Below are 66,269 nucleotides of genomic sequence, written 5' to 3'. Positions count from 1 at the left end.
TATGCCCTGCAGCTGTTCTGTTTATGCCTCCCACTGGCTTGCAGAGGCTCAGTGTGACAGAATGTCAAGATGTGTCTCACCCTAAGCTTTATGGCCAGAGGCTGCAGATGGACATGAGACTCCTGAAGGACGTTCTTCAGCCAGAATATTTCGTAGACCTCCTAAGATATTTAAATTTAATTTCAACTGGACCAATAAAGTGCTAGGTGTTATGCCAATGTCCCTGCCCAAGGCATGAGCAGGTGAAGGGCTGCAGAACTGAGACTGAAACATGCTTTAAGGTGCTTCTCGGGGAGTGAGAAGGGCCACCAAGGTGGAGCCAGGGATGCACAATGTGTGTGTGTGTGGTTCATAGAGTGGTTTCCTCAGAGCCAGGCCAACTTGGCCACGATGGCCTCATCCCAGAGGATCTGCTGTAGGAGACCTGCGTGTAAGGAGCACGCTTGACTCCGTTTTGGAAATGCTCCCCTAATCTGGAATTAGGAGTGAGCAGTGAAGTGGCCAAGATTGCTGATGACACCAAATTATTTAAGATTGTTAAAACATGAAGTGTTTGTGAGGAGCTCCAAAGGGATCTCTCCAAGCTAGGAGGGGTGTGTGTGTCCAAATGGCAGATGCGGTTCAATGTAAGCAAGTGTAAGGTGATGCACATTGGGGGGGGGGGGGACAAAACCCCAACTTCAAGTATAACCTAATGGGATCGGAGCTGGCAGTGAGTGACCAAGAAAGAGATCTTGGGATTGTGGTGGACAGCTCGATGGAAATATCCCCCCAGTGTGCGGCTGCCGTAAAGAAGACAAATTCCATGTTAGGAATTATAAGGAAAAGAATTGAGCATAAAATCCATGGTGCGACCACACTTAAAATACTGTGTACAGTTCTGGTCACCATACCTGAAAAAGGATATTATGGAGCTGGAAAAAGTGCAGAAAAGGGCAACTAAAATGATTAAGGGGCTGGAGCATCTCCCCTGTGAGGGAAGGTTACAGCAACTGGGATTCTTTAGCTTGGAAAAAAGGCTGAGGGGAGACTTGATAGGGGAGTACAAAACTATGAATGGTGTGGAGAATGTTTCTCCCTCTCTCAAAATACTAGAACCCAAAAAGGGATCAACCCATAATGCTGATGGACAGATAAAAGGAAGTACTTCTTCACAAAGCGCATAGTTAAATTATGGAATTCAGTACTGCAAGATATAGCTTCCAAATCACGTGAGGTACTGGTTCCTCTCTATTCGGACCTGGTTAGGCCTCATCTAGAGTATTGCGTCCATTTCTGGGCTACACAATTCAAGAAGGACGCAGACAAGCTGCAGCGGGTTCAGAGGAGGGCAACCAGGATGATCAGGGGTCTGGAAACAAAGCCCTATGAGGAGAGACTGAAAGAACTGGGCATGTTTAGCCTGGAGAAGAGAAGATGGAGGGGAGCCATGAGAGCACTCTTCAAATACTTAAAAGGTTGTCACACAGAGGAGGACCAGGATCTCTTCTCAATCCTCCCAGAGTGCAGGACACGGAATAACGGGCTCAAGTTAAAGGAAGCCAGATTCCAGCTGGACATCAGGAAAAACTTCCTAACTGTTAGAGCAGTACGACAATGGAATCAGTTACCTAGGGAGGTTGTGGGCTCTCCCACACTAGAGGCATTCAAGAGGCAGCTGGACAGGCATCTGTCAGGGATGCTTTAGGGTGGATTCCTGCATTGAGCAGGGGGTTGGACTCAATGGCCTTGTTTGCCCCTTCCAACTCTGCTATTCTATGTGGTGATAGCCACCAGTTTTGATGGCTTTAAAAGGGGGTTGCATAAATTCTTGGAAAAGAAGGCTATCAATGGCTACTAGCCCTGATGGCTATGTGCCACCTCCATTATCCAAGGCAGTAAGCCTTTGTGCACCAGTTGCTGGGGAACATGGGTGGGAGGGTGCTGTTGCACTGTGTCCTGCTTGTGGGTCCCTGGCCACCGGCTTGTTGGCCACTGCGTGTACAGAGTGCTGGACAAGATGGGCCCCTCGGTCTGATCCAGCCTCAGGGCTCTTCTTTAGGCTTAGTATCAGAACACACGGTAGCAATGTTAGCTCAATGTTCTTCACCCAGGGACGAGATCCAATTAGCCCCTAAGCACGACTCCACACTTCCAGCGACAGCGGGTTCAAAGCGCTTTATTGATTAGTCATCAAGGTCTGGTCTCTTGAAGGCGAGCAGTCAGACAGAGAATAGGGAATTCAGCACAGCATTTGAAGCTTGAAAGGGGCAGTTCCCAGTAGCAGCATGAGCCAATCAGAACATAACGCTGGAGCATAACGGTCTTCCTAATCTTCACTAAACAACCACTGTAACCTAACCTCTGCTCTACTGTAAACTAACTTTTGCACTGGAGCCGAGGCTAAGTTTTCATTAGATAAGACAGACACAAGGAGACATCCAAGGAGATATTCTCGCGTACGTGACATTTCGCCTGCTGTATAATGGCTACTTCATAGCTTCCTTTAGAAAATGGAGGCACCTATACTAACAGCAACACAAGGAGCTATCAGAACAGTTTAATAGGATATGTCACACAGAGCAATTGTTGGTAGAGGCCCCCTGGAAGGGCGCAGGGGCCATCTACCACTAGACTGAAAGAACTGGGCATGGTTAGCTTGGAGAAGACAAGACTGAGGGGAGACATGATAGCACTCCTCAAGGACTTGCAAGGTTGTTACCCAAAGGAGGGCCAGGATCTCTTCTTGATCCTCCCAGAGTGCAGGACACAGAATAATAACTGTTAGAACAGTACAACATGGAACCCATAACCTAGGGAGGTGGTGGGCTCTCCCACCCTAGAGGCCTTCAAGAGGCAGCTGGACAGCCATCTGTCAGGGATGCTTTAAGGTGGATTCCTGCATGGAGCTGGGGTTGGACTCGATGGCCTTGTAGGCCCCTTCCAACTCTGCTATTCTATGATTCCAGCCGGAGCAGGGCTCCTCCCCACACTCTCTGTCTATCTCATACCACTCTGAATACTGTGGAATAAACATAATTCATTTGGAGTGAGTTTATTTGTGTGTTTGTGCGTGCCTGCACACATGAATAAATAGAATCACTGTAATAATCTTTGGAGAATATGGATATAGTTATAGATATAGATAGTATTAGAATTCTGACATCTGTGTGGATAATGTGTGCAGAGAGAGACTGAATGGCGTGGCCTCAACAGGAGCACTGTAACATTTTGCAGCAGCCCAACGGCCCTCTCTCTCTCTCTGTAAGATGTTCAGGCGACGGTGCCATTGTGAATGGAGCCAGAATGCCACCCATGCACAAGAGTGAGTTATCAGCGGGCTTGGGAGGAAGAGGAGGTTCGCAGAAGTTAAAAAAAATACCCAGGGGGGAAAAAGGGGGGTAACCCCCTTCCTCAACAGCCCAGTGAGGACGAATGCTGTCGGTGGGAGGAGTGAAACAGGGGGAGGAGAAAAAGAACAGCATCCTGCAAGGACATCAGAAGAGCCCTGAGGCTGGATCAGAGCAAGCTGCCGGCCAGGGGCCAACGAAGCAGGACGTGGTGCAACGGCACCATTCCATCTATGCTCCACACTACAAAGTTCTGCTGCTGGTCCCATTCACTGTCCCATATTTTAAACCCATTTTCTGAGTACTCCATATAAGTGAAAAACTAAGGCTAAAGTTAATCCAACTAGCCCAGATTAGGGATCTGCACAGACCCCCCGATCTGCTTCTCTTCCAGATCCGCAACTTCCGGATCGGGTCCACTCCACTCCGCTCCACCTATGGTATGCTCCACTTCTCTGCGAAGCTCCAGATCGGGATCGGAGCTCCACTTCCCCCCCCCCCCCCATAGGCTTGCATTGAAATACAAAAAAGCCTACAACTTTTTTTCTGTTAATGTTAGAAACCTCAAACTTGGCACCATGATAGCTTATACACGTATGGATTAAAATAAATGGGGCTAGGAATAAAAAGAATATGATCATCGGAGTCTACTACCGACCACCCAATCAAGGAGAAGACGAGGACGAAACTTTTGAGAAACAAATTGCCAGTGTTTCAAGGAAGTGTGATGTAGTAGTGGTGGGGGACTTCAATTACCCTGATATCTGTTGGGAGACCATTACTGCCAAAAGCGGCCCTTCCAAGAAATTCCTGACATGTATGGGTGATAACTTTCTCCTACAGAAAGTGGAGGAAGGAACTAGAGGATCGGCAATCCTTGACTTGTTATTGACCAATAGGGATGACTTAGTGGATAAAGTGGCAGTTACGGGAACTCTGGGGGAAAGTGACCACGTCATACTTGAATTCTTGATTATGAAGGAGACAAAAGTCGAGCGTAGCCATACACGTACTCTGGATTTTAGGAAAGCTGATTTTAATAAACTCAGAACTATAATAAGTAAGGTCCCATGGCAAATGAGCCTAATGAGAAAAGGAGTGCAGGATGGGTGGGAGTATTTAAAAAATGAAATTTTAAAGGCACAGTTACAAACAATTCCAACAAGGAGAAAAGATAGAAGACAACAGAGGAAACCAATGTGGCTCCACAAAAAGCTTAGAGATGAACTGAAAACAAAAAGGGATACATATAGGAAGTGGAAGGAAGGCCAGGCTACAAAAGAAGAGTACAGACAAGTGGCGCAGAAGTGCCGAAATGGCGTCAGGAAGGCTAAAGCTGTGAATGAGCTGAGATTAGCGAGGGATGCTAAAAGCAATAAAATGACTTTCTTCAGATACGTGAGTAGTAAAAGACAGAGGAAAGAAATGGTGGTTCAACTGCTTAATGAGGATGGCAAATTGATAACAGATGACAAAGAAAAGGCTGAAATGCTCAATTCCTACTGTGCCTCGGTCTTCTCCCAAAAGCGGGTCTATGACCCCCCTGGAAAAAGTGAAGCAGAAGTTGAGGGGGCAGGATTGCAGTTTGAGATTGATAAACAAATGGTCAAAGAACACCTAATTTCCTTGAATGAGTTTAAATCTCCAGGGCCCGATGAACTGCATCCAAGAGTAATGAAGGAGCTAGCGGAAGAACTCTCAGAACTTTTGTCTATTATCTTTGCAAAATCATGGAAGACGGGTGAGGTGCCGGACGACTGGAGGAGGGCTAACGTTGTCCCTATCTTCAAAAAGGGCAAAAAGGAGGAACCTGGGAACTACAGACCAGTCAGTCTGACATCCATCCCTGGGAAAATTCTGGAGCAGATTATAAAGAAGTCAATCTGTAAACACCTTGAAATCAATGCAGTGATTACTAGAAGCCAACATGGATTTGTCAGGAACAAGTCCTGTCAGACTAATTTGATCTCATTTTTCGATAGGATAACCTCCCTTGTGGACTGTGGGAATGCTGTGGATGTCATATATCTTGACTTCAGCAAAGCTTTTGACAAAGTACCACATGACATTCTGATTAACAAACTAGCTAAAAGTGGGCTAGATGGAACAACTATTAGGTGGATCCACAGCTGGCTACAGAATCGGACTCAAAGAGTACTTATCAATGGAACCTTCTCAAACTGGGGAGAGGCAACGAGTGGGGTGCCGCAGGGCTCAGTCCTGGGCCAAGTGCTCTTCTACAACTACGTCAATTTGCATGTTAGAAACCTCAAACTCGGCATCATGATAGCTTATCCATGTGTCCACATGGACGCCAAGTTTCAAGGCAATCCCATCATCTCCTGATTTTTGGGGAATTTATGAAAATCGGGCACCCCATTCACACCCCTTTCCATAGCTCCGTCAATTTGCACGCTAAAAATCTCAAACTCGCCACCATGAGAGCTTATCCAGGGACACACATGAATGCCCAGACTCAAGGCAATCCCATCATCCCCTGATTTTTGGGGAATTTTTGAAAATCGGGCACCACATTCAGACCCCTTGGGATAGCTCTGTCAATTTGCATGTTAGAAACCTCAAACTCGGCACCATGATAGCTTATCCATGTGTCCACATGGACGCCCAGACTCAAGGCAATCCCATCATCCTCTGATTTTTGGCGTGGCTTAACTCACCCCAAATTGTCCCATTCTACAACTACGTCAATTTGCATGTTAGAAACCTCAAACTCGGCACCATGATAGCTTATCCATGTGTCCACATGGACGCCAAGTTTCAAGGAAATCCCATCATCTCCTGATTTTGGGGGAATTTATGAAAATCGGGCACCCCATTCACACCCCTTTCCATAGCTCAGTCATTTTGCATGTTAGAAACCTCAAACTTGGCACCATGAAAGCTAATCCATGTGTCTAATCCTACTGTATGTAGGGAAATGGGACAAGAAGTGTGTGTATGCTTTGCCCAAACAGGATTTGAAATGCTCAATCAGTGGCTGTTGCACTTCACAAACAGTGCACTGCACACACAGCATGCTCACACAATCACACAGTCACACACAGAGTCCAAGTAACAGAGAGAAGAAATAGAGAATAATTTTATTTTTTGTATTTTTTTGTATTTTTTGGTATATAGAAGGAAGGAAGATGAAACACAGTCAGGCTTTAAGAGAGGGGAGGGGGGGAACAACCAACCAACCAACCAAACAAACACACACTCCAAAGTTTAAAAATAAAGTTTACATTAAATCAAAGTAAGGGAAAAACACAGAGCAAACTAAGCTAAAAGTCAGAAAGAAGCAAACAAACACACACACACGCGCCAAGCTAAATCCTAATCTATCTCCAAAGTCTGAAAGCTGAAAGCTCTGAGGGTGACTCTGGCTTAGTCTCCCCCTCGAACGCTGGGATTGGAGGATGCTTCATGAGGTGATCAATTCTCATCAGGATTGGGAGTTGAATGTGCCTGTCATCGCTTCAAATAAACCCCGCCGCGCTGCAGCCGGGTTTACCCTACCGTTTGTATTGTAAATGTACCCGGTTTTTTAAAAAAATATAGCACGCGAACCAAAGGACACAGATTTTGGGGGGATTTTTGAAAATCGGACACCCCAGTATCTGCAGACAGTTCAATGGGCTTTATTTGTGGCCATTTCAAAGGAAATCCCAACATGCCATGAATTGAGGAGTAGATAAACCTAAATATGAATCTTCTTCTACACTTGAAAAATTTATTTGGAACTTCAAAAAATCTAAGTGAGCGCTGGAAGGACTTATCGCCTGAGTCAAAGCAAGACACACACAAACCATCCCTGTGAGGCGGGCACAAGGAAGTGCGGCAAGGACAGCTTGCTTCTTTTTAAGGCAGCAGTAACACATTGCAAACCAACCCTGCGAGGTGGGCTCAGAGGAGGAGGCAAGGATTGTTTGTTTCTTTCTAAGCCAGCAGTAACGCATTGCAAATCTCCCAGGCACCAGGTGGGCAGAGAGGCAGACAGAGATATGCCACAGATCTATGGGGGAGGAGTCAGTCCTGGCAGATGCCCCACCACAGCAGCACCCCGGGGGAGGCGGCAAGGCAGGCAGGCAGGCAGGCAGAGAGGCGGGCATAGGCGGGCGGGCACAAAGGAGCTGGTACCTTGCACAAGTAAGCCATAGATCTCTGGGGGAGACAGTCCCAGCAGATCTAGCTACCTCACAATGACGGCTCCCAGGCAGGCAGGCATGGGCAGGCAGGCAGGCAGGCAGGCAGAGAGGCGGGCATAGGCGGGGGGGGGCACAAAGGAGCTGGTACCTTGCACAAATAAGCCATAGATCTCTGGGGGAGTCAGTCCCAGCAGATCCAGCTACATCACAAGGACGGCTCCCAGACAGGCGGGCATTGGCAAGGCAATGCCTGGCACCACCACCAGTAGCCAGGCTGCCTCTCCCGCTGTGAAAATCACCCCAGCTCCATGCAGGAATCCACCTTAAAGCATCCCTGACAGATGGCTGTCCAGCTGCCTCTTGAAGGCCTCTAGGGTGGGAGAGCCCACCACCTCCCTAGGTTATGGGTTCCATGTTGTACTGTTCTAACAGTTATTATTCTGTGTCCTGCACTCTGGGAGGATCAAGAAGAGATCTTGGCCCTCCTTTGGGTAACAACCTTGCAAGTCCTTGAGGAGTGCTATCATGTCTCCCCTCCGTCTTGTCTTCTCCAAGCTAACCATGCCCAGTTCTTTCAGTCTAGTGGTAGACGGCCCCTGCCCCCCTCCAGGGGGCCTCTACCAACAATTGCTCTGTGTGACATATCCTATTAATATCCTGTTCTGATAGCTCCTTGTGTTGCTGTTAGTATAGGTGCCTCCATTTTCTAAAGGAAGCTATGAAGTAGCCATTATACAGCAGGTGAAATGTCACGTACGCGAGAATATCTCCTTGGATGTCTCCTTGTGTCTGTCTTATCTAATGAAAACTTAGCCTTGGCTCCAGTGCAAAAGTTAGCTTACAGTAGAGCAGAGGTTAGGTTATAGTGGTTGTTTAGTGAAGATTAGGAAGACCGTTATGCTCCAGCGTTATGTTCTGATTGGCTCATGCTGCTACTGGGAACTGCCCCTTTCAAGCTTCAAATGCTGTGCTGAATTCCCTATTCTCTGTCTGACTGCTCGCCTTCAAGAGACCAGACCTTGGGCGGATCCACACGTCGTTCCGAAATCGCTTGAGGTCGTCTTTTTTAAGAACGTTCCTATATGAGGCGGCTCTTTCTTATTGCTTGATGCGGCTTTTCTTTCGTTGCGTTTCGTCTGAGCGGTTCACACTTCTGTCCCTTCCGTCCCTTCCGTCCCAAGTGGGCGTTTCTTAGGGGCTGGCTTTGGGGGATGCTTGTGACGTTCTCTCTTGCTCCCCCCCTTTTTTAAAAAATTCTTCCCAACCCAGAATTCTGTTTGGTCGTTCGTTGTGATCTTTGTGGAGAAGATGGACAGCCAAATGGAGTTAGTCAGCATCATGGCTGTTTCCATCAATTTACTCCTATGTCTGTGCTCGAGGATGATTACCATCGTCGCTGTTAAAATCCTGAAAATGCACCAGAGACGGAGGATGCTGTTCTTGCAGCAGCTGGAGCAGGAGAGGAACTTTGTGGTGTTAGGCACCGAGTTCATTCGTCTCCCTGCTTTTTTCAGACGCTACTGGGTCCGTCCCAGTAGCCAGGACTGGTGGGAGAATTTAGTTCTGAAAGTACGGAACGGCGAAAGGTGGATCGAGAGCTTCAGGGTGACTCAAGCCACGCTGTTTGAAATCGTTGCTGAGCTGACTCCTGCACTCCAGAGGAACCAGACGGCCATGAGGCAGCCGCTTTCAGTTGCTATTTGGAAGCTGGCTAACCCAGGGTTCTATAAAAATGCAGCAGAGCAGTTTGGGGTTGGCCGCTCGACAGTTGGCGAGGTCTTTGTTGAAGTGTGCTTGGCAATGGAGCTAGTTCTTCTTCGTCGCACAGTCTTTCTTGGCGATCATCGAAAGGTATTTTTTATTTCTTCTTAGAAGAATTGGATGCACAAGTGAAAATGACGTTCAATTTTCCGCAGTCTTTCGGCATTCCCATTTTTTTTTAATTGTTCTTAGCTATGCGCATAAGTGCATATACTAGGGATGTGCTCCGCTCCGATTAGGAGCGTAGAAGCAGTAGCGGATTGGCCTGCTCCGCCTTACCCAGAGGCGGAGTAGGAGCGGACCGCGGACCCCCTAGAAGCAAGGCGAAGAGAAGCGACCATTTTTCGGAGCTCCGAGTTCAGGCGGAGCGCTCCAGTCGCCATCTTGAAAACATTTCGCCATAGGATTGCATTGCGGCAAATAATCGCGCATAACTACGTTGTTTTTGAAGCTATCGCTCTGGAAATTCTTGTGCTCAGAGAGTCGTGGATGGGGGTCATTTTGAGACCACTCTCACCTCTCTGCGTTGTCCGTGTCGCGTGCTATATTTTTGTGAAAATCGGGTCAACCGCGCGGCTCAAACTGCGTTTCGGCTTTTCGCCCATAGGATTGCATTGAGGGAAAGAATCGGGGATAACTGGGGGGGGTTAAGCTATCGTTCTGAAAATTCTTGTGCACAGAGAGTCGTGGATGGGGGTCATTTTGAGACTACTCTCAACTTTCTGCGTGCTGTGGTTCACGTGCAATGTTTTTGTGAAAATCGGGTCAACCGCGCGGCTCAAACTGCGTTTTCGGCTTTTCGCCCATAGGATTGCATTGAGGGAAAGAATCGGGGATAACTGGGGGGGGGGTTAAGCTATCATTCTGAAAATTCTTGTGCACAGAGAGTCGTGGATGGGGGTCATTTTGAGACCACTCTCAACTTTCTGCATCGTACGGGTCGCGGGCTAGACGTTTTTAAAAAATCGGCGGGAAAAATACCTTTTTCAAAGGGCTGAGGGGCAGAGTCAGCTCCCGGTCATGATGATCCCAAAGTTGGAGGAGGGCATAGGCAAAACAGGTAACTTGGGATTCTGGGAAACTTCTCTTTCTTCATCTGAACGGGCTTTTCCCCGTGTTTTTTAACACAGTAGCCCCACCAAATGCACAAACACAACCTGAAATCATATACTAAGCCAAGAATAAGAGATAGAAACACAGCACTGCTCCCCACCCTAACCTTGGTGAACAACTGAATCGATGTGGTGCAAGGGGATGAGCTCCCCTAGGGCATCTCATCGTGGACGTGCCCCCACTCTCTCCTGCACTGGAAGGCCATAGAGCCTTCCAAAGAGAGTAAAACGGTGGAGCAATGCCTCTCATGAGTTGAAGTGAATGGTCACTTTTCAGTGGTGGAGCAATGCCTGTTCTGAGTCGAAGTGAGCGTTTTACTTCTTCTCGGAGCTGTGGCTGTCAGTGTCTTGAACTGGCAGCTACTTCCCCCTCCCCCGGGCACGTCCCCCTATTGCTGGTAAAAGACAGATATAGCCTTTTAAAAAAAGTTCTTCTTGTTGTTTATTGAGCAACACTGCTGCTTTTAATTCCACCCCTCCTTTGTTTATTGATTGATTTATTCCATTTTATATGCATTACTGGCTTATCCTTGGCTCACTTCCTTATGCCCCCAGAAATGCCAGCTGCATGCCTGCCTGCCTTCCCTCCCTCCTCCCCTGCCCACCTCGCAGGGATGTTGTGTGTGGGGTGCCCGATTTTCAAAAATTCGCCAAAAATCAGGGGATGATGGGATTGCTTTGAAACTTGGCATGCGTGTGTATATCCCCATGAGGTGTCATGGTGCCAAACATGAGGTTTCTAACTTGAACAGAAAAAAAGTTGTATAATTTTTTAGCTTTCAATGCAAGCCTATGGGGGGGGGGGAAACGGAGCTCCGGATCCGGATCCGGAGCTCCGGGCGGAGCGGAGCGGAAGTGGGCGGAGCGGGGGCGGGGCGGAGCGGCCCGATCCGGAAAATGGCGGATCTGCAAGTGAAGCGGAGCGGGGGGTCCGTGCACACCCCTAGCATATACGTTTAATATTCTCCATACAGAGTGCAGCGGAGATTGAACTCTATGGGCAAGGGTCAATTCTGGTGCGAAAAGCCGCCATTTTTCCTCTTCACCTTTCGCGCGAGGGAGGGGGAGGGGGCAGGTATCCATTACCAAAGCCTTCCCTCTTTCGCCATTCCCATTTTTTAATTTTTTTTAATTGTTCTGAGCTATGCGCATAACTGCATATACGTTTAATAACATTATCTATGTTAACATTACTGGTGGTTTAAAAATTGACTATCATTTTGAAATACAGGTAATGGACAGCTTTGCAGCGTTGGGATTTCGGGGAGCCTGCGGAGCCACCGATGGATGCCATATTGAAATAGTTTGTCCCATAAGGCAAGGCAACGATTTCATCAATCGCAAAAATTATTATTCCATGATTCTGCAGGGGACTACGGACCACACTGGCCGCTTCACCCATATTGACGTGGGGTGGAGTGGAAGGAACCACGATGCCCATGTCTTCAGAAATTCATCCCTCTTTGAGGCAATGGATGCAGGACTTTTTTGCCCCTCAAATGAGGTCTGGAGAATTGGGGACGTCGAAGTGCCGCCTTTCATTGTTGCTGATGGGGCTTATCCGTTGCGGAAATGGCTTTTGAAGCCCAGGGAGTTGCGTCGGTAAAATTAAACTGAACTATAATAGCTATGTTGTTGATGTATTCTCTCTCTCCGCGACTTTATGTTTTGTGTAACGTTCTTTCATATTGAATAAAATCATGGTTTTGGCAGCTGTACTTCCGGTTTGAATTATTATCCCTGCGCATGTTCTATGGGCAAGGGTCAATTCTGGAGCGCCATCCAAGCCCGCACGAAGTTCAAAACTATTAAGGGTAAATTTTGATTTACCAAATGCTTTTTATATTGTATTTCGTATTTGTATTTTTATCTTGTTGGTTGTTTCATGATGGTTTTAATTTTTGTGAACTGCCCAGAGAGCTTTGGCTATTGGGCGGTATAAAAATGTAATAAATAAATAAATAAATAAATAAAATAAATTTTATGAGGCCATGGAAAGACACCAAGGGCCACCCCCAAGGCATCAAAGACCATCGCATTTCGACGCTCTCTATAGGCTGTGGCGGGAGGCAGGGGAGCCCAGCTGGTTTGAAAGGAGACCTGCTAGTAAGTTTATATTCTTATGAAATATAATGCAATTTTTATATTTAAAGACTTACTAGTTTTTTCATATGCTGCTTCATTACAATTTCAGTCCTGTCTGATCACCTGGGTGTATCTAGTTCTAGTTGTAGTTTGAGCACTACAATATTATTATTATTATTATTATTATTATTATTATTATTATTATTTATATAGCACCATCAATGCACATGGTGCTGTACAGAGTAAAACAGTAAATAGCAAGACCCTGCCGCATAGGCTTACATTCTAATAAATAACTATCATGTCAATAACTATCATGTTACTGTAATGTTAAGGCAATTACTATTGCTATACTTATGAAGTTGTGTCATTACATACCATATATAGACTGTAAACAACTTAATGAAACAGCAATGTAAATTTGTTAAGTAAAGAAAGACAAGAAATGTCAATACATATTGTAATAAAAAAAATTGCTTTTCCAGTTAAGAGAGCACATTTTATTTTTTTAATGCAGTATATCATTATCTTTAACTTTGTGCTATGACTTCAAATGAATCAATGTTCCGATGGGTTGCCCTCAGTTGCTCCTGAAGTTTTTCTTCCCCCCATATGTCAAGCAAATCGAGAATTTCTGGGTGACGCCATGAGGTGCCTCGGCCCTTACTGCCTCTTGCCATTCTCAGATCTAAGGATTATGAAGAATAAAAAGAGTTATTATTAATTAAGAAAGATAAGTCTTGCTTAAACTCGTTAACTCCTTGATTTGGTTTTAATGTTAGGTCAATGATCACTTAGCAGAATTGCTAACAGAATGTAGGTTTTTAATATGTCACCAAACATAAAGCAACTTTTAAAAGTATTGCACTTGGAATAACTCTCCTCATAAAACCATTACCTGAAATATGAAGAACTATACAAAAGTAGGTAAAGTTCCTGAACTGAAATATCAGTTCTAAGAGATACATGTAAACTTCAGCAGCAAAAAAGGAACACTGTTATTTTACGAAAAAGGCATGCAAAAGCTTGCAATAATCTATGTAGGGGCGGAGTGGGTTTGTGTGTGGAGGGGAGAAACTTAATATTAATTACATTTCAACATCTAGACATTTAAACAGCATCATTTTCTTCTAAAGAAACTAGTAACATTACAAATGAGAAAGCCAAAAGAGTGAACGACTGAGGATAATGTATACCTGCACCCTCCCCCCTCCCTCGCTGGAAAGCTGAAGAGGAAAAATGGAGGCTGCTTCTCGCGCCGGATTTGGGGCTTGCCTATACTAGCCGGCGCTCTGTAGAGGGGGAAAAGGTGGAATATAAATAAATTAAAAAAGAATTACAACTGGGAATGGCGACTGAGAGTAATGGATACCTGCCGCCTCAAAATGGCGGCTTTTCGCGCCAGAATTCAGCCTTGCCCATAGAGTTCAAAGCACACTTGCGTGTGCTCTGCACCTATACATGATACACAGACTCCGCTGCACTCTGTATGGAGAATATTAAACGTATATGCACTTATGCGCATAACTAAGAACCCTTGAAAACAAGAATTACAACGGGGAATGGCGAAAGAGGGAAGGCTTTGGTAATGGATACCTGCCGCCTCCGCCTCCTCCTCCCTCTCGAAATGTGAAGAGGAAAAATGTCGGCTTTTTGCGCCAGAATTGACCCTTGCCCATAGAGTTCAAAGCACACTTGCGTGTGCTCTGCGCCTATACACGATACACTGTCTCCGCTGCACTCTGTATGGAGAATATTAAACGTATATGCACTTATGCGCATAACTAAGAACCCTTGAAAACAAGAATTACAACGGGGAATGGTGAAAGAGGGAAGGCTTTGGTAATGGATACCTGCCGCCTCCTCCTCCTCCTCCCTCTCGAAAGGTGAAGAGGAAAAATGTCGGCTTTTTGCGCCAGAATTGACCCTTGCCCATAGAGTTCAAAGCACACTTGCGTGTGCTCTGTGCCTATACACGATACACTGTCTCCGCTGCACTCTGTATGGAGAATATTAAACGTATATGCACTTATGCGCATAACTCGGAACAATTAAAAAAAATTACAACTGGGAATGGCGAAAGAGGGAAGGCTTAGGAGAATGGATACCTGCCCCCTCCCCCCTCCCTCACGCGAAAGGTGAAGAGGAAAAATGGAGGCTGCTTTTCGCGCCGGATTTGGGGCTTTGCCTATACTAACCAGGGGCCTTGCTAGACCTGCCGGGATAAGCCGGCAGGGAGGCGGGGCGACGGCGTGCAAACTTTAACGCGCGCCGCCCAGCCTCCTAGACGCACAACGCACAGGGACGACGGAAGCCCTGCAGCGCCGGCCATTTTTTAAAAAGTTTAAAGGGGCCACGTGCACCCGAAGACTGCGGAGAAGGTAAGGGTTTTTTATTAGTTAACCCCCCCCATCTGCTCCTGATCCCTTCCTGATCTTTCTCTCCCTCCATGTCCCGTGTGTCGTCTCCCCTCCTTTTCCCTCCGTGTGTGTGTGTGTGTGTCCTGTGTCATCTCCCCTCCTTTTCCCTCCGTGTGTGTGTGTGTGTCCTGTGTCGTCTCCCCTCCTTTTCCCTCCGTGTGTGTGTGTGTGTGTGTCCTGTGTCATCTCCCCTCCTTTTCCCTCCGTGTGTGTGTGTGTGTCCTGTGTCATCTCCCCTCCTTTTCCCTCCGTGTGTGTGTGTGTGTCCTGTGTCATCTCCCCTCCTTTTCCCTCCGTGTGTGTGTGTGTGTGTGTCCTGTGTCGTCTCCCCTCCTTTTCCCTCCCGGGATCTCCCCGGCCGATGGGCACAGCGCTCAGCGCTGTGGCCAGTCCGCGGCTTTTTGTGGCTACTCGTGAGTAAGCGATTAGCCGCAAAAAGCCACGGAAGTCCCTAGACCTTCCCCAGCTCCGGCCTCAGGCCGGAGCTGGGGAAAAGGCGCGCCATAAGCGAATTCGCTTATGGCGCGTTGGAGAAGGCCTCAGCGCGGCCTGTCTTCGGATTCCCCTGTGCGTCATCTGGATGCACAGCAGGGAAGCCGGGACAGAAGGCGCGCTAAGGCCTCGTCTAGGAAGGCCCCAGCTCTCTGTAAAGAGCCTTTTAAACGAATATGCATTGATGCGCATAAATCAGAACAAATAAAAAAAAAATAGAAATGAGAAAGCCAAAAGCAGAAACGACTGAGGTAAATGGAACCGACCTCACCTGTCCTCGCACGTGGAAAAGTTGATGATTAAAGATTAAAGATGGATGGTGTTGTTCGGACAGGAAATGTTATCGGAAGAGGAGAGGAAGTCAAAAGGCAACAAAGTAAGTCTGGTGGGCGGAGCGGAGCAGGGCGGGGCAGGGAGGAAAGAGCGACTAATTGATTCACACCTTGGAAGAAGGGACGCCTTAAACTGACCTAAGACGGACTAAATAGCAGCGCCCAAAAGCCGGGAAAAGGCGCTTTGAAAGTACGCCTGTGTGCACCGATGAGATTCGGGGCGCACTCCAGACACAAGCAAGCGATTTCGGAACGACGTGTGGATCCGCCCCTTGATTACTAATCAATAAAGCGCTTTTGAACCCTCTGTCGCTGGAAGTGTGGAGTCGTGCTTGGGGGGCTAATTGGATCTCGTCCCTGGGTGAAGAACATTGATCTAACATTGCTACCATGTGTTCTGATATTAAGCCATAAGAAGAGCCCTGAGGCTGGATCAGACCGAGGGGCCCATCTTGTCCAGCACTCTGTTCACACAGTGGCCAACAAGCCGGTGGCCAGGGACCCACAAGCAGGACACAGTGCAACAGCACCCTCCCACCCATGTTCCCCAGCAACTGGTGCACACAGGCTTACTGCCTTGGATAATGGAGGTGGCACATAGCCATCGGGGCTAGTAGCCATTGATAGCCTTCTTTTCCAAGAATTTATGCAACCCCCTTTTAAAGCCATCCAAACTGCTGGCGATCACCACATAGAATAGTAGAATTGGAAGGGGCCTATAAGACCATTGAGTCCAACCCCCTGCTCAATGCAGGAATCCACCCTAAAGCATCCCCGACAGATGCTTGTCCAGCTGCCTCTTGAAGGCCTCAAGTGTGGGAGAAGAGCCCACCACCTCCGTAGGTAACTGATTCCATTGTCGTACTGCTCTAACAGTCAGGAAGTTTTTCCTGATGTCCAGCTGGAATCTGGCTTCCTTTAACTTGAGCCCATTATTCCGTGTCCTGCACTCTGGGAGGATCGAGAAGAGATCCTGGCCCTCCTCTATGTGACAACCTTTTAAGTATGTGAAGAGTGCTATCATGTCTCCCCTCCATCTTCTCTTCTCCAGGCTGAACATGCCCAGTTCTTTCAGTCTCTCTTCATAGGGCTTTGTTTCCAGACCCCTGATCATCCTGGTTGCCCTCCTCTGAACACCCTCCAGCTTGTCTGCGTCCTTCTTGAATTGTGGAGCTCAGAACTGGACACAATACTCTAGATGAGGCCTAACCAGGGCTGAATAGAGATTAACCAGTACCTTGTGTGATTTGGAAGCTATACTTCTATTACTGCAGCCCAAAATAGCATTTGCATTTCTTGCAGCCATATCGCACTGTTGGCTCATATTCAGCTTGTGATCTACAACAATTCCAAGATCTTTCTCGTTTGTAGCATTGCTGAGCCAAGTATCCCCCATCTTGTAACTGTGCATTTGGTTTCTATTTCCTAGAATGTGTGTGGAACTAGGCTCCCCAGCTATATGAACGGCTTTTTAGGTGACTCTGTGGGCGACTGGTCCAGCAGATGTAGAAGCAGGTTGGAAGTTGCCACCCCGTCCCCAACCCCCCAGAGGAAAGGATGAGAAGGCCAGTCATAACTACTTGGATGGTGGGTGGGTGTGGGATGCTTGGGGGCACATCGAGCCCCGGTGACCCAGGTGCTAGTTCTTTTTGGCTAGTTGCTGCTGGAGAGAGAGAGAGAGAGAAAGAGAGGTCATCTGTGTTTACAAAATCTCCCACTGTCAGCTTCACAGGATGACCTCACTGGATTCTAGTATTATGAGAGAGGAAGAAAAATGTCCTCCCAATCCATCTTCTCCATACTCTGCACCTCTACCATGTCTCCCCTTAAGTAAGGCCCCTTAAACACAATTGGATTGGACTTATACTGTTAGTTTTACCCTACCCAGTGCCTGTTTGCATTCTCTTCCCCTCCTTATCGCTTTACTATGATTTTAATAGATTGTAAGCCTATGCGGCAGGGTCTTGCGATTTACTGTTTTTCTCTGTACAGCACCATGTACATAGATGGTGCTGTATAAATAAATAATAATAATAATAATTTACTTTTGATACATAGACATTACTCACTAATTGCCCTCATGAACATTACGGCTGAAGGAGACGTTTGCAATTTTATTTTATTTACTGTTATGATTTATTTTTGCCATTATGATTTCACATCCACATGAAACACGCAGCTATTTTTGTGTGTGAAATGTGTTTCGTTTGGTTTTAAATCACAGATATGATTGTTCAGTAGCAGAGAGAGGTGATTTGCCAGAAAGAAAAGCCAAGAAGCCAAACTGAGTTTATCAGCAGAGCCAGGGGGTCACGGGGAGGCCCGTCGGAAGCTCACTTCGTAAGTAATCAAGAAGCCATCGTTGTAGACATAGAGCTTGTGGTCTGCGGGGTGGTAGTTGAGACCCTGTACTGTACCAAACGGTTTGTCCATCAGGATGCTGACCCGGCCCTCCTTCCCAGTGCGGGTGTCAAAAGTATAGAAGACCTCCTCTTGCTTTGTATTCATGGAGCGAGTGACATAAAGGACCCCACAGATGATGAACACGCTGGACACAGAGGGCTTGTACTGCCGCGTGTACCAGGTCTTCTGCACTCCCAAGGTGTCCTCGTTGAGCTTGCTAATCACTATGTTACCGGTATTTGCCTCTGTGGAATAAACAGCCCATAAGTCGGTCTCATCCACGAGGAGGTCTATGTCTTGCCAGGCTACCCCGGCGTAGGAGAAGCGGTTGTTGAAGGCCGCCCCTGGAAGCTCCTTCCTCAAAACCACCGAGTTAGATTTTAAGTCAAATTTGTACACGTTATTGGTGTTATAGTAATTAAAGTACAGGAAATGCTTGTACATAGTTGCTCCACTTCCTTGCCCATATTTGTAAGCAAAGGTCTTAGACGGTCTATACAACAATAAATTATCGTAGGAAGGGTAAAGATAAATATGCTGCATGAGTCGCGCATCATCCAGAGCGGACACCCAATAGACTTCATTTTCTGGGTTGTCAGGCGAGTAGTCTTTGCCCCAAACTCCGTACTGGTAGCTAGATCCTCTCCAGTTCCACTGGATGGGATAAGGCTTGCTGATGTTGACAAGGCCACCATGGTTACAGGAACCTGGAATGAAGGGGGAGTAGAAGAGGGCAAAGAGGTTATGTCTGGAACCACCGGGAGGGCCCCCTGGTCCCAGCAGCACATGGGCCGAACGACAGTCAGGCAACGCAAATCTAGGGAAGCGGTGCTGGTAGCCATTGATAGCCTTCTCCTCCAGGAATTCATTCAACCTCCTTTTAAAGCCATGCAAATGGGTGGCCATCACTACATCTTGTGATAGTGAGTGCCAGAGTTTAACTAGGTGCTGTGTGAGGAAGTCCTCCCTTTTATTTGTCCTGGATCTCCCACCAATCAGCTTCAAGGAAAGTTTATGTTCAGGCCCAACTCCTCCCTCCCAGAAGAAGGGCAAATACGCCGGCAACTCTCCCACTTTGAGGCCCACCCTCCTTCCCTCCCTCGCTCCGTCCATTTTGTGGCTTGCTTGCCGGCCGGGCCTGTGGCTGGTATTCTGCTCAGTGTGGCCTTTCAGTAATTTCACCACGCCTGGGAATGAAGGGGAAGGGGCCGTAGTTCTTCGGTGCAGCCCCTGCTTTGCACGCAGAAGTCCCCCGCTTCATTTCCTGCCATTTTCACTTCGGGCTGGGAAAGAACTCCATGCGTGACTCACCCTGGAGAGCCACTCAGGAGAAGGGCTTTCTCTACACAAGGCTCTTCCAGCTTCCTGCTAAAAGCCTCCTATGGAAGCAAAGCTCCCGGGAAAAGCTCTAGGCAGGAAGCCAGAATCACACGGCCTCATTCGTGGGGCTTTAGGCATGGCCCAGATCAGGCCACCTTCAGCTTGTAGCCCCTCCTGGGCTTTCCTACCCTTCTTCCATGATTCTCCTTTCTTACCAGAAAACGACTGCTTGGGAGGAAAAGACACGACAGCCGCAGAAGGGCCTTCCGATGAGGAGCGCTGGGAGCCCCCCGCCTGGGACCACCCAGAGACGCCAGCCGTCCCAAGTGGAGCTCATCGCCCTCCCTTCTCCCCCCCCCCGACTACCTTCCCTCCATGGTTAGGAGCAGCCCTGCTGACCTGGTTGAACAGATTCCGGCTTTTCACACTCCTTCAGCCTTTGCTTCAGAGCCACAATCTCCCGGCGAATGGCCAGGATGTTGTTCTTGTCCAGGCTTTCCAGATGAGTCACCATCAGGCTCATGTTCTTGATCTGGAGGAGGAGGAGGAGGAGGAGGAGGAGGAGGAGACAATGTAGGGAGCAGCCGGTACATTTGTTGAAGGCACCCAATGGCCACCTACTGGCCTTCCCTTCTTATTATGCACTCTTGAAATAAAGATTTTGCCAGATTGCCTCCACTGACACACTGGATTGATGAGAGAGGCAGGTGATGGTGTGATGGTCAATGACAGAATGATGGGCCCTGGAACCTGAAAGGAATAGGGGGCAGGAGGAGGAGAAGCCACGGCTGATGGCAGGAGAGATAGACTGACAGAGCAGCTGGAAGAGCTCCAAAGGCCACCCAGTCTACCCCCGTGCTGGGAGTCAAGGGCAGCCATCCCTGAGTCCCAAGCCCCCCACCAGCCTACACGGTTCCTCCCCTGTGGCTGCCCTGAAGAACAGCCCTCCTTTGAAGGGGTGGTTTGCATTAGGAGGAGTTACCTTTCAGGTGCCTCCATTGGTAATTGGGTGCGGGCAGCAATAATGCAGCTCCTCAAAGGAAATGAAGAGTCTTCTAACTCTAACCCTAACCCTAAACTTCCATGGAATGGATTCTAGCGCACGAAAGCTTCTGCCATGGGAAGGTTTAAGGTGTTACGAGACTCTTGGTTGACTTTGCCGCAACAGACTCGTAGAGCTACTCTCGGAAACGCCTGCAAACGGGGAATGAGCACTGCAGGGACTGTGGAGTTCCTGGAAGAGCTTCAGGGAGAAGGGATGCATCTCCCTTCGCAAGGGCATCCGGACCTCCTCCCAAGTCCAGGCCTCACTGAGAGAGGCAGGGAGCTCCAGGCTCACCTCCACGTAGAGCTGCTGGACGACCACGTTGCTGTCACCCATGGAAACCTTGAGCTGGCTGATCAGGGTCTCCATCTCCTGGATTTCCAGCTTCACCATCTCAAAGTCCAGCTCTGTGTAGGATACTTGGCTCTTGTGCATGTGCTCCACTCGCTCCGTCAGGTTAAGGATCTTCTGCCCGTAGGCATCAATGACTTTAATGTACTCCGTCACCTGTGAGAAGAGAGGGAGAGAGAGAGAGGGAGGGAGGGAGGGAGGGAGGAGGAGGGAGAGGGAGGGTGGGAGGAATTGAAGTGTACCATTCCCTTGATGTATGAGATAGGAAGCCCCCTCCTCCTCCTCCTCCTCCTCCCCCCCCCCCATCTTGTGGTATGGTTCTTAAAGCCAAGGGCAGCTTTGGGCACTGTACCATTGCCATGCTGGGTGGATTAAGAGAATGAAAGTAGGACAAGATTATTCAAGAGTATGATTTTTAAATAAGGAACGGAGGAGGCTGAGAAGGAGGGGTGGGGTAGGCTTCCAGAAACAGGCTGATGCTTCTCTGAGCCTAGAGGGCTTCAGAGAGGCAGGAAGGGCAGGTGGCAGCAGGGAATGAATGGGCAGAAGAGAGAAAGAGCAGAGCAGCCGTTGACGGTGGCAGTACTGGAGGCCACGTGATGCTCGGCCTTGCAGGGCTGTGGGCTGTGGGGCACACAATGTGAGGGGGAGCTCAAGAGGGCACGGAGGTTGGCTGGTGAGAGCTGTGATGGGGGAGGGGGAGATTAGGGCTGTGCATTGCCTCGGATCCAAATCCCGAATCTGAGGTGAATCAGGGTGACTCAGCAGGCCTTGAAACAGGTCCAAAGCAAATCAAAACTGGTCCGAATCGGCACGAAGTCAATTGGCACGGTCCAAATGGATTCAGGTTGCTCGGAATCGATTCAGATCTTTTTTCAAAGGCAGACAGCCTGTCTGTGCTTGCAATGTTTTTGTTGTTGTTGGAACAGGGAGGGGGGAATGAGGAGTTTGGAGGGGGAGGAATGCTGTTAAGTGACAGCTTCATCCCCCAATCCTCCCGAAGTCTCCCAATTCTCTCCAGCAGCCTCCAATCACAATGGTGGTTGGACTCGATGGCCTTGTAGGCCCCTTCCAACTCTGCTACTCTATAATTCTATGATTCTATGCTGGAGGAGGGCTTAAGGACCGCCAGGAGATGGCGCTTCCTTCGTCCTTGCTCATTGTGGGTTAGACTCGGTAGGAGTCTGGTGTTTGGGGCTGGCTGGCTTAGGTTTGTTGGTGGTGTGTGTGTCTGGGGGCGTTGGGACTTGGATCTTTCTGGGGCTTTCACCCTTCTCTCACTGCTGTCTCTTGCCCCTATTTCTCTTTCCACGTGTCTTTTTTTAAAAAATAATAATAATACATATGTTAGCCGTTAGTGTGCTTGTTCCAATCCTTCCCCCTTCCTCCATTTTTTCCCTGAAAAAAGAGCAAATTTTACCAGTTCATTACATGAATACAACCACACCAATCTGTCTGAAATTTGGCAGACATGAGAAAGGGAGAAGAGACCGGGTGTCATTAGGAGAAGATGAAGTTAAGGAACAGAGCAGCAGGAAGTAATGGACAAATATTTCCTGATAGAGAAGGGCAATGATCATCCAGCTAATGAAGGGTATTTGGCAACATTGGTATATATTTGGGGTCAGTCTATATTACCTCTGGGGTCCCTTACAATTCGGAGACTCTGAATAAAAGTGATAGGGGATCACTCCCCCCGACACACACACTGTACTCCTTGAATGGGTGACCTTTTTGTTCTACAAGGGCTGAGGGGGTGGGAGGCAGGTGAATCTGGGGGAAGGGTGAATCTAAGGCCTCCTCTACACCAAGCAGGATATTTCACTATGAAAGCGGTATGAATCAGTTCCCTAGGGAGGTGGTGGGCTCTTCTCCCACACTAGAGGCCTTCAAGAGGCAGCTGGACAAGCATCTGTCAGAGATCCTTTAGGGTGGATTCCTGCATTGAGCAGGGGGTTGGACTCGATGGCCTTGTAGGCCCCTTCCAACTCTGCAATTCTATGATTCTATGATTCTATGAAAGTGGTATATAAAAGGCAGGAGCCACACTACTGCTTTATAGCGGTATTGAAGTGCAATGCAGGGTCTACACTACTGCTGTATAGCGGTACTGAAGTGCACAGACACCTGATGGGGCGCATGGACACACCACTTTCATACCGCTTTCATAGTGCAATATCCTGCTTGGTGTAGATTAAGCCTAAGACAAAAGGAGCGATTGGCTTTCGTCTTGCGGACGAAGATCCGCTGGGCAGCTGAGAGGAAGCCGGGCTTGCCTGGCGCTGGGTTATATTGCAGGCCTTCGTCCTGCGCACATGGTAAATAAACCATTTTTTTTTTAATGAAAGAAACGCCACAGGTCTCCCGGGCCCTCCGTCTCGGACGCAGATCTCTGAGTAGGCACTGAAGCCCTTGCAAGTTCACCCCTCTCAGGACTGGGGGTGCAGGAGCCTCTCCGTATGCTCCTTTTCTGCATTGCTGGTGGCCATTTGTTAGTGGTTCTACGTTATCTGCATCCATCCTTGCCATGAAGCAGAGGCCGGGTGACTTTATTTAAGCCATGGCCCCCACGTGCTGGGCAGGGTGTGGGGGAGGTGCCAGGTGCAGAGCTTGCAACGGGTAGAGAAGCGCATCTCAGCATCCGTCGGTGCAGAGCGGCGTCTGCTGGCGTCTGCTTCTCTGCCTTTCTCTAGAGAGAAGTTGCAGAGTAAGAGGCTCAGAGCCCCCCAGCCACGGCGGGGTCCCCTCAGCCCATCCTCGCCTGCGTTGCAAAGAGACCTCGCGGTGGTGGTTCTTCTGAGGACCAGGCTTTGGATGGTGGCCCTGGCCTCAGCTGAAACATCTAAAGAACTTTCCTGGCTTTGCAGGATTTGCTGTAGCCCTCGAATTTGGGCTCACTTGGTCCAGGAGATGTGGGGGGGAGGTTCAGATCAGCCGTAACTCCTATGTGAGAGAACAATTTGTTCTGGAGTCATCATCAATGGAAGGTTTGGGTTTCCCAATGAATCAAAATATAAAATGTTTACCTCATACTTTTCATTGTGCAGCCACACATTTGGCGTTTGTTCATTAAGAGGACAACGTACCCATTAAAAGGACGACATCAAGAGCTTTCTTTCTTTCTTTCTTTCTTTTTACCTTGGAGAGCTCTCTGTCGCACCTCTGGGTGAGCGAGCGTGCCTGCACCTCCAGAACCTCCACCCGTTTGACTGGGAAGGCATCCTGTGGCACGAGCACAGAGCAGTGGCAGATCCCACGGTCGTCCACGGACCCATTGACGCTGGAAACCACCTGCAAGAACCAGGCGGTGGATGACTTGGGTCCAAGGCGCAAGAGCCCCGTGCAAAGGCCCAGACGGCGTACAGAGAGGCAGCCGCTGCCCTCTAGCAGTGAAAGCCCACCTGGCTGGTTCTCTTCCTCTGCCTGCTGGGAGTGGTAGTCCAGCACATCTGGAGGGCACCAGCTTGGGGCAGGCTGGTCCAGCAACAGGGCATGGCCCTCCTCCCCCCTTAGACTGCAAGGATGGAAGGGAGCCTGCGGGGTGGGGGGGACCAGGGGGGGATGTGTGTGTGGAAGGGCCGTGAGCCCAGTTCTGGGGCTGAAAGCGAATCCCTGGGCTGAGCCTGGGCTCGGGGGCACCCGGGTTTCTCGGCGACGCGTCCCGTGTTCCCCTCTGCTGAGCCACTGCCTGGCACCCAGGTCCAGCCGGGGGAGCTTTCGGTTCAAGGAAGTGGATCCTTCCAGCTCAAGGTCTGCCCAGCCCTGCTGCAGCCCAACAGTTAGCGGGGGTGGGTGGAGGTGCCCCTCCTTCCCCCTCCCCTTCCCACCGCCTCAGGTGCTGCTGAAGCCTCCCAGGGCAGCCGCCCTCCCCACTCCTGCGTCCATCAGGCTGAGCCACAAGATCCATTCTCCCACCTGGGGAGCAGACGTTGCTTCCTGGCGTTGCTCCTGGAAAGAGACCCTTGGAAACGACGACGTTGCTTCAGGCAAAGGCAGGAGGGGCTAGCAGGAGAAAACACAGGCACCCCTGAGTCTCTCTGGCATGTTGGCTGCCCCCCTCCCCCTGTGGTGAGATATCCCCCCCACATGCGCTGAGGAGGGCTTCGTGCCTCCCTTGCAATGGGCAGGCGGTGGCCAGTGTGGGCACGGCGTACGAGCTGTCTCCTGCATAGGGTGACCAACTGTCAGGATTTCCCCGGATTTGTCCTGGTTTTTGTTCTTTCCATGGTGTCAGGGGGGATTTTCTATAATTTTCAATAATGTCCTGGAATGACACACCTTCCTCTTTAAGGCTGCCATTAGCATGGCAGGAGGGAGTGACATGCTTTCTTGAGGCACATCATTCCCCCACCCCGAGCTCCAATTGAGGTCTTAAAGGGGAAAGGGGGTCATTCGTGGACATTATAGAAAAGGCCACAATTGGAGTGGATGGTGGTGGTGCAGAATGAAATCCTTTCCCCTCCTTCACTCCAATCGGGTTCTTTAAGGTGGCGGGGGAATAACGTACTTTCTGCAGGACTCAGAAAGCTGCTTCCCCCCCCACACACACACTAGGTGTCCTCTTTTTTGGTTTCCCAAATATGGTCACCTTACTCATACAGTGGCCCTGACACCGGCAACTTGCCCCGGTCACGATGAGAGGAACATGCAGTGGGCGTCAGGGGTGCTGAAAATATCCCCCATCATCCCTCACCTTTGGCACTCTGGCTGGGGCTGACGGGAGTTGCTGTCCAACCATGTCTGGAGGCCCTCAGTTCCCCACCCCTGGCCTACAGGCCCCCTGGAGCCTCTGTGCCCCCTCCTGGAAATGGAGCCCCACACAGACAGCTATGGCGGGATGGGGCGGTACGGACGGAGGCCCCGCTTGTCTCGGTCGCAAACACACGTGGCACGAGTGGCCAATTCCGTTCTGCGTGGGCAGAGGCGTGTCTTGCTGTGCATGGAAGAGGAGTCAGCGACCGATGGGGACGGTGCGCAGGGCTGCCTCCAGCCCCTGTCGCCATCACCCACGGGACCCTCTCCTTACCTCACTTGCTAGGGCAAGGCTGGTGGTCGTACGGGCAGCAGAGAGGCCGCGCAGAAGGAGCAGCAGCAGCAGCAATGGGCCGGAGCAAGAGCCACCCATCTTCTCTCCACGGATGTTGCTCCTTGTGGAAGGCAAGCCACGCCACGCCACGGCTTTATAGTGACTCCTGGGAATGCCCCCAGTTGATCTCGTTTCCCTGCCACGTCTGCTGTTGAGATCCGCTTCCAGGAGAGGAGATGCTTAGGTCAACACAACAGGTTGCAGCCAGCAGGCGATGGACGGGGTCCCAGGGTGTTTACAAACACTCATAAATCAGCCAGAGCACAAATGGAGGAATGCACACGGTGCTGCCGTCAAGCCCTGACAAGATCTAGCTTGTTCCAGCCTTCTGACCCTCCCAGGAGCCTCTCCCGCCTTCACGTAGCTCGGCCGTCTCTACCCTGCTGCCACCATCATTGGTGGTTCCCGAGTCTGGGAATTGGGTAAGGGATCTGTTCTGGATGAGGTGGCGCTCCCTCTGAAGAAGCAGGGGGAGCAGCTTGGGAGTATTCCTTGATCCATCTTTGTCACTGGAGGCCCAGGTGGACTCTGTGGCACGGAGTACTTGGGGTCAGCTTCAGCTGATCCGCCAGCTAGAGCCTTTCCTGGACAGGGACAACCTAGCCACAGAAGTGCATGCACCAGTGATTTCCCGATTAGACTACTGCAATGCACTCTACGTGGGGCTGCCCTTGAAGATGACGTGGAAGTTGCAGCTAGTGCAAAATGCAGCAGCTAGACTGTATATCTTACAGAGACCATATAATACCGGTCTTAAAAGAATTGCCCTGGCTGCCTATACACTTCCGGTCGGAATTCAAGGTGTTGGTAATGACATTTAAAGCCCTAAACGGCTTGGGACTTCGATACTTGAGGGAGTGCCTCTCCTTATATATGCCTGCCCAAGACTTGAGATCTGTTGGAGGAGCTCTACTCCGCATCCCACCAGCACAACACATTCGCTATGTTGGGACAGGGGAGAGGGCCTTCTCTGCAGTGGCACCCCGGCTGTGGAATGCCCTCCCCTTGGAGGCCTGACTGGTGCCAATGCTGATTTTATTCTGGCTCCAAGTGAAAACATGGCTTTTTTAACAAAGCTTTTAATGCTCGAATTCACCAAGTTGGCACATTGTTTTAACTGTTTTAATAGTGTTACTGCTTTCAAATTATACATTATTTTAACTTGGTGTATGGTTTAATTTGTTTTTAGCTGTTTATATCTACTGTTTTATACTGTATGCTTTTATCCATACACCACCCTGAGATCTTATTGATATAGGGCGGGATATAAATATTTTAAATAAATAAATAAGATAATAATTCAGCTGTGACTGTTCGGGGAAGAGACAACTGCCACGTCACAGGCTCTGAACACCAGGCCTGGCCACAGCTACTCCCTGCTCAAGCCAAGCACCACCGCTTGATACGCCTGAGGCAAGGGACAAAAACAACCTTCCTCCAAACTATGTGGAGAAAGGGGTTTAAAATGGAGAATGGATTTTAATATATAAAATAATACACTGTGAGTTATACGTGCTGAGGTGAATGATTGTCAGAGTGGTGCTAAATGTATAATCTTCAGATGATAAATGCCAAACAGACACGTGGGATTTTTGTGGTAGTTAAAACAGAATGATTAAAATTTATTTTTAAAAAGTTCACAAGCCTTGTTTCAAAATAAAACATTTAAAAACTTTTTTGAAACCTTTCATCCAATCCTTTCACCCATTCACTACGCACTTTTTCTCACACAATCACTCTTGAACTTCCTTTATTATCAGTATTGATTAATATACATCAACTATGTGCACACCACACTCCAAAGACACCACTCTCTACACTGAACCTCAGATTTCCCAGAACTTAAGTACCCTAAACACAGAGAGCACTAAAGACTCTAAGGGCGTTGCTAGACCTACCGGGTGTTCCGTCGTTGAGGAGCGGTGAAAGCGGCTTTTCCCGTTCAGCCGTGACGCCTCATGCTCCACACCTGCCTTCGATTTGTGGCGGAAGTTTGCGCCGGTTGTGCTGCTGCCGCCGCGAGAACGGTTGCGCAGCCACACCGGCCTGATTGCCGCGGCTTTTTTTTTCGCTCGCTGCACGGTTTGCGCACGTCCGAAAGACCGCAAACTTGCGCAGCCGTCAGCGATGCCGCTGCCGGCCCTGGCGGCGGCAGCGGCGGCAGTGCCAGTGCCAGCTGAAGTGCTGCTGGTGCTGTTGAGGGTCAACATTGATGCGCTCACTTCCTGATGGGGGTCGTGGCGGGTGTCATATGACCCGAGGTCAATCGTCTGCATGGCCACTCTGTGCCTACATCTCCCATCATGCCTCTGAGGTGTCGGCGGCGATGACCGCCTCTGTGCCCTGTGCCCCATCCCAAGGAGCCAACCCACATCTGGCCGTAGCCATGGCAGCAGCCCACAAACAGCTCTGCCCTCTGCCAGCCTGGTACCCACACTAACAGGCAGCGTACAGCACCGCCATTATGCGGCCACGGTAGCTGCCCACCGCAAGGAGTCACCAGCCACTTTTCCGGTCCTCCGGTCCTGCGCAAACTGTCACTGGGGAAATAAAAAAAAAAAGCCGCTCCGCCGCGCTGCCCCAGCTGGCGGACTGCGCGCAAATGGCGGAGGCGGCTTGACCGAAGCCGCTGACCACTCCCCCTTAGCACGCCTTTTCCTGACCAGTGCCGACCGCAGTGACCTCACATCCTCCCACACGTACTCCGAATTACCGCGGGACAGCAGGAAAAGGCGCCCTAAAACTCACTTTTTTAAAGTCGGGAGAAAGTGGCTTCACCGCGGGATAACGGCGGATCCTCGTGAACGTCATCTGGAAGCCTCGACGTGACTGCGGAAGGTAACGCGCGCTAGAGCCTCGTCTAGTAACGCCCTAAGACAGCCTTCCTCAACCTGGGGCGCTCCAGATGTGTTGCACCCCAGGTTGAGGAAGGCTGCTCTAAGAGGACCTAAAAAGTCTCCCTCAATCCCCCCAGTCATTCCCTTACTTCTCCCCTCCCCAGACATTCTAACTCCACCCACTCAGGCCAACATTCTAAACTCACCACAGACTTACAAACTGCAGACATACATTTGGGAACTGACTTGTGGGGTGTAACGCCACAACGACCCCCGCGTGTCACTCAAGCCAGTTATGACCATGAAACTCCACACTGCGTGTAACTGTGGAGGCATCGAAAGTCAGGGCCAGATGGCCAGCAGAGAGGGAGACGTCTGGGTGTGCCAACCCAAACCCAACCCGCTCCGTTCCCAGCAATCAGCTATTGCAAGAATTTGTTTAAGTGAACACAATAAAGTTTTATAATGTGTAATGATGGAGGAGTAAACTCTAGTGAAAAGCAGCAGAGACATTTACAGCCTCGTTCCCTTTCCCCTTTCCCAATTCAAAGCCATCTCCCTCCTTGTTTATTGGTGCAAACCACTTATAGCCAGTGCAGCCCAGTTCAGTTACTCTCTGTCTCTGTCTCTGTCTCTGTCTCTCTCTCTCTCTCTTGGCTGTTTAGCTGCATGTGCAGCTGTCCTTGGCTGGTCCTGGACCACTAAGAACGTCCGCTTGGAATAAGGAGCGCCTGATGCATTTATTCCCTGAGCTGGGATCCCCAAGGACTTTATATCTTTGGCAACTGCCAGAGCTGTTCTGTATGTGGTGCTGCCTACATAGAATCACAGAATAGCAGAGTTGGAAGGGGCCTACAAGGCCATCAAGTCCAACCCCTGCTCAATGCAGGAATCCACCCTAAAGCATCCCTGACAGATGGTTGTCCAGCTGCCTCTTGAAGGCCTCTAGTGTGGGAGAGCGCACAACCTCCCTAGGTAACTGGTTCCATTGTCGTACTGCTCTAACAGTCAGGAAGTTTTTCCTGATGTCCAGCTGGAATCTGGCTTCCTTTAACTTGAGCCCGTTATTCCGTGTCCTGCACTCTGGGAAAGCCACGGGGTGAAAGCCCCGTGGTGGCTGTGGATCTGCACCACGTCAGTTAGATCATGCAAGCGTAGGTCCGCAGCCATCGCAAGGCTTCCCTGCAATGCTGCGTTTTGAAAAAGTCAGGGATTTACCCCATCTTTTTCAAAGGTAATGATGTCAAAAGGGCACTTCTGCCATGTAACATCACTCTGCAGCCAATCCGGGGCCAACCCAGGGGCGGAGCCTGGTGGAAGATGCCCAGCAATTGGTTGCCTTCCACCAGGAAGAGGGGGGGCTTCGGGACCCGGATGGCCACCCAAATACCCCTCCCTCCCTCCTCGACATCAGGATTACCTGATGCCACCACTGGAGAGGGGAAGCGCAGGGTTGAGGAGGGAGGCGGCACCGACCCGGCACTGTGAAGGCAGTGCCATGACTACCCAGAAGTGATGGGCAGCAACATGGATGGCTAGACCAAATCCGGGCGGAGAGGCTCTCCAGGGCGAATGGACATGATCAGTGTATGTTGGCTTCTTGGTGGTGCTGAGGGTAGCTTTCCCTAGATCCCCGGCAGAGCAGTTCCCAAGGGGCCTCCTGGCATCCCTCTCGACTGCTCCACGGCCATTGCTTCGTGCTGGGCTCCATCTAGCGCAGTCTGGTCTGGTCTGCCTGGCAGCCGCTCCCCAGGCTTGTCTCAGGTGCAGGAGGGTCTTTCCCGTCAACTGCTACCTGGTTCTTTAAAAAACAACACCTGGAGATGCCATCGGGGGTTGAACCTGGGACCTTCTGCAGGCAACGCAGAGGCTCCACCGCTCTCTCCCACCACGAGCTCTTAGAAACTGCCTGGGAGGTCTAGGCTGAAAGGCACGAAAGATCTCTGCAAAACCAACTGGCCTGCGGCTGGGCCTGCTCTCTGGCAGGCTGGTGCAATGGGGTGGGGGTGCGTGGGGTGGGGTGGGGGGATCAACAGCATTGCTGCCTGCTGAAGGAGTGTCCTTTTGCCTATGCTCTGTGCTCTGCTTGCATATTTGTCAATAAATGAATGTTGCCCTCCTCCAGTACTCTCTTGGAACCAGGGCTGTGCAGCGCCTGGGGCCGAGGCCCCGAATCCGAGCCGAGGCAGGCTGATTTGGCCTGCCTCGGCTCGGTTCCGAGGTGGTTTGGGCAAAGGCCGAGGCCCCGTGAAGCCAGTTGGCTCCGAAGCTTCGGGGCACCTCGGTGCTTCAGAATGGCCCTCGGCGGTCCCTCATCTGCTGCCACCGCCGCTGCCATCCTTGCATCTGGCAGCTTCTGCTGCCGCCGATGCATATGACCGGAAGTAGGCCACATGGTTTTATTTTATTTATTTATTTATTTATTATTATTATTATTATTATTATTATTATTATTATTTATTTATTTATATAGCACCATCGATGTACATGGTGCTGTACAGATAACACAGTAAATAGCAAGACCCTGCCACATAGGCTTACAATCTAATAAAGTTGTAGTAAACAATAAGGAGGGAAAGAGAATGCAAACAGGCACAGGGAAGTGTAAACAGGCACCGGGTAGGGTGAAGCTAACAGTATAGAGTCAGAATAGCCGAAGCTCTATTTTTATACTGCCCAATAGCCGAAGATTAAGATATGGCGGGGGCTTTGGAGACATGAGAGCACTCTTCAAATACTTGAAAGGTTGTCACACAGAGGAGGGCCAGGCTCTCTTCTCAATCCTCCCAGAGTGCAGGATACGGAATAACGGGCTCAAGTGACAGGAAGCCAGATTCCAGCTGGACATCAGGAAAAACTTCCTGACTGTTAGAGCAGTACGACAATGGAACCAGTGACCTAGGGAGGAGGTGGGCTCTCCCACACTAGAGGCCTTCAAGAGGCAGCTGGACAAGCCTCTGTCGGGGATGCTTTAGGGTGGATTCCTGCATTGAGCAGGGGGTTGGACCCGATGGCCTTGTAGGCCCCTTCCAACTCTGCTATTCTGTGATTCTATGATTCTATAATTAGTATCTCTATGGCGGCGGCAGCAGGTAAGTGGGGAAAGGAAGCCTTTTCTGCGTGCCGGCTGTGGTCTCTCGCTTGCCCCCTGCCTGTGTAATGGAACACAAAGGGGACTAAACCCTATTTTATTTATTTATTTATTACATTTATATACCGCCCCATAGCTGAATCTCTCTGGGCGGTTTACAAAAGTTAAAAACAATGAACATTAAAAACAGATATACAAAATTTAAAACCGCCAAAATTATAAAAAGCAACAATATCCATTTAAAACAACTATTCTTGGGTCAGTTAAAAACTCTGCATATGCTGTTAAATGCTGTTAAATGCCTGGGAGAAGAGAAAAGTCTTGACCTGGCGCCGAAAAGATAACACTGTGACTGCATTCGTACGTGCAAGAATTCGTGTGCGCCGTCAGGCTGTGGTCATTGCCCCACTGCAGAAGAGTGTGGGTCTCTCTCCTTTTAGCCTTCGGTGTGCATGTGGGGCTGGTAAACGTTCATTTTGTTCTGCCTTTTGTTTTTCTCTGCTGGCTGCCTTTTTGACAGGTGGCAGCAATGCCAAGTAAATCCCCCTCGGGGCCAAAGTAGTGCACTTACAGCTGCTGTGCGCATGGGTGTTACTTTGCACATCACTGGGAGACATTCTCAGTCTCAGCCCTGGTGGAGAAGGTAAAACTCCCTGAAATCAACAGGACTACCTGCAAGTAAGTTTGCATAACTGCTTCCTTATGGTGAAAGACTTGTCAAATGTGGCATATCCAACATACATTTATTTCCAAAGAATCTTTGCTGCACATACTAGACAGATCCAGTGAAAGAGCAGTTCTCAGCATGAGACTCCCTATAGCCACGCCCCCAATCAGAGTCCAAAAATGCAGGTAGCTGTGTGTCAATGCGTGTGTGTGTTTTAAGCGATGGAAAGAAAGACAGAAAGCCAGCCTACACATAGGAAAGGCTGCTTACTGGAAATGCTGTGGGCCGAGGGGAACAAGCGGAGCGTCTCTCACCCACGCACCCCAGGCTGGCCCTGCCATGTGGAGGAAGGCTGGCGCGACCCACGTTAGGCAGGATCATGGAGAGGTGCATGTGTCTCTCGGTGCGCGTGTGTAGGGGAAGGAAGGAACTGGCGCCTGGGTGGTAGGACGTCAAGGTGCTTTGAAGCAGCGTCTGCTTAAGGGAGCAAAATCGTTTTGTCCAGCACTGATCATTAAGGATGGACAAAACTGTTGAGTTTTGAGTTCTCTCAGTTTCCCAATCTTAAATTCAGTCCATTCCAAATGTTGAATATATATATATATATATATATATATATATATATATATATATATATAAAACCATTTGCATAAAAAAAAATACTCATTGTGTGCATTTCTGCAATTCCTTCATTTCTGTACACACACGGCCGGCCCTACCATGGGGCAGAGAGAAGCAGTTTCATCTGGTGGCAGATACAGTGTGGTGGCAGTGGTGGCAGTGGCAGCAGTGAGCCATGCGGCCTGCCCTGCTGCCCATAAGCTAGCTTGCAGGCACAGTGGAGGCGGCCATCCCATTGCCAGGGTCAAAGAAAGGTCCAGCTGATGACTCAGTCAACTTCTGGACATGGCCAGGGGAGGGGGGTGGCATCTTGTCCTTTGCCTCAGACAGCAAAATGTCTTGGGCCAGCCCTGTATGCACATTTTAGCAAATAACTCCTAACACTTTTTAACGTTATTTTCACGAATACATGCATTTCCCTAAAATATGCATTTTAACTTTTATTTTTGAATAAAGAACTCCATTGCAAACTTCCAAGGATAACCAAGTGCCGGTTCACGTATTAGTTTGGAAGAGTGAAATTAGCAAAGTTCTCATTAAAGAGGTAGTAACCAGAAGAGTCTGGAGCTGCCTTGAGGCTCATAGGTGGCAGCCTTTTTCTTGTTGCCCTATGGGTCGGACCAACGCTCAGGTGGGGCTAGGAGAGAATCCCGCCCAAAACTCTGGAGAGCTGCTGCTGCCAGTCAGTGTCAACAATGCTAGGCTAGATGGACCCAGGGTTTGGGGGGGCAAACTCAGAGTTTAAAAAAAACACAACTGCTGCTTTCTGCTTCCGTTTTCTTTCTGGGATCACAATCGGCTCAATTCCACGTGGTTTGGATTGAATACTTCCAATCTCTGCGGTCTCCATTCAACTCAATAAAACAGTGACATCTGGTGGCGGAATTATAGCACAACGCCACCTTTACTTGGGACTAATTTTGCAGATTAATTTTTTTTTTAAAAAAAAAAAGCCAACTATCTCTGTGTTTTCTGACAGCAGGATGAGGGGGTAGGCATAGTGCAGGAGACATCCTGGCTGTACACGCCATCATGTAACCAACCTGTAAACTTCTGTGAGAGGCCAGTCGTTCGTTTAGGGACGCCATCAGGGTAAAGCCTCTCCCGCAGCTCCGAGGTCTGAGGAGGCCTTCCCCCTGCCCCTGTCATTCAAAGGAGCCAGTTGGAGATAGGCATGGCTGGAGGGGGCCCTGCCCGAATACCCCTTCCTCTGCATAGAATTGCCTCGGGTGGCTGCTGTGCGAAAGGCGCCATGCACGGTTAGTCCCTCGCTGATTTGCAGGGGCTTTTGCCCTGCGGAGACATCAGGAGCTGGCCTTTTCCCTCCTCCCTGCTGGTGCTGGCACGTGGCTGGCCTGCACCGCCGGGGTGGGGGGCAGCAGGGGACCACGGCGATGGGGAGAATTCCAGGCCGATGCGGAGAAGCCCCCTCCCTTGGCATGCCAGTGCTGGAGCAGCAGGAAGGAAGCTGCTCAGCCGAGCCAGGCCGGCTCCGGTTAATCTTTAACGGGCCATTCAGAGGCCGGGTGCCCTGGGGGTGCCAGGAGGCCCTGCAGACCCCAGCTGGAATCCCCACTCAGGAAGCCTTTAATCTGGCCAGGTGGATTTCCCACAACCGAGGAGGTGGAGGCGGCTGCTGCTGCCATTTCCCCCGTGGTCTCATAGTCGCCTGCTGCACCGGCGAGTCCGGTGGAAGGGACCCACTGAGGAAGGGAAACTGCGCTGCTGCTGGCATCTCTGAGCATGTCAGAGATGCAATCTTGAAAGTAAGTTTGCTTGCCTTTGGGTACCCTGCCCTCCAAAGAAGTCCAGGAGGGGAGGCGGGTCTTTTCTCTCCTCCTCACTCCCCCCAGTTTCTCCTCACCAACCTCTGTGAGGTGTATTAAGAAGGAGAGAGAGAGAGAGAGAGAGAGAGGCTGGCCAAAGATCACCCAGTGAGTTCCGTGTCTGCTCATGGATCTGAGCCTAGGTCTCCCTGGTCATGGTACGACACCCTAACCGCTAGGCCACTCAGCCACATGTCACTTGGAAATCAGGATTTCAGAGTTCTGCCTGTGTTTTGCATTACATCTGAGGCAGTGAGCCTGTGTGCAGCAGCTGCTGGGGAACATGGGTGGGAGGGTGCTGTCGCACCATGCCCTGCTTGTTGGTCCCTGGTCGACCACTGGCTGGCCCCTGTGTGCACAAAGGGCCGGGCTAGATGGACCCCGTGGGTTCGTCTTCTGTTCTGGCGTTCTTGTCAGCTGGCTGATCCATGACAGAGTGGGGGGTGGGGGGGGCGTTCAGTGGCTGAGCCCCCGCTCTGCATGCAGGAGGTCCCCACCCCCACCCCCAGCAGCATCTGCAGGTAGGGCTGGAAACACTCCTGCCTGCCTCTCCGGAGTCAGTGCTGGCAAACCTGGGGCTTGTCTAGACGGGCGCTTTCCCCCCGCGGTACCTTCAGAGTGGCGGCAGGTGATCTACATGACGCAGCCGCCACTCCAAAGCGATCCAGGAGCAAAGCCCCGAAGCGCCGCTCTGAAAAAGTCAGATAGTTACCCTGACTTTTTTTAGCTTGGAGTTAGGCTCCGTGCCTCTGCAGACCCTCGTTAGAATTTTTTAAAAAAATAAATAAAGGGGGGGATTGGATATTCTGTGAGGGAGGGAGCACCCCGTTCCTTCCCCCTTGTTCCCCCCCCCAATTTAGTGGTAAATGTGATCCTTCACATTTACAGCTCTAAAAGAAAAAAAGAAAGAAAGAAAAGGACTAAACGTAGGCCAATTTTTTAAAAAACAAACCCTAACCTTGGAAGAGGGGGCGCGGAGGCTCCCAGGAGCCCCGGAACTGAGGCGTGTGTGCTTGGGTGGGCGGGTGCAGCAGCCGGCGCCTACCGGGAAGCCCGCAACTGCGCTCCTTCCACTGTAGATGGTCAGGCCTGACATTGTCAAGACAAGGGCCTGGGCTGGAAAGTTGGACCAGGAATGTGTCCTGAGCTGTGGGGAAACCTATTACAGCCCCCCACCCCACTCCTGAAGCATGAAGTTCCTTGAATCCATGGGGGTGGATGGGCGGGGAGGAGAATTGGACTCAGACCATGGAATCATGGACATCGAAGGGACCTTGGGATCTCCATCTAGTCTAACCCACACTCCATGCGGGTTCAGCCATGCAGGATGCAATCACGGCGTCCTAGAATCATAGAATAGCAGAGTTGGAAGGAGCCTACAAGGCCATCGAGTCCAACCCCCTGCTCAATGCAGGGATCCACCCTAAAGCATCCCTGACAGAGGGTTGTCCACCTGCCTCTTGAAGGCCTCCAGTGTGGGAGAGCCCACAACCTCCCTGGGGAACTGATTCCACCGTCGCACTGCTCTAACAGTTAGGAAGTTTTTCCAGATGTCCAGCTGGAATCTGGCTTCCTTTAACTTGAGCCCGTTATTCCGTGTCCTGCACTCTGGGAGGATCAAGAAGAGATCCTGGACAGCCCTCCGCCCTCCTGCTGAATTCACTCAGAAAAGCCCCCCGGGATTCTTTGGGTCGTGCTGTCTAAAGACTCCTGGGTGGTGGTGGCCGTTTTTGTGCTCCTACTGGCTTTTATTCCGTGTGCCTGTCAGCAGCTGGGGTGGGGGAGGGAGTTCAGCACACGTTTCCAGGTTGCTTCAAGAACAGCCCGGGGCACCCAAATAATTATTTTGTTAATCATTTTTTAAAGCGGTGCAGAGAGTTCAGCGCCTCCTTGGTTCTCTGGGCTTCCTTCCTTCCTTCCTTCCATGCAGAAGACAATGTCGTGCCTCTGCTCTATCACAGAATCATAGAATAGTAGAGTTGGAAGGGGCCTACAAGGCCATCGAGTCCAACCCCCTGCTCAATGCAGGAATCCACCCTAAAGCATCCATGTCGGGTGGTTGTCCAGCTGCCTCTTAAAGGCCTCCAGTGTGGGAGAGGAATAAGAGAGCCTGCTACAACGCTTCCATTTGGGTTGATGAGCCACAGGTGGGGCAGTGAACCTAAGGTACCGGCCCCTGGGGTCAGGAGCAGAGAGGAATAAGAATTGGTCCCCTCGACCCACTTTCAGGGCTTTCGGAGGCCAGAGGTGGGGAGCTCTTTGCCCCGAGGGAAGCAATCCAAACATAGCTGCATCTAGAAGAACGTTGGTTTTGTCTACAGCTGGGCCAACGTTTCTCCCCACCTAAAAAACAACAACAACCACCCACCATTTTTATTGCTTTATGCTGAGAATTTCATTTTTCAGCTTCCTCTGTCCGAAACTGTTGGAGGTATTCAATCCCTCCCACTACCAGTTTTTGGCAAAATCCTGCCCCCTCCAATTCACTGCCCACTGAACAGGGTGGTGAATTTGAGGTACAGCTGTGGATGCAGTTTTAATCTTGTTTGGTCTTGCGTTCATTTTGTTGAAGGAAGTCATGAGCTTGGCCCCTCCTCCTTCCAGTCCTTCGCCATTATTATTATTATTAGTAGTAGTAGTAGTAGTAGTAGTAGTAGTAGTAGTAAGTAACATTCTTTGGTTTTGTAAACCACCCAGAGAGCTTTGTCTGATGGGTGGTATAGAAATGTAATAGAAATGTAATAGGTATTATTATTATCCTCCTCCTCCTCAAATCCCTAACCCAAGGGGCTTACAGAAAGAGAGGACCTTCTCATTTGCCCACCTGTGAGGGCAATTAGGTGGATGTCCACACGGGAGGGGGCCTTCTCTGCAGTGGCTCCAAACCTCTGGAACAAACTCCCATGGGAGGTCCTCCATGCACCTTCCTTGCAGGCTTTCAAGAAGGCCTTAAAAGCATTTTATTTCACCATGGCTTTCCTACGATGAGTATTGTTATTGCTGCTATTGTTGTTCCTGCTGATTTTATTGGTGGTTTTATTGTTTTAATTGCTGTTTTATTGCAATCATGTTTTTATTGTTTTAATGTTTTTAATATTTTATTGGTGTTAATATTTCATGCATTTTATGGTGAGTGCCTCTGCCCTGAAAGGTGGCCAAGACATGTTTTAAATAAAATAAATACAAAATTAAATAAAGATCCCAAGGCTTTCCAGGAAAGGTGAGCGTTGAGGAGGGGCATAAAGGGAACCAGGGAGGTGGGCCCGTGAGGGGTTCTGGGAGGCAGTTCCAGGCATAAGGGGCAGGGAAGGAAAATAGGTGGAATTTTTTCAGGGATCAAGAGGTCTTTAGATAGTTGAGGGAGGGAGGGAGATGGGTGAAGGCCACAGGAAGGGATGTGTCCAGATGTAATGGCAGATTGATCAGGAAGCAACGGCCATGGCAGGTTTGCAAGGGGAGGACCCAGGCCCTGGGCAGCAGGAGTGGACAGGAACCCAGTGAAGGGATTTCAGGCAGGGGATCACAAGGACACGGTACCGGAGGTGGAGAATCCTTTTGGCAGCAGAGTGCTGGTTGGTTGTGAGTGGATATAGTTGAGACAACAGAAGATCAGAGAGAAGAACCCACAGTCAGGGTGGACAGTTTGGGGAATCCCTTGTCACCCAGCTCCAGAAGACTAGCTTTCAATGAATGCAACTATTCTGCTTGCTGGGAGCCTCCTCTGTTCCTCAGCACTCAAGCCTCAAGTCTTCTCTGAGATGGTCCTCTAAGCTCTTGATTTTGTGCTCTCTCTCTCTTGTGCTCTCTCTCTCTCGTGCTCTCTCTCTCTCTCTCTCTCCAGAAGACGTCAAGAGTTTCAACTGAGAAGTCTTACCCACCCATCATGACAGCACTTAATCACAGCAGCTTTGACCCCATAACATTTGTCCTGACTGGTATCCCGGGCATGGAGGAATCTCACATCTGGATCTCTGTTCCCTTCTGCCTGATGTATGTGGCCGCAGTCCTCGGGAACTCTTTCCTCTTGCTCCTCATTGCCACAGACCGCAGCCTCCACCAGCCCACGTGCCTCTTCCTGGCTATGCTGTCTGTGGCAGACCTCATGCTGTCCACCGCCACGGTGCCTGAGATGCTGGCCATCTTCTGGTTTGGCTCCAGGAAGATCTCCTTCGATGCCTGCATTGCCCAGATGTTCTTCACTCACTTCAGCTTCATCGCGGAGTCCTCGATCTTGCTCGCCATGGCCTTTGACCGCTACGTGGCCATTTGCTACCCACTGCGCTACATGACCATCCTCACGCCCTCGACGATTGGGAAGGTGGCTGTGGCAGCCATAGTGAGGGGGCTGTGTATCATGTTCCCACCCATCTTCCTCCTTAAGAGGCTGCCCTACTGCGGCCACAGCACCATGCCACACACCTACTGTGAGCACATGGGCATTGCCCGGCTGGCCTGTGCAGACATAACAGTCAACGTCTGGTATGGGTTCACAACAACCCTCCTGTCCTCAGGGGTGGACGTGGTTCTCATTGCCGCGTCCTACATCATGATCCTCCGGGCCGTCTTCCGGCTCCCATCCAAGGAGGCTCGGCTCAAGGCTTTGCGCACCTGTGGCTCTCACGTCTCCGTCATACTGATGTTCTACATGCCAGCCTTCTTCTCCTTCCTCACCCACCGCTTTGGCCACAACATTCCTAGCTGCATCCACATCCTGCTGGCCAACCTCTACGTGGTCGTCCCCCCTATGCTCAACCCCATTGTCTATGGGGTGAGAACAAAACAAATCCGGCAACGAGTCAGACATGTCTTCTCGCGGCCAGGGAGAACATGCTGCTAAAAGCTCAGGTTGGGCCTAACCCTCAGTCAAGGGCCTTGGCTGAAGGTTGCCTCTGAGGAGGAATCCCAAGCGAGGTGGACTCCCAAGAAACCAGAATTCAGAGTGAGCCGGAATGACTGGTGCCATTTTTACCTGGATCTCCTGACTCATGCTTGTACTGACCAATGGTGTTTCTTTCCTTCCTGTGTTCATATGAGCTGCCATCTCTCTGAAGCTTCCTCAGGTGTATGGTGACGCTCGTGGAGACGGGCCAGGTGTGAATGGGCATAAGACAGTGATGCTGAAATTGTGTGGGAACGCACTGTTAAGATCAGTAGCTGGTTGAATTTGGGCTGTAACAGTTACATCATTTAATACGAACATTGCAGACTCTGATAAGGACACCGCAGTGCACACGACACTGGGAGTTATTTTGGACATGAGGACCTTTTCCCCTGTTTCATCCTTTTGAATTTCATAGCAATTGCTGGGAGGGGGGGGGACATTCACCCATCCCTAATCTTGGGCCATGTCAGGGGTGAAATCTGGCCTTTTGAGTCTGAGGAGAAGAGAGGCTTAGGGTGACCATATTTGGGAAACCAAAAAAGAGGACACCCAGTGAGGGGGTGGGAAAGCACGTCATTCACCCTCGCGTGACAAAAAACCAGCCTGGTAAGTCCAACTTATTTTTAAAGACGGAAGTTGCCGCTATCTGCTGCTGTGTGCAGGAGAAGCAGCGGGATCAAAACGGCCCACTGCTTGGGCCATGCGCACGTGGTTTACTTCCTCTTTCGAAAGAGGAAGGAATGAGGGACAGGCACGTGGGCGGAGAAGCAACAGTAAGCAAACACAATTTTCTCCTGTGTGATGATGCTCACAGTATGGGCATTATAGGATCCGGAACACTTCGCCACTGTCAACACACAGGCAGCCACATTCTTCACCAGCCAAAGTTTCTGGACCAGCCAAAGTTTAAAGGCAGCCCCCACATACAGTGCATTACAGTAGTCCAGCCTGGACATTAGTAGTAGATGGATACCTGAGCGAAGGTCTACCCTCTCCAGATAGGGCCACAGCTGGCATACCAGCCTGAGGGTGTAAAACACAATCCTGGACAGTGCAGCCACCCGGGCTTCCCTCATCTGCTCCAACGGCCTCTTCTCTCGTTGTGATTTCTATCTCATGGCACACGCCCTGGCTTTATGCTTTTATCATACTGGTGTTTTGTATGATAACCGTTGAAAGCTGCATGGAATGCCAACTATGATAGGAAGACAGCACATGCCTTTTGGAAGCAAATAAACACAGAGAATGGCATAAACAGCCCCACATGTCATGAAAGTAAGGCTTTTTTTTTTTAATGTCCCTTTGGCCTCATTCATACACGTACGCCTCGTGGCTGCTTGATACCCAAGTGGTCTTGGTGATTGGGTGCTGTGGGGGGCACTTTGACCCCTCAGAACTGCAGAGCCCCCTCCCTCCCTCCCTCCCTCCCTCCCTCCCTGCCACAAAGTGCGCTGCATGTTCAGGGCATCAATGGCTGTGCTGATGTTGTGACGAAGAGGGAGCTGCCCAAAGCCTTGTTCTCCTTCCCTAGTGAAAACAGGCGCCAACTCAACCCTGCACCGACTTGCTTCCCCACTCCCCACAGGTGGACGTCTGAATTATGCCGTCTGCATGTGTGTGTGTGTGTGTGTGTGTATTCTCAGCTGATGGTGCAATTCTTCTGGGATCTGACCTCCTCCCTGAGCAACAGGTATAAGACTCCTTCCTCTCTCTGCTTTACCTCCACTTTCTCTTGCTGCCTGTTGGGCCACAAAGTGCGCTGCTCTTTCGCCTGCTGACACAGGAGCAGGTAAATGCAGAGGCTGTGTGAGTGTGTGTGTGTGTGTGAGAGAGAGAGGGGCAACCAGGATGATCAGGGGTCTGGAAACAAAGCCCTATGAAGAGAGACTGAAAGAACTGGGCATGTTTAGCCTGGAGAAGAGAAGATTGAGGGGAGACATGAGAGCATTCTTCAAATACTTCAAAGGTTGTCACGCAGAGGAGGGCCAGGATCTCTTCTTGATCCTCCCAGAGTGCAGGACATGGAATAAGGGGCTCAAGTTAAAGGAAGCCAGATTCCAGCTGGACATCAGGAAAAACCTCCTGACTGTTAGAGCAGTACAACAATGGAATCAGTTGCCTGGTGAGGTTGTGGGCTCTCCCACACTAGAGGTCTTCAAGAGGCAGCTGGAGAACCATCTGTCAGGGATGCTTTAGGGTGGATTCCTGCATTGAGCAGGAGGTTGGACTCGATGGCCTTGTAGGCCCCTTCCAACTCTGCTATTCTATGATTCTATGACTTCCAAAATATCTGTGTCAAAACCTGTCTCAGATAAATAGTACGATGCATTGTAAGTAGCAAGGGGACATTTGTCACATGGGAATGCATAGAAATATAAAAACCCACAGTGGGGCAATTCCTTCCTTAGGATCAACCAAGATTCCTCAGAAATATGTAACCTTCCACGTTCTTGAGAACTCTTCATGAAAATCCCACAAAAAACTTTTTTCGTGGTTCAACCTTGTCTGATGAGGAGTTCTGGAAAATCGATCGCTTGCACATTTTTGTGGGATTTTGTTTGGTCCTAATAGAAATATTGCCCAGCTGTGGATTTTGGATTGTTTTCATGGACTGGCAGCGCTCTCTTTCCCCGCCCTCATAGAAATACAGGGTGGGATCCAGTTTTCCTCCGTACTTAGGGTAGACCCATTGGAAGCATGGGTGCAACCCACTGGCAGCCGCCTCATCACAAGTCAGGCTATGGCCCACCTATCCACTCCTTGCTTGTTCTGCCGGGCAGTGGCGTCTCCATGGTCACAGGCAGAGAAGGGTACCGACCTGGGATCCCCTTTAAGCTGAGAGGCTGCCTGGAACTGGAGTTGGGACCTTCTGCAGGTTCTCTGCCTCTGAACTACGAGTGCCTTCCTTCAAAGGGCCTTGCGGAAGGAGTGACCCAGGGGGTTCAATAATCATACGTAGCCCTTGTACAGCACTGTTGAAGATTATTTATTTATTGCATTTTTATACCGCCCAATAGCTGAAGCTCCCTGGGCGGGTCACATAAATTAAAATCATTCAAAGTATAAAACAAAAAGTATAAAAACATGATATAAAATACAATATAAAAGCACAACCAGAATAAAATCAGCAGCAGTGCAGAAATGCAGACAAGCTGGAGCATGTTCAGAGGAGGGTAGGGTGACCAACTGTCAGGATTTCCCCAGATTTGTCCTGGTTTTTGTTCTTTCCATGGTGTCAGGGGGGATTTTCTATAATTTCCAATAATGTCCTGGAATGAAACACCTTCCCCTTTAAGGCTGCCATTAGCATGGCAGGAGGGAATGACATGCTTTCTTGAGGCACATCATTCCCCCACCCCGAGCTCCAATTGAGGTCTTAAAGGGGAAAGTGGGTCATTCGTGGACATTATAGAAAAGGCCCCAATTGGAGTGGATGGTGGTGGTGCAGAATGAAATCCTTTCTCCTCCACTCCAATTGGGTTTTTTAAGGTGGCGGCGGAATAACGTACTTTCTGCAGGACTCAGAAAGCTGCTTCCCCACACACACACTAGGTGTCCTCTTTTTTGGTTCCCCAAATATGGTCACCCTAGAGGAGGGCAACCAGGATGATCAGGGGTCTGGAAACAAAGCCCTATGAAGAGAGACTGAAACAACTGGGCATGTTTAGCCTGGAGAAGAGAAGATTGAGAGGAGACATGTTAGCACTCTTCAAATACTTAAAAGGTTGTCACACAGAGGAGGGCCAAGATCTCTTCTCGATCCTCCCAGAGTGCAAGACACGGAACAATGGGCTCAAGTTAAAGGAAGCCAGATTCCAGCTGGACATCAGGAAAAACTTCCTGACTGTTAGAGCAGCACGACAATGGAGCCAGTTACCTAGGGAGGTTGTGGGCTCTCCCACACTAGAGGCCTTCAAGAGCAGTTAGACAACCATCTATCAGGTATGCTTTAGGGTGGATTCCTGCACTGAGTGGGGAGTTAAACTCGATGACCTTATAGACCCCTTCCAACTCTACTGTTCTATGATTCTATGAAACACAAATTTAGAATACAAATTAAAAACAGCCAAGTTAAAATTAAATTTATAGACTGTTAAAATACTGAGAGAATAAAAATGTCTTCACCTGGCGTCTGAAAGAATATAGTGGAGGTGCCAGGCAAACCTCCTTAGGGAGCTCATTCCACAGCAGAGAAGGCCCTCCTGATAGCCATGTGCCTCATTGCCTCACGGAGAAGGACCCCTGAGGATGACCTTAGGGTCCGGGCAGGTACATATGGGAGGAGGCGTTCCTTCAAATAACCTGGCCCCAAGCCTGTTTAGGGCTTTAAATGTTAATACCAGCACTTTGAATCGGGCCCGGACTTGGACTGGCAGCCAATGAAGCCGGAAAAGGACTATCGTGATGTGGTCTCGTCGGCCAGTCCCTGTTAGTAAACGTGGTTTCACAGCACTTCCCAGGTACTCTCTTGCTGGTCTCCTTACAGCCACCCTGGAAGATAAGTGAGGACTCTCGCCATCCTGACCCTGAGTGGCTCACCTCAGGCCACCTGGCGAGTCCCTGTCAGAAGTGAGATTCTTGTCCGAGTGATACGCTCTGCCCGCCTGTCACCTGTGAGCACACGAGTGGCTGCATTCTGCATCAGCTGAGGTTTGTGGGACAACTTCAAAGGCAACAGGAAATATGCTTAGGATTGTTGCCTTTCTCTTGGCCATAGGAGAAAACCCATTCAAACACCAGCTCTGCCTTGAAGGCGCTGAGTGAGCAGTTATGAGCAAGGCATGCACTGGAAACAGGCACGGGGTATTTTCAGGATGAAAGCCATGCAAAGTACCACGTGCTGAGAAGTGGTAAGGAAGCGATAGCTCATTGTTATTATTTGCAGGTTACATTTACAGCCCACCCGTCCTTCCTTCAAGGGGCTCAGCCGGAGTCCACAGCACATTCCTGTTGACTTCCCATGACTGCCGTTCCGTAGGCAAGGCCAAGAGGGGGAGGAGCCAGCCAAAGGTCACCCAGTGGCTCAGTGGGGCCCTCGAACCCTGCCGTATAAGAGCCTTTCTCAACCCTTGGCCCTGGTGGTTAGGAATTATGGGACTTGCAGTCCGAGACATCTGGAAGGGACATAGGCAGGATCTATACTACTGCTTGATAATGATTTATAATGGTATTGACAACTGTTGGGCCCAGGACACATTCACCATGCCGTTTACAAACTGCTTTCAAAGGCCCTGTTCAGACAACACCTTCAACCATGGCCGTGGTTTAAGGTGTCTTCTGAACAGGGCCAAAGTGTTGTATATATTCTGCTTTGTGTAGATCTGGCCCTGTTGCGAAAGGCTCCCTTGATAGTGTTTGAGGATGGATGGACTGGTGCCCAAATGCTCCTGGCCCGGTCTCTTCTCAACTGGTTGGCAACTTTTGAAAACCCTTGCTTCCTTTCAGGGTTGGCCAGCTGCCATGGTTCAGAATCAGAACTGAACAGTCTTGAGGGTTATATTATTTATAAACCCTTTTGTTCACTATACCAGTGAACTAGCAGAATAGCAGCGGTTCTTAACTATGAAAGTCAGCAAAGACCAAATTAACTTCAAGACAGAGTCTATTTTGTTTGGTACAAAAATAAAGTATTTTACTGATAGAAAATAACACAGTTTATGGCAATACAAATTTACACCAACATACTCACACACTTGGTCATACACGTTACAGCAGGGCTCACATCAGCAGAGAGGGAATATTTTAATCTGGTTACAAAGCTCCAAAACTCTCTTTATATACACTTCCCTGAACAAATGATGAAACCACTAATTGGCAATGGCAAGACAATTAGACTTTTGCATCATCCCAATAATTCAATAAAGTCCACCTGCAAACTTGACCTTTAAGCTGATTGACTGATGCTGAGTCTTCAGTTTCTTCCAGGTTTTGCAGGCTTGTACAAAGATATGGAAATCACAAAAAACCAGTCCTAATTCAGGACTCCAACAAACAGGCCCACATGCTGGGTCTAAGATGTCCATCGCCAACTGGACCTTACTCCACCCTTCTGCCTTCATTCTTGTCGGGATCCCAGGACTGCAAGACTTCCACACCTGGATCGCCATCCCCTTCTGCTCCATCTACATTGTCTCCCTTCTGGGGAACTGCCTCCTCCTGGGGGTGGTCAAGAATGAGCCAGGCCTCCATGAGCCCATGTACTTGTTCCTCTGCATGCTGGCAGTCGCTGACCTTGTGGTCTCCACCACCACCTTACCCAAAATCCTGAGTATTTTCTGGTTTCGGGACAGAAGCATCCATGCCAATGCCTGCCTGGCCCAGGTTTTCCTCATCCATTCTTTTTCTACCATGGAGTCAGGTTTCTTTGCCGCCATGGCCTTTGACCGCTATGTGGCGATATGCAACCCCCTGAGGCACGCTGCCATCCTGACCCATACAGCCATCGGCCAGATCGGCCTGGCTGTCTTGATCCGAGGGGCCGTGCTGCTGTGCCCCCACCCTATTCTGCTGAAGCAGCTGCTGTATTGCAGGGGCAACGTCATCTCTCACACCTACTGCGAGTTCATGGCACTGGTGAAACTGGCCTGCGCCGACACCCGGGCATCCAAAGCCTACAGCTTGACAGTTGCCTTTCTAACTGGAGGGCTGGATTTCATCTTCATCATTGTGTCCTACATCCTGATCCTCCGGACGGTGTTCCAACTTCCTTCCAAGGAGGCACGGGTCAAATCCCTCGGCACCTGTGGTTCCCACGTCTGCGTGATCTTGATCACGTACACCCCAGCATTCTTCTCCTTCCTCACTCACCGATTTGGCCACACAGTTGCTCCCTCTGTCCACATTATTATTGCCAACATCTATGTCCTAATTCCACACATGATGAACCCCATCATCTATGGGGTGAGAACGAAAAAGATCCGCGAAAGCATGCTTAGAACCTTTAGGGTGTCCTCCTCAAGAGAAGTGGAAAAGGGAAAGTAAGGCCCTCTCCACACCCCTGGGATTTTCTGGAATAAACGTGCATTTATTTCTTATTTCTTGCGTTCGGTCTACACGGCTCCCCTCAAGTCTGTATTTCCTTTGTAAGAATATCACATTTCCTCTGCATTCAGATCTCAATATCTGCAACTTGGGAAGATGTGATGGGTCCCCTGGACAGCACATTCATGGCTATCACATGTGTCCTTCCACCTTTTTGTGGCTGTTCCATGCACACCAATTGTCCCTGTGTGATAGGATCAGTGATGACGAGCAACATTGTCCCACATGCTGTCTTGCTGCCACTGCCACTGACCATCTGCCCACCCCCACCCCTGCCCACCTACGAAGCCTGGTCTCAGAGCAGCTGCCAGGCCCTGGCTTCTGGGCTTTTGCCTCTCTTTGACTGGAGCACAGCGGCCACTCCAAGAGAAGAGAAGGCAGTGTGCAGCTGCCAGGACAAAGGCAAACAACACCGATGGGATCGTTAAGGGATGGAAAATAAAGCTGCCTCTTTCATACTGCCTTTACACAAATCTGGGCTGCTCTGGTTGCCACACCACAAAAAGGGATATCAAAGAGCTTGAAACATGGCAGAACTTGGCAACCGAAATGGTCAAGGGTCTGGAGCATCTCCCCTTCAAGGAAAGGTTACAACATCTGGGACTCTGCAACTTAGAGGAAAAGCTCAGGGAACATGACAGAGTTCTACAAAATGATCCCTCTCTCATAATGCTAGAATCCAACAGGGCCATCCCATGAAGATGACTGGCGGGAGATTCAGGACAGACAAAAGTAAGTGGATAGTCGAACTATGGAATTCACTTCCACAAGATGGAGAGATGGCCACCAATTTGGATGGCTTTAAAAGAGCGCTAGACAAATTCCTGAAGGAGAGGGCTACCAGTGGCTACTAATCCTGGTAGCTATGTGCTTCATCCAGTATCATAGAATCATAGAATAGTAGAGTTGGAAGGGGCCTCTAAGGCCATTGAGTCCAACCCCCAGCTCAGTGCAGGAATCCACCCTAAAGCATCCCTGACATATGGTTGTCCAGCTGCCTCTTGAATGCCTCTGGTGTGCGAGAGCCCACAACCTCCCTTGGTAACTGGTTCCATTGTCGTACTGCTCTAACAGTCAGGAAGTTTTTCCTGATATCCAGCCAGTTACCCTGTAACTTGACCCCGTTATTCCGTGTCCTGCACTCTGGATTGATCAAGAAGAGATCCTGGCCCTCCACTGTGTGACAACCTTTCAAGTCCTTGAAGAGTGCTATCATGTCTCCCCCCCCACACACACACACCAATCTTCTCTTCTCCAGGCTAAACATGCCCAGTTCTTTCAGCCTCTCTTCATAGGGCTTTGTTTCTAGACCGCCTGGTTGCCCTCCTCTGAACACGCTCCAGCTTGTCTGCATCCTTCTTGAATTGTGGAGCCCAGAACTGGACGCAATACTCTAGATGAGGCCTAACCAGGGCCGAATAGAGAGGAACCAGTACCTCATGCGATTTGGAAGCTATACTTCGATTAATGCAGCCCAAAATAGCATTTGCTTTTTTTGCAGCCACATCACACAGTCAAAAAGATCTTAAAGAAGAGTACCTTGGATAATACAGATATATATCTTTGCCTGTTAGATCTTAGAAATACACCTATGCTAGATAATCAGTCCCCAGCACAGCTACTAATGGGAAGAAGGTTCAGAACAAGATTACCTGTAGCAAAGACATTGCTGCAACCAGAAGGTATTTCACATAGTAGGGTGCAAGAACAGTTAAAAAAAAGACAGAAAAAGCAGAAAATTTATGATGATCATGGGGCTAAGCTATTGCCACCACTGGATGTGGGAGAAAGAGTTACTATTCAGAAAGAAGGAATATGGCAACCAGCAAAAGTAATTGAGCATCATCAAAATCCTAGATCATATGTGGTGGAAACGCAGGATGAAAGGTTATATAGGAGAAATAGAAAGGACTTACAAACGTCTGGGAAAAGGATGAGTGAGGAAAGTCATGATAGGGAGAGTGAGAAAGAAGGTGGTGGAAGTGTAAATATGGAACAGAATGAAGAAAAAAAGATGGAGCTGGAGGAGAAACCAGTAATCACATCTAGAGGAAGAATTGTGAGAAAACCTCTAAGATTTGGGTACGAAAATTAAAAAAAAATAGAAAAAAGGAAAGATGTAATGATTGTGTGCTGATTGGGTTAATTGACTTGAGTGAGTGTTCTAGTGATTTGTATAAATGCATTCACCTGACACGGGAGAGGCAGTTTTTGTATGTATCGTGACTCACTTGAAATAAAGGTTATTCTTTGTATGCTGGCTGTAGGAAGTTCTTCAGATATATGAAACCATAAATACTACACATGTGTGGATAGGAATGACAGCCCGTGCTGGCCCCTCCACACGCCCGGATTTTCAGGTAGGTCTAGCAAGGCCCCGAGTGTTTTTCTGAGCTTCATCACACCTGCATGTTTGCCCTGGTTTACCCTCGAATTATCCTCCCTCATATCCATAACGTGTGAAAGCCTGATCAACTTACACCTTTGCGCTTTTACAGTTCATCCATCTTTATACCTCTCCTCTCGTGAGCACCAGCACATCACTGTTCTTCCATTGGGTTGCACATTCGCCCCCCCCCCCCCCGATCTCCTTTGTACCTCCCCCTACAGTTCATTGGTTGGTGGTAGTTGGACACCACGACTTCCCTCCCTACGTGGTTATTCCCTGTTGCCTAGGCTTCGTCCTTTCCCCTCACCCTGCCTGGAGGATTTGGAGCGTGAACATAGTAAAATCAAATGGAGGCTTCATACCTCTGAGTAAACACCACTGAACACACAGAGAGACTTACTTCTGAGTAAATAGAAGCAAGACCTCAGAAGGAAGCATGGGGTTGCAGAGCACTTCTTTCCAGTTTGCTGTTTTAAGACTTAAAAAAGAAAGCTTCTGAGTGACAACACTATTAAAAGTCAGTTCTATATGTGTTTACTCAGAAGTAAGTCTTTCTCCGTTTAATGGGGTTTAATAATAATAATAATAATAAATACATTTATTATTGATCACAAGCTGAATATGAGCCAACAGTGCGATATGGCTGCAAGAAAGGCAAATGCTATTTTGGGCTGCATTAATAGAAGTATAGCTTCCAAATCATGTGAGGTACTGGTTCCTCTCTATTCGGCCCTGGTTAGGCCTCATCTAGAGTAGTGTGTCCAGTTCTGGGCTCCACAATTCAAGAAGGACGCAGACAAGCTGGAGCGTGTTCAGAAGAGGGCAACCAGGATGATCAGAGGTCTAGAAACAAAGCCCTATGAAGAGAGACTGAAAGAACTGGGCCTGTTTAGCCTGGAGAAGAGAAGATTGAGGGGAGACATGATAGCACTCTTCAAATAATTAAAAGGTTGTCACACAGAGGAGGGCCAGGATCTCTTCTCGATCCTCCCAGAGTGCAGGACACGGAATAACAGGCTCAAGTTAAAGGAAGCCCGATTCCAGCTGGACATCAGGAAAAACTTCCTGACTGTTAGAGCAGTGTGACAGTGGAATCAGCTACCTAGGGAGGTTGTGGGCTCTCCCACACTAGAGGCCTTCAAGAGGCAGCTGGACAACCATCTGTCAGGGATGCTTTAGGGTGGATTCCTGCATTGAGCAGGGGGTTGGACCCGATGGCCTTGTAGGCCCCTTCCAACTCTGCTATTCTATGATTCTATGATTTCTTACCCACCTCTCCATTTTGATCAAGTCACTGATGCTTTAGGGTGGATTCCTGCACTGAGCAGGTAGTTGGACTTGATGGCATTGTAGGCCCCTTCCAACTCTACTATTCTATGATTCTATAAGCGACAAAATACATAAAACTGAATTAAAACATAATATACATTGTTAAAAACATCCTAAAACATTCTAATGCTACATTCTCGTTTGTAGTATTGCTGAGCCAAGTAATCAAACTATATACAAAATAAGAAATATTTAAAAACCACAGCAATATTGATACATTTCAGTATTATTTTTGATAATAAAAAGGCATTTGACAAAACCAAGTGGTCTTTTCTTAAACTAGCACTGGGAGTTTTCAGTTTTGCACAAAATTATATGTTTTTGATTAATATGATGGCTTGGATAAATATTTAATCATACCTGGAGTTCAGTAGGTCTACTCTTAATATGACTAAATCTGGATCCAACCTGATATCTAAAATGGCCAAAGCTAGACTGTCTATAAATGGTAGTAGCACACCTTACCTAATTGTGCAAGGGGCTGGTGAATGGGTTGGAACCAGAAGGAAAAGGAGCTGATAAAGGGCTCCCTGTTGGTGCCAGAGAAAGTGGCCCAAGAGGTGGTGGTAGTAGCCTAAGAGAAGTCAGCCCACAGCTAGGAGGGCAAATGGAGCTTTTGTGTCAAATTCAGGGAGCAGGGAGGCCAATGAATCATAAAATCATAGAATAGCAGAGTTGGAAGGGGCCTACAAGGCCATCGAGTCCAACCCCCTGTTCAATGCAGGAATCCACCCTAAAGCATCCCTGACAGATGGTTGTCCAGCTGCCTCTTGAAGGCCTCTAGTGTGGGAGAGCCCACCACCTCCCTAGGGAACTGGTTCCACTGTCGCACTGCTCTAACAGTCAGGAAGTTTTTCCTGATGTCCAGCCGGAATCTGGCTCTTCCCGTAACTTGAGCCCATGATTCCGTGTCCTGCACTCTGGGATGATCGAGAAGAGATCCTGGCCCTCCTCTGTGTGACAACCTTTCAAGTATTTGAAGAATCATAGAATAGCAGAGTTGGAAGGGGCCTACAAGGCCATCAAGTCCAACTCCCTTGCTCAATGCAGGAATCCACCCTAAAGCATCCCTGACAGATGACCGGAGGCCATTTGTTTCATTCACCTCAGATATGGCAGTAATGAAGATGTGTTACAGATGGGAGTAGGCAGAGTCTAGATTGAGTAGTAGAGCAGGGGCTTGTGGTTATAAGTCCTTCTGCTCAGTGGCTGAGCTCGGACGACACGCTAATCAATTGTTTCCCATTCTCTTCCTATTAGCACCCCCCATAGTTGATTAGCGTGTCGTCCAAGCTCAGCCAGTCAGGTGTTCAACTGCAAGAGAAGATATCATCAGTGAGGTCCTGGTTCCTCTCTATTCGGCCCTGGTTAGGCCTCATCTAGAGTATTGCGTCCAGTTCTGGGCTCCACAATTCAAGAAGGACGCAGACAAGCTGGAGCATTTTGAGAGGAGGGCAACCAGGATGATCAGGGGTCTGGAAACAAAGCCCTATGAAGAGAGACTGAAAGAACTGGGCATGTTGAGCCTGGAGAAGAGAAGGTTGAGGGGAGACATGAGAGCACTCTTCAAATACTTCAAAGGTTGTCGCACAGAGGAGGGCCAGGATCTCTTCTCGATCCTCCCAGAGTGCAGGACACAGAATAAGGGGCTCAAGTTAAAGGAAGCCAGATTCCGGCTGGACATCAGGAAAAACTTCCTGACTGTTAGAGCAGTACGACAATGGAATCAGTTACCTAGGGAGGTTGTGGGCAATCCCACAGTAGAGGCATTCAAGAGGCAGCTGGACAACCCTCTGTCAGGGATGCTTTAGGGTGGATTCCTGCACTGAGCAGGGGGTTGGACTCGATGGCCTTGTAGGCCCCTTCCAACTCTGCTATTCTATGATTCTATGATTCTATGTCAGATGAATCTAATAGAACAGGCAGATAAATAGCTGTATCAGCATATATCTGAAACATTGGAGGAACAAGTCAGAGCAGCTCAACAGGCAGCGGTGGAAAACAATGGGGCAGCAACTGGATCAGATAGAGCTGAAACTGCAGCAGAGCTGCACAGGTTGAGCGTGACCCAGAAAGAAATGTTCTGGGATTGCAGGGCAGGTGCTGAGACTTAGGGAAGGGGGAAAGTCCAGGCCCCCATCTATACAACAATGGGATTGCTCCTCATTAAATATAAACCTGATTTTTTGTTGATTCAAATTTATTTATTTATTTATTTATTTATTACATTTTTATACCGCCCAATAGGCGAAGCTCTCTGGGTGGTTCACAAAAATTAAAACCATCATAAAACAACCAACAGGTAAAGAGTGTCACACTGCAGCAGCAACATTGATTTATTTCCTGAATTTATTTTTATAGTGAGTTATAAATACTCACATGCGCATTATCACATTATCGCACATACGACGCTCCGCAGATTCATATAACACACAAACTGGGAGTGGGGGGTGATAGGAACGAGGCAGCAGAATACGTCTCCTTCGTCTGGCTGCCTGTTTCTCCCTCTTTCTTTTTGTGAACCACCCAGAGAGCTTTGCATATTGGGCAGTACAGAAGTGCAGTAAATGTATAAATACAGAAATAAATTTGTTTTAAGAAGCTTTCTCTGCGGAGCTCCACAGAGACACTCCAAACTAAAATCGGCACAAACAAGGCAGCCGATTGGTGTGAAATTGGGAAATCGGCTAATCACGTTGTCCTACGCTCAAAGCTCCGGCCACATGTCAAAATCCGATTTAACTCCCCCAAAGACACATAGCCATAACGCGGTGCAAACTTGGACGTGATATAAAAGTCGCTGTAAATCGCGAATGCGAAGATGCGCATTATTGGGTTAAAAACCCGGCGCTGTAGCAAATGGACGGCTATGTCATGTAACCTAAAATGCAAATATGCATATTTAGGTCAGGGTAAACAAGCTGTATAGACAAGCTCCAGTAGGAGTTAACAGAACAGGTGTGTGTTTAGATTTTACTTTTCTATCTTGCCTGTTTTTGCTGGATCTTCTTGAATGTGTGTGGCATCCTTATTAACAATCACAGGATCCGAAGATTGGTTGGCATTTTTCTGCTTCCCAATGTAGCTTTCTCCAACGAGGCAAGTTGGATGAATGTAGCTTTGGGACTATCAGGTCAATTCTAATAGGATTGCCCACATTGGGCTGTTGGAGGATCTGTGGAGAGTCTAACATAAAGGGTGCTAATTTGGCCGCACAAGCGTCTCAAGATATTTGCAATCTTTTTCTGCAGGCTCAAAGATGAGCCGTGGCTGATGAGCAGTGAAAAGACCGAAAGAGCTCACAAGTTCAGCTTCCAACTGGACACACCTTTAACCCCCCCAACTTCCATTTTGACGAGAATTCCAGGCCTACAACATGCTCACATCTGGATCTCCTTCCCCTTCCGCTCCACCTATATCCTGGCCCTGGTTGGGAATGGTCCCCTCCTGAGGGCTGCCTGGGGCCTTCTTCTCCTGGCCCACTCCCCACTGGGCAGGGGGAGGGGACAGAGTTCCTGGGGCAGCTGCCTCAGCAGTTAGGTCACAGACCATGGATTCCGCCTCAGAAGGTTGCGCGGAGCATCTGGGGAGGGGGTGGAGGGGGTGGTGAGAAGAGGGACCGCAGAACTGGCGCAGTGACGGCGTGAAGAAGCAAGGGCCACGTCGGACTGGGATGAGGAGCAAAGCTGGCCTTTGACTGGGCAGCAGCAAGGGAGGGGCCTTATCTTTGCTTCTCACCTGCAAGAGCCTTTGGTTTTTCCCAGAAGGAAGAATCCAAACTTTGCAGCGTTATGGTTGAAAGCCAGAAAATCCCAGGAGTCAACCTAGGAGCCACCACCGAGCCTCAAGTTGTCCGGACCATCGTGAAGACACCCTGGCAGAAGGAAGAATTCCTGGTCCACAAGGACATGCTGGTCAGAGAGTTCAAGGGATACGTCGCCAGGCATTTCTCCTCTTCTCCTGACCAGGTTGTGCTGGTGTATGCCGGAAGGATTTTAAAAGACCACAAGACCCTTGGCCAGCATGGGATCCATCTGGACAACGACGCGACCGTTTATGTGGTCATCCGGTCTCAGCGGGTGAGTCCGTCCCGGCAGGCTTCCGCCGTCCCTACCAACGCCACCTCGAACGCGAAGCCCATGCGGAGCGGCGCTTTTGCTAGCGACGGCCTCCGGGAGCTCACGGCCAGTCTCGGCCTCAACACGGCCAACTTTGCTGAGTTCCAAAGCCAGCTGATGTCCAACCCTGAGATGATGCTAAAGCTCTTAGAGCACCCCTTCCTTCAGAGTAAGCTCTCCAGCCCTGGCTTGATGAAGGAGCTGGTCACCAACAACCCCCAGGTACGCCAAGTGATAAAGGAGGCCCCCGAGATCAGCCACGTCTTCAGCTCTCCTGAAGGCATGAGGTTGGTGGTGGAGCTGGCAAGGAACCCGGCTGCTGTGCGCGAAATCATCAAAGCCCCTCCTCAGGTCCTCGGTTGCTCCAGCGGAGACAGCAACGATGGTGCCCTGCAGGGCCCTCTCACAGAGGTGCAGGGTCTGGTGCAGAAAGCCATTTCAAAGAGGCACAGGACAACAGCCCCGTCGTCAGGTCCCCTGGGTGGCCACCCGCCATCCTTTGATCATGACCAGAAGCCTGGGGGGGCCAGAGAGCCCCTGCACTCTCCCAGAATGTGCCCTCTAAAGCCCAGTGCCCAGAACGACCACAGCAATGGGGAAAGCGGCACCTGTCGAGGAGGAGAAGCCGGACAGCTGGCCTCGGCAGCTGTTAAGAACCTCCTCCACCAAATCATAAAGCATCTCATGCAGAACATCACGAGCAGCCACTCCAGGAGCGCCGCTGGGCAGGGGCTCAGCCGTACCCCAGAGATGGCAGCCCAGATGATCCGGAGGAACACGGTGAGGTCCAGGAACTCCCAGGAGCAGGTGGCCCTGCAGGTCCCAGCGCTCCTGCAGCAGATCCAGAACACAGACGTTCTCCTGGCCAACTGGAGCCCAAAAGAGATCCAGGGACTGCTAGAAATTCAGCAGCGGCTGCAGGCCCTGGCCACAGATGAACCGGCGGCAGCGGAGCGGCGAGGCAGATCCGAACGGCCTGGCGCCCGGAAAGCGCACTCCATCACCTCTCTTTGTGACATCACCCCAGCCACGCCAAGAGCCGGGGGCCAGGATTTCTCTGCCCGGCAGATTTTGCAGACTCTGCTGGGTGCCGATATCTCAGCTGGTGCCAGGAACACCACTCGGCTCAGAGGCTCTTCCGCGCAACCATCTTCCAAGCAGAAGCGGACGTACAAGCTCTGAGGCTGCTGAGGAGGAGGAGGAGGAGGAGGCCGCACGTCGTGCCATCACTGGAAGGGAGGCTGAGCTTTTGCGGCTATGCCGGGGCTCGCTGGGGCTTCATGGAGGATGGAATTCTTGGGTTCGGATTAAAAGGATTTAAATCTTTCCAAAGGTCTCCGCTGTTGCCTGCTGCTACTTGGGCTCTTCCAGGAGCAGAGGAGGCCGGGCAGAAGCCGTGAGGCTCGAGTTGGGATTGGTCAGCTGCCTGGGGGTGCCATTTTGGGGATGAAGGCAGGCCATGAATCAAGCCAACAGATCCACGAATAGATCAGGCTTTTCTAATTTCCACCCTAAAGCTCAGTTGGCCTCATTCCTTTTCCCAAACACAAGCGCTTTTCTTTCTTTCCATTTCGTTTTTGAATGGGAAAAGTATGCATTTTGTTGCACATTTTTTTGAAGCGTGCACTCGCATGCGTGGCTCCCCTCCCCCCCTATTGACTAAAATGTGAGAATGTGTAATTCCCCACCCCCACCCCCACCCAAAATGCACTTGTTGAAAGTGCACATTTTTCTAGCGAATGCGTTGTTCAAACGTGATTGCAAGTTTGGGAATATGTGAGCTTTTGCCGAGAAACACAACTCCTGTTTGCATTTGTGTTTCGGGGTGTGAACGGGCCAAGCTCTGACACTGAGCGATATCCTCGTACATCCCTAGAGAGGCCGGGGGCTTTCTTGGTCTCCCTGTTGTCAAGAGGGCAGGGCAGGGCAATCGTACTCATTTCTAAGAGGTGAGGTGTTGGAGCTCAAGCTGGGGCCTGCTGGGAAATCCCCCCCCTTCCACCGGCAAACTCCTTCCTGATCCCCCCCCTCCCAAGTGCTCAGTGCGGTAGGTGCATCGGTCCCCCCCCCCCGGGCAGAGGCACGGCCATCATGCCATCATGCATGTCCTCCAGCTGCCTGGAAGAGGAGGAGGAGGAGGGGGGAGGACACTCCTGCTGCAGAAGGTCCCCTCCTCCTGGGCCTGGCACAGGGTTTGCCTTGCTGCAGTCCAGACTGAGCATCATCCCACTCCACACAGCAAGGTCTTCCCTACACCACCGCCCTCTCCCTCCCTCCCCCCCCCCCGAGATCAACCCAGGCGCTCCACTCGACAGAGGGGGTGGCAGAAACAGCGGAGGGCCAAACGGGGACTTCTACTCCAGGAGTGGCCCCCGTCTTGCCTGCCTGTCCAAGGTCCCTTGGCAGGGACACCCAAGCTCTCTTCTGCAAACTCTTTCCCGGTGCTTGACAAGAGGGCACAACCAGGGCCGGCGCTACCATTAGGCCAACTAGGCAGCCGCCCAGGGCGCAGACCTCAGAGGGGCGCCGTGCTGACCTTTAAGGGTCACAGTTTTGTATAAATTAGCTGTTTCAAGAAAAAAAACATATTAAGTTCAAGTTTTGAGTTTTTTATCTTTTCTACAAAATATCTGTTGGCAATTTTGGGGGGTGGAGTGGGGTGGGGTTCAAGTAGCTCGCCTTGCCCAGGGCGCGAAATAGTCTGGCACCAGCCTTGGCACAACCCAGCTTTGGAGGCGCTGAGCACTTTCAGGCAAAGAACAGCCCAGCTTCCTTGGGCCAGGCGAGAGGAGGCCTGACGACAGGCAGATCTCCCAGCTCCTTGCGTTTTAGAAAACAAGAGCCAAGAGAGGCCTGCTTCGGATTGGGACCGGCCAAGAAACGACCCCTCCCTCTTGCCCCTGCACCCTTTCCTTGACAAGAATCTCCCCGCAACCTCTCGCCTGCCATGCGCACATTTTCCCCCCTTTGAGAAAATGTCCGTGTAGCGTTTGAAGCTCTGTGCTGCTGTTCCCCTTCCTGGCGTGAGGCCAAGAGCGGGGGCGCGTGTTTGTTGGCCCCACTCCAACTGCACATCCCCTGCTGTCCACATGCTGGGGGGGGGGGCAGAAGGTCTGAAGTGGGGAGGATGCTTCATGCGTGTTGGCTCTTGACACGCTTCGGGCACTGTGTCATCCTGCGTCTCCTGCAGTGCATGGAGGGCGCTGGGCTGAGTGACGGTGTGTGTGTGTGTGTGATTCTACAGGGGCCGTGAGTGAGGCCCTGCTCTTCCCCTCATGCGCTGATGGTGGTCGTGTCAGGGGAGAATGACCAAACGGGGCCTGGGTGGGTGTATCGTATTACACAGGACCATTATTTCTGTTAGGAAAACCACCATGGATAGTACGATTATTATTATTATTATTATTATTATTATTATTATTATTATTATTTATTTATATAGCACCATCAATGTACATGGTGCATGTACATGCGTGCATATTCTGAAATTGGCGGAGTGCACCCAGAGCAAAATGGCATTGGCTCCACATTTGGACTGTGCGTGCAGTATGAGTGACAGCCACGTCCACTTGGCCTGCTCTTGAAGAATCCAGATGAGTGGCAAATGTGGTTCAATGGAATCAAGTCATGGAATCCCACCCACCCAACTTCAAGTATGGGCCAGGATCTCTTCTCGATCCACCCAGAGTGCAGGACACGGAATAACGGGCTCAAGTTAAAGGAAGCCAGATTCCGGCTGGACATCAGGAAAAACTTCCTGACTGTTAGAGCAGTACGACAATGGAATCAGTTACCTAGGGAGGTGGTGGGCTCTCCCACACTAGAGGCCTTCAAGAGGCAGCTGGACAACCCTCTGTCAGGGATGCTTTAGGGTGGATTCCTGCATTGAGAACGGGGTTGGACTTGATGGCCTTGTAGGCCCCATCCAACTCTGCTCTTCTATGATTCTATGATTCTATGAATCCGGATCCCTTCCCAGGGGTTTGCCAGGGACCCCCTCAGCCTCACAGGACTACGTTGCTGTGAGGGACAACAGCGGCTCCGTGGCCTTGGAAGAAAGCAGGGCACCAAATGCACCAGGACCAAGAACGCCCTGACTTCACCATGAGCCAAACTCTTCCCCCAGGCCTGACCCGTCTAACTTCATGACATGGGAGCTCCTAGCCGAGTGGTGGTGGTGGAACTCCGCTCATCGCAGCTGGGAAACCACCACTTGGGGACTCTTCTTCCATCTCGAACACGGCACTGAGAATGGGACCTGAAGCAGGTGCTTTACTATAGCGGAGGTTTTTCTGCAGAAAGGATGGTTCAGTAGCACCGGTGAGAACAAAGGGTTAACTCCTTGCCTTTTAACACACACACACACACACACACACCCCGGAAGACTGTGCTCCCAGAGGCCCCTCCCCACCAGATGCCTCCAGAGCTGGCCCTGGATCCCCAAGGGAGAGGGCAGTGGCCGCTAAATATCTCTGCTGCTTGGCCCAAGGCCATTTCGCCCGTGCTGGACGTCTCACACGCGAGACTCTCTGCTTGCCAGAGCGGAAGGCAGGTGAGTCCTTTGCACAGAAGGCGTTCTGGTGGGGAGCTGTGCAAAATAGCTGGGGTGATGGTTCTGAAGTGTGTGCGTGCATGGGGGGGTGGGGGGTGGGGGGTGATGAAAGCAGGGACCAGCATTCTGGATTCGGAGGGGCCATTGGGCTGCGGAAAGAGGCCGGCCATGCACCCGCTGCAGAGCCGTGCTGGGCAGCTCTTCTTTGAGGGCACACAGAGAGGGTTAATTTCACACACACACACCCCACACACACACCTGAGGCATGAATCCTCTTTGGGCTTTTTTCATGGTCTTTCTGTTACTGCCTGACTAATGGAACAGAGAGGAGGAGAGAGAGAGAGGTGTGGAAGCCTGTCTAATGAGAAGAAGCAGCCCAGCCAATGTAGACTTCGCCTGGAGGGCTGGCTCTTCAGCGGCACTTCCATCCCCCAAAAGACCTTAACTGGCAGAGCAATATCTACCTGGCCCAGGCTGGAAGGGAGATCCAGGAGCACCACTGCTGCGCCTCACAGCCTGCTTTGCCCGCCCCGGTTTCTCTGTCATTTCACAGATGCACTCGCCTAAATGAACAGGTATTCAGCTTGGGCGCTCCGGGATCCAACTCTGTCTCTTGAGTCTCAGGGCCCTCCGTAGCACAGCGTGGCCTTTATTCCACTTGGTTGGATCGCCGGCTGCAAGGGTTCCTGAGCAGGGACAGCCTGGCCACAGTGACCTCTCACGCTGGATTTCTGTGACGCCTTGGGCGAAGGTCTGTCCCTGAAGGTGGCTCAGAAGCTTCAACCAGTGCAGAATGCAGCTGCCAGTATTTTAAGTGGTTCGGCCAGATGGGACTTTGGGGGTGGGGGATGTTGTGACGACAGCGCTTTGCTGCTCGTTCCCTTAAAACTCCACGGCATCACAGCTGTGGGGGTGGCAGCGGCAAAGCCCCATGGCAGGAGGATGCGCGGGCTTTTGGCCGCAGCCATTCAGCCCATCACGCCCTCTGCCCAGCCTTCCTGCATGTCCCCAACCGACCCCGGGCCTCAGTCTGCCCCCTGGAACACTCCCGGTCTCGATACAAAGCGAGGTTACCACTGACAGACAAGGTGGTGGCCTTGGAGTAAAGGGAAAAGTCGCGGTAGGTCAGTGACTATTTAAAAGCACTGTTCTGGGAGAAAAGCCCGTGGTGGCTGTGAGTTGGCGGCTGAGTCGTATAAACAAGGCAGCGCCACTGCGCAGCCACGACCACGGGGTATGCAGAGCATGTGGACAAGCTCTCTATTATACTGACACCGAAGGCGTTGCTCGGGCTGCCTATTTGTTTCTGAGCCCAGCTCAAGTTGCTTCTTCTTATTATTATTATTATTATTTAGAATATTTATATACCGCTCCCCATTGAAAAATTTCGGAGCGGTGTACAAGGTAAAATGAAAATAAAAATAGAATAAAACAGTTAAAACAAAATTTAAAAAGAAGCAATAACAGAAATCCAAGGCTGCATGTTAAACAAAGGCTTCTTGGAATAAAGATGTTTTCAGGAGGCGCCGAAAGGAGTACAAGGTTGGCACCTGCCTGACCTCCAGAGGCAGGGAGTTCCACAGGAGGGGGGCCACCACACTGAAGGCTCCTCCCCTGGTGGACTCCAATCGGAGGATGGATCTAGGTGGAACCACCAGGAGCAGGCCCCTTGGATGACCTCAGTGACCGGGCAGGTTGGTAGGGGAGAAGGCGCTCTCTCAGGTATCCTGGTCCCAAGTTCTTTAGGGCTTTGTACACAAGTACAAGAACCTTCAACCTGGCCCGGTAGCGAATAGGCAGCCAGTGCAGTTCCCTCAGCAGAGGAGTTCCATGCTGGAAAGGGGCAGCTCCAGACAACAGCCGAGCTGCAGCATTCTGCACTAGCTCCAGCTTCCGGAGCAGCTTCAAGGGCAGCCCCACATAGAGCGCTTAAACTTACCTTTAAAGCCCTGAATGACTTGGGACCCAAATACCTGAAGGAGCACCTCTCCTTCCACTAAGCATGCTCACCTGCACGTGTGTAGAATCATATAATCATAGAATAGCAGAGTTGGAAGGGTCCTACAAGGCCATCCAGTCCAACCCCCCCGCTCAATGCAGGAATCCACCCTAAAGCATCCCTGACGGATGGTTGTCCAGCTGCCTCTTGAAGGCCTCTAGTGTGGGAGAGCCCACAACCTCCCTAGGTAACTGGTTCCATTGTCGTACTGCTCTAACAGACAGGAAGCCCAGGAAGATCAGGGGTGGGGCAGATGGGAACATGGGCCAGTGGGTGGGTGGTGGGAGGTGGCTTGTGAGCCTCCACACCCCATCTTTAGCTTTAGTGTTATGTGTTCAGGCGAACAACTGAGCCGGCCTATACAGAGATCTATGGTGAATTCTCAGAGCTCAGAGGCCCCAAACTGATCCCACCTGGTCGTTTCTGAACTTTCCCTTATGGTAGAAATTGCATAGTAAATGCCTGCAGCACTACCAGGGGCCGGGCTGAAAGGAAATGCAGAGATCAAATCAAAGCTGATGAGAAAATTGACTCACACAAAAGGAAAAGGAAATTAGGTGGGATATTTTAAATCTGAACTCAAGATTTTCAATTCTGGGAAAAACAAAATCAATTGTTTTCTGATGTTCTGATGTTCGAAATTCCCACGAGAGAGATGCCTCCTTAGGCAGCTGGTTTTAAGTGCTACGAACAGGCAGCAAATGGTTATTTATTTTTATATTATTACCACAAGGGAAAGAGTTGCATGTGAGGTTTCCTGCCTCAGGTGTCAGAACAGCCTGGGTCCTCTGCACTTTGGCTTGTAGGGGTGGGGGTGGGCATTTGCTACTCCACCCCCGCCAAGGAACATCTCTTGAGCTGGCCTTTAACGCTTACAACTGCCTCCCCCAACAAGACATGGTTAGACTACACCCCCTATCACCCACAGTTGGCATGGCCATTGGAAATCAGCAGGATTTGCTCAAGAAGAATATTTTCCCCCTCAAGTTTGTTCACAGTCCTACTGGAATATTATTCCCCTTGTGCTGTCTCTCCTTCTTAGTAGCAAAGAAGGGAACGGATTCCTGTAAACATCCTGGTTAGCTGAGAGCCCTTCAGAGGTACCAGATGTTGGGAGCCAATCACAGCGCCCTCCCCCCAGCCACCTACATCTTGATTGGCATACCTGGGCTGGGGGCATCTCACATCTGGATCTCCATCCCCTTCTGCCTAATGTATGTCGTCACTCTCCTTGGGAATGGTATCTTGCTATACATCATCCTTACAGAGCGTAGCCTTCATCGACCCATGTTCCTCTTCATCTCCATGTTGGCTACCGCTGATGTACTTCTCTCCACCACCACCGTTCCAAAGACGTTGGCCATATTCTGGTTCCAGGCTGGGGAGATCTCCTTCAAGGCATGCCTAGCCCAGATGTTCCTCATCCATACAATCTTCATTGCCGAGTCAGCCGTCCTCACGGCCATGGCCTTTGACCGGTACATTGCCATCTGTGACCCACTGCGGTACACCACTGTGCTCACCAATTCTGCCATCAGGAGAATTGGGCTGGCTGCCATCACCAGAGGCTTCTGCTTGATTTTCCCTGTCATCTTCCTTGTCAAGCGATTGACTTTCTGCCAACGCAACGTCCTTCCTCACACATACTGTGAGCACATGGGCATTGCCCGGTTGGCTTGCTCCGACATCACAGTCAATATCTGGTATGGCTTCATGGTGGCCATTTTGGCCATAGGTCTAGATGCCTTGCTGATAGCAGTGTCATACGGGCTGATCCTTAGGGCTGTCTTCCGGCTCTCTTCCAAGGACGCTCGGCTGAAGGCTCTCAGCACCTGCAGTTCCCATCTGTGCATCATACTGATGTTCTACACACCTGCGTTTTTCTCATTCTTTGCCCATCGCTTTGGCCATCACATCCCAAGCTACATTCACATCCTTCTGGCCAACATGTATGTCCTCATCCCTCCCATGCTGAATCCCATTGTTTATGGGGTGAGAACTAAGGAGATTCTGAGAAGGGTAACCAAGCTGTTCCATCAATGTTTCACCAAGTCAATTACCTAAGAACACACAGAGAACTGCAGCCAGATTGTTGACCGGGGCTGGTGACACGGAGCAAACAACTCCCCTGTTAAAACAGCTCCACTGCCTTCCAGTCTGTTTCTGGGCACAATTCAAAGTGCTGGTTATGACCTATAAAGCCATCTACAATTCGGGTCCAGGTTATCTGAAAGACTGTATGCTCCCTTACAAGCCTGGTCATGTTTTAAGATCTTCAGGAGAAGCCCTTCTCTCAGTCCCACCATCTTCACAGGTGCGCTTGGTGAGAACATGGGAGAGGGCCTTCTCGGTGGCTGCTCCGGTGCTCTGGAACTCTCTTCCCAGGGAAGCTAGGCTGGCTCCCTCCCTGATGTGCTTTAGGAGGCAGGCAAAGACTTTTTCCCCCCCGCAGGCCTTTGGTGAATGAACTGGACCTCTGTCTGTGCCAAGGACATTTTAAAATTGTCATTTTAAATGTTTAAATGTTTTAATATTGGAATAGGTTTAATATACTTTTAACTTTTGTATATTTCTTTTCATAGGTTTAACAGTGTATATGTTTTAAATTTTGTAAGGCCGCCTTGAGGCCCAGTATTGGGCAAAAGGCGGGGTACAAATAAATATAATAATAGCAATAACACAAGTCACTCCATATGCTGAAGCCGGGCATGGAAGGAAGCCTCTTTTCTGTCAAGGGCAACATCCCCTTCATGGATATTCTGGGTGGGGTGGGGCAATGGCTTCCCTCTCTTTCTTCCAGCCCCTTCTCTCCCCCCCTCGTCCCCTCCCCCCTCTCTCCCCCTCCTTGTCTAGGGGGCTGCCATGGGAGAGGCAGTGCTCTGTCCTAGAATGCAAAGATGAATGTTAAGTTGATTTATTCATTTATATTTTATTATCTTAAAGATAACCATAACAGTATTGAGCTTACTTTAATAAATAAATATACATAAACAAATAGATCTGTATATCGCTTAACAAAAAAACCCATCAAAGCTGTGTACAATTCAAAAACAATTACAAAACAATAAAATACAACATGCAAATAATGATATCAGTTTTAATCAGTTTCCATGCTCTGATAACCTCTCGTTTGGATTACTGCAATGCGTTATACGTGGGGCTGCCTTTGAGAACAGTCTGGAAGCTTCAGCTGGTACAAAACAGGGCAGCCCGTTTACTAACAGGGACTGGCCGGTGAGACCACATTACGCCAGTCCTTTTCCAGCTTCATTGGCTGCCAGTCCAGGTCCAGGCCCGATTCAAAGTGCTGGTATTGACATTCAAAGCCCTAAACGGTTTGGGGCCGGGTTATTTGAAAGAACGCCTCCTCCCATATGTGCCTGCCCGGACCTTAAGATCATCCACAGGGGCCGTTCTCCGTGAGCCCCTGCCAAAGGAAGTGAGGCAGGTGGCTACTAGGAGGAGGGCCTTCTCTGCTGTGGCACCCCGGCTGTGGAACGAGCTCCCCAGAGAGGTCCGCCGGGCGCCTACACTGTACTCCTTTCATCGCCAGCTGAAGACCTTTTTATTCTCTCAGTATTTTAACACTTAATTGTAACTTAAATTTAAATTTTACTGTTCTAACTCTGTATTTTAATCTTATACCAATTTTGCTGCGTGGTTTTATCCTGGTTGTGCTTTTTATACTGTATTTTGTATTTGTGCTTTTAGCCTGTTGGTTGTTTTATTATGGTTTTAATTTTTGTGAACCGCCCAGGGAGCTTCGGCTATTGGGCGGTATAGAAATGTAATAAATAAATAAATAAATAAATAAATAAATAAATAACCTAATGCATATCTAAAAGAGTAACCAGCAGCATCCTCACCCAGCAAATGTTAAGCTGCTTTGAGCCTGCTCCTAACCCTCTCAGCTGCCGGTGCCTGCCTTATTCCCAGGGGCAGCGCATTGCAGAGGGCGAGTGCGTGGAATGGCCTTCTTGGAATGGCTGCCAGATGGATCCAGGGAGCATGAGGAACCACCAGAAGGACCTCCCCGGAGGACTGACGGGAGCAGGCAGGAGAGCACGGGAGGAGGCAGCAGGCCTCTCAAATAACTTGGTCCTAAGTCATCTAGGGCCCTTGTACACTAGTACCAACTCCTTAACTTTGGCCTGGCAGCAGATTGTCCTGGGAGTAATGCCTTCACACTGTCTTCTGCAAGCGCATCAGGTGGAAACGCAGGAGACACACGTGGGAGCACGGATGAGCGCTTGTTCAAGTCCCACTCCCTTTAGTGGGATATTATTGTCCATTATTACTAAATTGTCTACAAATTAACCTTTCTTTAGTGCCACAGATTTGCAGTAGAAACGCAAGGATTTCTGTCCCTCAATTATTTAAGAACAACATAAGAACAGCTGTGCTGGATCAGACCCAGGGTCCATCTAGTCCAGCACTCTGTTCACACAGTGGCCAACCAGCTGTTGACCAGGGATCCACAAGCAGGACATGAGTGCAACAGCACCCTCCTGCCCATGTTCCCCAGCTACTTGTGTACTTAGGCAAACTGGAGGTAGCACGTGGCCATCAGGACTGGTAGCCATTGGTAGCCTCCTCCTCTTCCATGAGTTCGTGCAGTCCACTTAAACCATCCTAAGTGGTGGCCATCACTACATCTTGTGGCAATGAATTCTGTCATTCACCGGACATTCTCTCATCTGCAGAATCACAAAAAGCATACAATTAATTGTCTCATAGATTTGATTTTCGTGAGGGAACAGCAACAGTAATAATGTTCCGAAAACATTCTGAACTCTCACCTTTCTCAAGGGGAAAAAAATGCTTCACCAGCAGACTCTTCTGTCTTACACTTAGTTCCCCAAACTAAGAAGTAAATTTCTGTCTTTGTCAGTTACTAATTTTGTAATCTATTTCGGCAGTTACTCTGGTTTAACGTGATAAGAGTTTGAGAAATATACGCAAGACGGAAGATTACGCTCTGTCAAATGTACGAACGGAGCCTACTGTGTTTCTTATTTGGCACTATGAAGGGC

The 66,269-nt window shown here is 49.8% G+C and overlaps 5 protein-coding genes across 5 annotated transcripts; 4 read left to right on the top strand and 1 right to left on the bottom strand.

Moving 5' to 3' along the window:
• Window positions 1-17,989: 17,989 nt before the first annotated feature.
• On the bottom strand, window positions 17,990-31,095 carry LOC134399696 (olfactomedin-4-like). The gene is made up of 5 exons (XM_063127781.1): window positions 30,850-31,095; window positions 23,937-24,089; window positions 20,742-20,954; window positions 19,802-19,934; window positions 17,990-18,789 (listed from the first exon to the last, which is right to left on the bottom strand). Exons 1-5 carry the CDS (start codon window positions 31,093-31,095, stop codon window positions 17,990-17,992), a joined length of 1,545 nt encoding a protein of 514 aa, XP_062983851.1.
• A 6,462-nt stretch (window positions 31,096-37,557) lies between these two features.
• LOC134399328 (olfactory receptor 52B2-like) lies at window positions 37,558-39,763 on the top strand. Its single transcript, XM_063127333.1, has 2 exons — window positions 37,558-37,570; window positions 38,817-39,763. Exon 2 carries the CDS (start codon window positions 38,873-38,875, stop codon window positions 39,761-39,763), a length of 891 nt encoding a protein of 296 aa, XP_062983403.1. The 5' UTR covers window positions 37,558-37,570; window positions 38,817-38,872.
• Window positions 39,764-45,823: 6,060 nt separating this feature from the next.
• Window positions 45,824-49,786, top strand: LOC134399329 (olfactory receptor 52P1-like). The gene is made up of 2 exons (XM_063127334.1): window positions 45,824-46,734; window positions 49,759-49,786. Exons 1-2 carry the CDS (start codon window positions 45,824-45,826, stop codon window positions 49,784-49,786), a joined length of 939 nt encoding a protein of 312 aa, XP_062983404.1.
• A 4,572-nt stretch (window positions 49,787-54,358) lies between these two features.
• LOC134399327 (ubiquilin-1-like) lies at window positions 54,359-55,867 on the top strand. The gene has a single exon (XM_063127332.1). It carries the CDS (start codon window positions 54,359-54,361, stop codon window positions 55,865-55,867), a length of 1,509 nt encoding a protein of 502 aa, XP_062983402.1.
• Window positions 55,868-62,343: 6,476 nt separating this feature from the next.
• Window positions 62,344-63,300, top strand: LOC134399695 (olfactory receptor 52B2-like). Its single transcript, XM_063127779.1, has one exon. It carries the CDS (start codon window positions 62,344-62,346, stop codon window positions 63,298-63,300), a length of 957 nt encoding a protein of 318 aa, XP_062983849.1.
• The last annotated feature ends 2,969 nt before the right edge of the window (window positions 63,301-66,269 follow it).

The sequence above is a fragment of the Elgaria multicarinata genome, chromosome 5 (assembly GCF_023053635.1).
Source record: "Elgaria multicarinata webbii isolate HBS135686 ecotype San Diego chromosome 5, rElgMul1.1.pri, whole genome shotgun sequence".
NCBI classification, from domain to species: domain Eukaryota; kingdom Metazoa; phylum Chordata; class Lepidosauria; order Squamata; family Anguidae; genus Elgaria; species Elgaria multicarinata.
This window is presented reverse-complemented; position numbering and strand designations above follow the sequence as displayed.

Coding starts and splice junctions, on each gene's coding strand:
- LOC134399696 (XM_063127781.1), bottom strand. CDS start 31,095: ATGCATCGGCGGCAGCAGAAGCTGCCAGATGCAAGGATGGCAGCGGCG. Junction 20,955..23,936: donor GCGACAGAGAGCTCTCCAAG/GTAAAAAGAAAG, acceptor CTCTTCTCACAG/GTGACGGAGTACATTAAAGT. Junction 18,790..19,801: donor GCCGGAATCTGTTCAACCAG/GTCAGCAGGGCT, acceptor CCTTCATTCCAG/GTTCCTGTAACCATGGTGGC.
- LOC134399328 (XM_063127333.1), top strand. CDS start 38,873: ATGGAGGAATCTCACATCTGGATCTCTGTTCCCTTCTGCCTGATGTAT.
- LOC134399329 (XM_063127334.1), top strand. CDS start 45,824: ATGTCCATCGCCAACTGGACCTTACTCCACCCTTCTGCCTTCATTCTT. Junction 46,735..49,758: donor ACGAAAAAGATCCGCGAAAG/CATGCTTAGAAC, acceptor CTATTAAAAGTC/AGTTCTATATGTGTTTACTC.
- LOC134399327 (XM_063127332.1), top strand. CDS start 54,359: ATGGTTGAAAGCCAGAAAATCCCAGGAGTCAACCTAGGAGCCACCACC.
- LOC134399695 (XM_063127779.1), top strand. CDS start 62,344: ATGTTGGGAGCCAATCACAGCGCCCTCCCCCCAGCCACCTACATCTTG.